The following is a 72089-nucleotide window of genomic DNA, read 5'->3' on the forward strand; positions in this document are numbered from 1 at the left end:
GGAGCTGGTACCATTCCTTCTGAAACTATTCCAATCAATAGAAAAAGAGGGAATCCTCCCTAACTCATTTTATGAGGCCAGCATCATCCTGATACCAAAGCCTGGCAGAGACACAACAAAAAAAGAGAATTTTAGGCCAATATCCCTGACGAACATCAATGTGAAAATCCTCAATAAAATACTGGCAAACCGAATCCAGCAGCACATCAAAAAGCTTATCCACCACAATCACATTGGTTTCATCCCTGGGATGCAAGGCTGGTTCAACATACACAAATCAATAAACATAATCCATCACATAAACAGAACCAACGACAAAAACCACATGACTATCTCAAAAGATGCAGAAAAGGCCTTTGACAAAATTCAACAGTGCTTCATGCTAAAAACGCTCAATAAAATAGGTAATGATGGAACGTATCTCAAAATAATAAGAGCTATTTATGACAAACCCACAGCCAATATCATACTGAATGGGCAAAAACTTGAAGCATTCCCTTTGAAAACCGGCACAAGACAGGGATGCCCTCTCTCACCACTCCTATTCAACATAGTGTCAGAAGTTCTGGCCAGGGCAATCAGGCAAGAGAAAGAAATAAATGGTATTCAATTAGGAAAAGAGGAAGTCAAATTGTTCCTGTTTGCAGATGACATAATTGTATATTTAGAAAACCCCATCATCTCGCCCCAAATCTCCTTAAGCTGATAAGCAACTTCAGCAAAGAATCAGGATGCAAAATCAATGTGCAAAAGTCACAACCATTCCTATACACCAATAACAGACAGAGAGCCAAATCATGAATGAACTCCCATTCACAATTGCTACAAAGATAATAAAATACCTAGGAATCCAACTTACAAGAGATGTGAAGGACCTCTTCAAGGAGAACTATGAACTACTGCTCAATAAAATAAAAGAGGACACAAACAAATGAAAGAACATTCCACGCTCATGGATAGGAAGAATTAATATTGTGAAAATGGCCATACTGCCCAAAGTAATTTAAAGATTCATTGCCATCCCCATCAAGCTACCAATGACTTTCTTCACAGAATTGGAAAAAAACTACTTTAAAGTTCATATGGAACCAAAAAAGAGCCTGCATTGCCAAGACAATCCTAAGCAAAAAGAACAAAGCTGGAGGCATCACGCTACCTGACTTCAAACTATACTACAAGGCTACAGTAATCAAAACAGCATGGTACTGGTACCAAAACAGAGATATAGACCAATGGAACAGAACAGAGGCCTCAGAAATAACACCACACATCTACAACCATCTGATCTCTGCCAAACCTGACAAAAACAAGAAATGGGGAAAGGATTTCCTATTTAATAAATGGTATTGGAAAAACTGGATAGCCATATGTAGAAAGCTGAAACTGGATCCCTTCCTTACACCTTATACAAAAATTAATTCAAGATGGATTAAAGACTTAAATGTTAGACCTGAAACCATAAAAACCCTAGAAGAAAACCTAGGCAATACCATTCAGGACATAGGCATGGGCAAGGACTTCATGACTAAAATACCAAAAGCAATGGCAACAAAAGCCAAAATAGACAAATGCGCTCTAATCAAACTAAAAAGCTTCTGCACAGCAAAAGGAACTACCATCAGAGTGAAGAGGCAACCTACAGAATGGGAGAAAATTTTCGCAATCTACCCATCAGACAGAGGGCTAATATCCAGAATCTACAAATAATTTAAACAAATTTTCAAGAAAAAAACAACCACCCCATCAAAAAGTGGGCAAAGGATATTAACAGACACTTCTCAAAAGAAGATATTTATGACACATGAAAAACTGCTCATCATTACTGGTCATCAGAGAAATGCAAATCAAAACCACAATGAGATACCATCTCATACCAGTTAGAATGGCGCTCATTAAAAAGTCGGGAAACAGGCCGGGCGCGGTGGCTCACGCCTGTAATCCCAGCACTTTGGGAGGCCGAGGCGGGCGGATCACAAGGTCAGGAGATCGAGACCACGGTGAAACCCCGTCTCTACTAAAAATACAAAAAATTAGCCGGGTGCGGTGGCGGGCGCCTATAGTCCCAGCTACTCGGGAGGCTGAGGCAGGAGAATGGCCTGAACCCAGGAGGCGGAGCTTGCAGTGAGCCGAGATCGTGCCACTGCACTCCAGCCTGGGGGACAGAGCAAGACTCTGTCTCAAAAAAAAAAAAAAAAAAAAAAAAAAGTCGGGAAACAACAGATGCTAGAGAGGATGTGGAGAAATAGGAATGCTTTTACACTGTTGGTGGGAGTGTAAATTAGTTCAACCATTGTGAAAGACAGTGTGGCAATTCCTCAAGGATCTAGAACTAGAAACACCATTTGACCCAGCGATCCCATTACTGGGTATATACCCAAAGGATTATAAATCATGCAACTATAAAGAAACATGCACACATGTTTATTGCGGCACTATTCACAATAGCAAAAACTTGGAACCAACTGAAATGTCCATCAATGATAGACTGGATTAAGAAAATGTGGCACATATACACCATGGAATACTATGCAGTCATAAAAAATGATGAGTTCACGTCCTTTGCAGGGATATGGATGAAGCTGGAAACCATCATTCTGTGCAAACTATCACAAGGACAGAAAACCAAACACTGCATGTTCTCACTCATAGGTGGGAACTGAACAATGAGAACACTTGGACACAGGGAGGGGAACATCACACACTGGGGCCTGTAGGGGTATGGGGGGCTGGGGGAGGGATAGCATTAGGAGAAATACCCAATGTAAATGACGAGTTAATGGGTGCAGCAAACCAACATGGCACATGTTTACCTATGTAACAAACCTATACGTTGTGCACATGTACCCTAGAACTTAGTATTTTATATATATATTGTAAAAATGTGCAAAAAATTGATGTAATATTCACCACAAAATGGCTAAAATCAAGCACAGTTATAGCTCAGAAAGGAGAGACCACATCTAGGCAGTTAAAGGCAATAGAACAGAATGGTTAAATCCCTAAACTTTGCAGTTGGACAGCCTTAGTTTTGACCCCTAATTCTGCCACTCATGAGCTTATGTGATCTCGGGATATAACCTCTTTAAAATATGGTTTTGTTATCAGTGAAATGGGGATAATATTAGTTGGAAAAATGAAATGAGATATTGCATATAAAGTGTCAGCTACCCATTATGAGTTTGTAGAGTGACTAAAGTCTCATCATATCATTGTCATTGTCGTCATCATCATCATCATCATCAAAGGCTTTGTGATGAAGGCACTCACTATCTGGATGCGCAGACATACGAAAGAAGACTGAACAACCGGAAGTTATGAAGATAGGTACTGCGGGTGTTAGAAAGATTCACGGCAAAACAGGGAAGGCAAGTGGCACTGGTTAATGGAAACATTGGGTAGTTCCAGGAAAGTAATGGGAAAAAACATTGGGAAATTAGACTTAAATGCCAGACTCGGAAATTTAGTCTTTATTCTGCAGGCAATACTCAGGCTTTACAGGATTCTAAACATGGAAGTGACTGGTTCACAGCCAGCTGTAGCAGGAATACTCTGGATGTTTGTGCAGGATGGACTCGGGAGGGTGAGCGCAAATGAAAGCAGATAGCCACTTACGGAGCTTTTCCAATGCTTCCAGTGAGAAGTTGAGGCCCCTCTCTGGGATGGTGGTATAGGACAGGAAAAGAGGGAATGAGCAGGTGGGACACTGGGAAGAAAGAACTGGCAGAACTGTATCTAGCTGAATGTGAGAGACAAAGTGAAGAGGCAGAGTCAAAGAGAGTTTTGAAGGCTTAGAACTAGATGGCCAGGCATGGTACTACTATTCTAACAGAAATAAAGCACAGGGAGCCTAGTTTTAATGGGGAAGATAAATTTGCTTTTAGTTATGCTAAGTTTGAGGTGCAGTGAGACATCCAGGTAATAAGTGATAACCAAGAAACACTAGGAAATGTGATCTTAGAACTCAGACATACTTACTTAGAAGACATCTGCAAAGAGGTAGTAGCTAAAAGTATACAGTTGGATCAACTGTCTTTGGGTAAGAGTATTAACTCAAAAGGATCAGGGACTCTTAGAAAACACCTCCCACACCTAGGGGAGTGGAAGAGAAGCCTGTGAGCAAGGAGGAGGAGAAGGGAGAGAGAGTAGAGGACACCACACCATCAGAGAGGCCAAAAGTGGAGCAAGTTTTATGGAGGATAGGAGTACTCAGAGGAATTATGAGCTGCAGAGAGGTCAAAAAGAAAGAACCGAGAATGGACCACTGGATTTGGCCATTAGGAAATCATTGATGATTTATGAGAGAATGTGTGAAAGAAAAAGCTAGATTCCAGATGTAAAGCAATGAAATGGTGTAGGGGGAAAAGGAGGCACTGAGAATACATTATTAGTTCCAGAAGTTCAGAAATGAAAGGACAGAGATAAGGGGGAGGCTCAAGGTGAGACCAGAATTGCTCTTACCCAGATAAATGACCACTCACCAGTGTTTATTCAGAGATATTTATTTGTCTATACTCTAATAGAAGGCAGTATTTGTGGGAGGATTCCAGAGGAGGGACTTTGGGACAAACTAGACTGAAAGGCAGGCTACAGCCATTCTAGGTGATAGAACATGTTATCTGTATGTGTACAGCAGCATCTGTTTTAGCAGACAGAAGTCATTTATCATGCATCAACAGACTGAGAGAGAGGGGAACAAGAAACTCTCCTTCTCCACTTAGGAAAACAAAGCTTGATCCAGTCTTTGAAAAGTATTTAAAAGCTTTGAAAAAGTATGTCAGCAAGGAAGGAATGCTAAGAAAAACAAATGTCCATTGTCTTCCTTTCCACTACTTTTCCACCTAAATGTATTTTAGAAAATTGCCCAGGTGCATGATTAGAACACTCTAATATCACTATTAACACCGTCCAGGTTAATGGGACTTATATCTGCAGTGTTTTTCATTTCATAAAAAGCTCTCATGATCTCTTTTATCCTCACAGAATCCCCATGAGGTATTACCTTTCTCTATTTTACAAGGGAAGAAACTGAGGATCAGAAAGAATTAAGTGATTTTCCCCAAATTACCCAGCCAGGAAAATGATAGAGCCCTGTACCCCTCGTTCTTTTCAGTGTATGCTTTCAAGTAATATGGTCTTCACAGTATGGCTCTCTGGCTATGGCATGACAAACCAAGGTGTACCAGGACTCTCATCTCTCTGGTTTTGGAGGCTCTATAATTTTTTATCAATATAGCCTAAAATGGCATTAACTTTGGGGCACTTTTACCCAGTCTTGTTTTTGACTAAACAGCATCCAGTACATGGCCTGAGCTAGTTTTTCCTGTGCTCCCTTTTCATGCCCATCTTAAAGGGCCCTAGGGCAGAAGTTTCAGCAATCTGTTTCCTTCCCTCCTACATTTGCCCAGTTCAGTCAGGCCTCTGAAATGCATGACCAAGTTCTTGATACTTACAGCTGCTCCAGACGATCAGGAGGCAGGAAAGCAACTCTCTCCCTCAATACCTAGTTTGTTCTAGTAGGAAGAGGGCCAGGCCGGGCTTGGTAGCTTCATACCTGTAATCCTAGCACTTTGGCAGGCAAAGGCAGGGGTATTGCTTGAGCCCAGGAGTTCGAGACCAGCCTGGGCAATGTGTCAAAACCCTATCTCTACAAAAAAGTACAAAAAATTAGCCAGGCATGGTGGTATATGCCTGTAGTCCCAGCTACTCGGGAGACTGAGGTGGGAGGATCACCTGAGCCCAGGGAGGTAGAACCTGCAGTGAACTGTGATTGTGCCACTGCACTCCAGCCTGGGCAACACAGTGAGACCCCATTTCCAAAAAAAAAAAAAAAAAAAAAAAAAAAAAAAAGAAAAAGAAAAAAGAAGGAATTAGGGGGAATTGGAGGCTGAAGGCCCAGCTTCTGGTGCAAACTACCAGTCTCCCTCTGTGATCTTAGTTATGTCACTCAATGCACTGAGCATCACTTTCTTGATCAGAAAAAATGAGGACAATAATAGCTATGTTATAAGTCTGCTTCAAGGATCCAGTGAAACACTTGCTGGGTTTAATTTTCTGCTACAGCCATCTTGAAATTCTTAACAATTTTTGAAGGAGAAGCCCTGTGTTTTCATTTTGCACTGGGCGCCCCCAAAATTATATGGGTGGTTTTACCTGCATGCCCTTGGCCAAGTTACTTCACCTCCATAATCTATAATTAATTGAAACGAATTGAATTGTTAGGAAATCAATTGTTAGGACAATTCTCAATCCTTCCTCTACTTTAGCAAAGTTTGACACAGTGGATTAGTCCCTCCTCTTTGAAACAGTCTTTCCTCTTGGCTTCCAAGACACTACATTTTTCCAGTTTTCCTCTGTCTCACTGGCTGCTCCTTTGCTGTTTTCTCCCTAACCTGTTAGCACATCCAAAATGAAACTCTTGATCATCTCCTCGAAGCCTGCTTCTCCCAATCTTCCTCACCTGTGAACGCTAACTCCATCCTTCCAGTTGTTCACAACAAATCTTTATCTTGATTCTTTATGTCTCACCCCATATACAAGTTATAAGTTAATCCAGAATCTGACCATGGCTTCACCACTGCCATCATCCAAACCTTAATCATCTCGCATCTGGATCATTGCAATACCATTCTGATTGTTCTTGCTTCCTCTGCCCCTGTCCCACACAGTAGCCAGAATAATTCTTTAAACACATAAGTCAGATAGTATCACTCCTCTGTCCAAAACCATGCCATGACTATCCATCTCACTCAGAGTAGAAATCCTACAAGGGGGAATAATAGGCTTTCTCTCCGATCCCACCTCCTTAACGCTCCCCTCCTTGGGCCATTTGCTGGTGCCCCTATACCTGGAATGCCCTCACAGATATCAGCATGCCATGTCTGGCCCCTCACCTCCTTCAGTTGTGTTCACCTGTCATCCTATCAGTCGAGCCTTCTCTGACTATACTATTTAAAATAGCAGCCACCATCAACCTCCTTTTCCTTATCCTATTATGCCCAGCGCAGTTTTCTCCAAAGCAATCATCACCATCTGATACATTATATATTTTATTTATTTCCTTATTGTTTATCTCTCCCCATTAAAATGTAGACTTCATAAAGGCAGGGACTTTGTTGTTCAATTATTCTATCTCTAGCCCATAAGACAGTGCTGGGCACAGAATGAATGACAGGAGAAAGACCTCTGGCACAGATGATGATATTGCTGCTATTAAGTCACAGCAGCCTCAAGCCCTGAGTGTATAAAGTACTGTCCCAGGCTGCATGTTCATGAAGCAGGGAGTGAGGGCGATTATGGGGACTACAGTGAGCCAAGCCTCCCACCAGCTCATACTGTGGAGACAGAAAAGTGAATCAGAAGCTGTATCTGCTCTCTAAGGGTTTGTGGCCTAGAGAGAGGTTTATGTATACATGCAAATAACTCTAGAACAAGTCAGCATTTGTCAAAAAACATGTGGACTTTAATGCCTAACACACATTCTGGAAATCTAGTTAGAGAATTCTAACTAAATTTCTAATTAGAATTTTCTACAGAGAGAAGGGTCCATGAACTATGGTTTGTAAACTTACTGTAGGCTATTTCTGTCTCAAATTCCCGCTCTGGCCTGTTTATCATGCCAGAGACACCTTGCCTGACTTCCAATCTAGTTTGCTCCAAAGTATCTCTCCACTGGCCTCCTCCACCCAATATTACCTTCAATTTACTGTTAACTTGAAACCCCACCCTCTTACAGACCCTCCACACTCTGCTTCTAGATACAGGGAACACGGTGCAGGGGTGGAATTGACTTAGGTAGGTTGTAACAGGACATAAAGAGTATTATTTCCTTGCAATACAGATGTACACACTTTCTCCTCTATGAGCCTACAGGGCACAGGGCTCAGGCACTGCACCATCCATCTCTATAGCCTCACAGCCTTACTCAGTACGTAGCACAAGAGGGGGCATTAAGTAAAATTTGCTGAATTGTTGAACTGGGTGTTACAAGCTCTTAGTAAGGATAATTTTATTCAAGAAGTACCTCTGCATCCACTGGAGGTGTCCCAGAGGGATTCTATAATGTTATTTTATTAAACTAACCTAATGTAAGAAACAACCTAACTAATAAGAATTAAAACATATCAAATAAAGGAATCAATATTTTAAAAAATACTATTTTGTAATTTTTAAAATTAGTTTGAGTTCTTTAAACCCCATATCTGAAAATCCAAATTTTCAAGAGATAAATTACACAGAATGTCTGCTGTTCCGTGCAGGATTACTTTGAGTAGGGGGTCCCTGAAGTTACCTGAATTTTTAGGTACAGAGATTTACTTAAGAGAAAGACTGGGGAACTGAGAGAGGTAAAGCTAAATATTAGGATTTAGTAATTAAAAACCAAGTTAAGTTTTAGTGGCAGATACTTGGGTGTTTGTTACGTCGTTCTTGATACCCTTTAGTGTGTTTGACAGCTTGTTTCTCTAATATGTTTACATGACACACACATTTTTATACCAAGGAAAGATCAAGCACACAAAATGATGACCCATCTCCTAACCTGTAAGAGATGCTGCTGGCAATAAGTAATAAAATACTGAGTATAGGCAACTCTCCTCCTTGGTTCTCAGTTTCTTTGTATATAAAATAGGCAGGGACTAGATGATTTTGGGCTCTTCCAGTTCTAATGCCTTAAGACTCCATGGAAGTAGTGGGCATCTATTCACTTTACAAAGGTCTTTCTTTATAAAGAATCCTCTTCAGACTTTCTTTCTTTAGTGCATTTAAACTATGACTTGCTTTACCAAAATCTGGTTATTGTATTTTTATTGGTAGCTAACATTTATTGACCAAGTTCGATATGTTAGGCACACATAAAATGCCTCATATGGATTACTGGTCTTAATCATCCTAGTAACTTTATGAGGTAGATACCAATATTGTCCCCATGTTATGGATAGATAAATTGACTCCAAGGCTATCTAACTTGCCTCAGGTCACTGAATTAGGGAATGCCAATACTGGAATTCAAACTCACTTCAATTCAATCTGAATCCAGAACACATATATTAACCCTGCATCTCCCAGACTGGCTTCCTTTATCAGGAGGTGCTCAGGGTTTCTTCCTTAGTTGAACCATAGTAGTCTGTGGCTCCTTTTCTTCGCAAATGGGGTGACTGCTTGGAGGCAGGATGGTTCCTTTGATGATTTCAACTTAATTTCTGGGATATAATGTGGTGATATTTTCATTAAGAAATAATCTTTCACCTTCCCCTACATGAGTAACAATGGATTTCACTAGTTATCTTGAGTCACTTGTGAATGATTCGGTGAGCAAAAAGGCGTACAAAATTGCTGTGAATTTCTAATTTGGTTATTTATGTCTATTTCTTGTCTAACAGCATACACAGCAAAACTGTACATTATTTTGCAACAGATTAAGGTGAAAAAAGCCACATACAGAAAACCATGTAAGATTAATATATATCACACTTTCTAAAAATTTTCACATCCATTATTTTCACTTTAACAAGAACCATATGAAGCAGGCAAGAATTATTTACCCATTTTGCAAATGCAGAAAGAGAGCCATAGAAAAGGGAGGTGACTTGCCCTGGGCCACTGAGCTGGTTGGAGTCTAGATTGTGTTCTTTCTACACCAGGCCACTTCCATCTGTAAAAAGGAACATCGGATCCAGACACTTCCTGGCAGATAGAACCGAAAGAGTGCTGACTGGAGGTTGTGCCATGCCAGGCTGTGGCCAGAGAGTTTCCCTGTATAAATAGCAAGCTATGCTAGAGGTTGCTAGCACCAGCCATTTCCCCTACTCACACCTGTGCAGTGTGATAAAGAAAGTAGAATTAGCCTGCAGTTGTGGTCCAACCAGATAAAACTTTTAGGCGGGAAGTCAAGTGACAGGCAAACTTGTGTGTGTGGTTTTTTTTTTTTTTTTTAAGTGTTAGTTGTTTTTGATATTTTTAAAAAGGATCTAGGCTGCTTGTGGAAGTCAGACCAAAATAGCAGGAAGGTATTGCAGCAAGATGGATTTGGGAAAGGACCAATCTCATTTGAAGCACCATCAGACACTTGATCCTCACCAAGAAGAGAACCATTCTCCAGGTAATGAAAAATACCTTAAGAGCTGGTGGCTGTTGAAAAGAATTCAGGGTATGATAATTTTCTCTTTTCAATGGATCTGGCCAAAAAAAAAAAAAAAGGAAATATACTTAAATGAAAGCTAATGAAACTACCCAATAGTTTCATCGGGTAGTTCATCCAATAATTTCATTAGATGGTTGTGGTAAAACTATGGTAGCACAAATTTCGTCTAACTTTTGGAAAGAGATCTGGCAATAAGCGGTGAGAGCTATAATACTGCTTATTCTTTTGACTCACTAATTTCAGCCCTTGGATCGATCCTAAAGCAGCATTTCTCAAAATGTTTTGTGGAACCTTAGTCCTTGAGATACCCTAAGACATTGTTTAAAATTTTTTTTTGCTACATGGATCTCTTTGGCATTCTGATGAACCCAGAGACTCCTTCTTTGAAGAGAAGTTTTAAAGGCATAAAATTAAACATATAAGATTCCAAAGGAAATAATTATATTAAGATACAAATATCAAAATAAAAAATTGTGATATAGTAATATATATGATTATTTATAGATTACAATATCCAGTGGTGGGTCTAATAATAGTATCAAGTCAAATCATAGCCTGTAGGTAATATTTTAAGGTATCTGCAACAAGTATAATGTGATATAAAAATGTGTGATTTCTTTACAGGGACAAAGTCACATGCTGAGGGGGAGGGAGAGCATCAGGAAGAATAGATAATGGATGCTGGGCTTAATACCTAGGTGATGGGATGATCTGTGCAGCAAACCACCATGGCACATGTATACCTATGTAGCAAACCTGCATATCCTGCACATATACCCCTAAACTTAAAATAAAAGTTGAAAAAAAGTCATATACTGCCAAAACTACTGTGGTTTGTTACCTACATTCATAATTGAAGGAACTGTCAATTTTAATTAGAGGTTAGTAAAAATAAAGGTAGAATTTTTCACTATAAATAACCCTTATCCCAAGAACAAGAGGAACCATTGTTCAAGGGGCATGCTCTATTCTTTAGAGGTCCCAGTGTGGATTTGTATCACTTCACAGGCTCTAGGAAGCTCTACATCAAAGACTCATTAGTTTTTCTCAACCTTAGATGGCAGCAAAAACTTTTTTGATCAAACTCTTAATTTTCCAAAGAACTTGAAGAAACACCATTCTAAGGAAGAAATCCAAAAGAAAACCTATATGCAATGAATATGCTTATTATAATTTGATATACAAGGCAAAGATAACTAGCAACAACCTAAATGCTCAATCCAAGAGGAATGATTGGGTAAATGAGAGTACATTAACCAGACTATGTATCATATTGTCATTAAAATTATCATTATGAAGACTACATCATGGAAAATAGTTCTAATATAATGCTAGGTTAATAAAAGGATAAAAGTGTGCTATGCTATTCTTACAACTTTGTGTAATATAAGCACTGGATAGAAGTGAGGAATAAAAGGAAAACACATTATCATGTTAAAGACGCAAAATATGGCTGCTTTTTTCATTATTTGTACAATATATAAAATTATTTTGAAGAAATTAATAGGTTGGTAGCACACTTACATACAAATACTATGTATGAGTAGGTCTCTGACCTTTTCATTCAAAAACATTTGCTGAATGTCTGCTTCCAGGCTTTTTCTGGAGATACAAGGACAAATGAGATGCAGTCCTTGTCCTCAAAAAGCTAGGAGAAAAACCTAGCATAGAGATTCTGCCACTTGGCTACAGGACTTTTGCTGATAAACACCATGGTTCATCACTTTCTCTAATAACTTTCATTTTATTACAGAAGTCATTGGAACCTGGAGTTTGAGAAACAGAGAACGACTTAGAAAAAGAAAAGCTGAAGTGCAAGAAAAGGAAACGTCACAATGGCTATTTGGGTATGGTAGCACCACAAGAGAAAGGGAACTGATATATTTATTGAGGATGTTATGCATCAAGTAGTGCTGTGCACTTTACACACTGTATTTTATCTTTCCAACAATCCTGTAAATCACGCATGGTTGTCCCTATTTTACAGAAAAACAGAGACTAAGCCTCCAGTGAGTTAAATCTCTTGCCGAAAGTCACACACACAGCTGGTAACATGGTGGGAACATAATTTTTTCCCTGGTCTCTTTTAATTAAAGCACTGAGCAACCAAATTATATTGTAGAGAAGCTTGGTGTTTAGCTCCTATGGTAATATAAACATAGAAGCACCCTGTTGGGAGTGGGAAGCATCACTGAAGAAGCCTCCAAGATTGTTCTCCAAGCTTTCTGTTAGCTAAATATTTACTGAATGAGTGTGATTAACTCTCCATGGAGTGAGCCAAAACATTCCCTGTAAATGAGTGACAAAGAGTTTAGATAACCTGTATGTTCACCTGTATGTAAATGCAGGAAAGGGGTACAAGAACATGATTGTAAATTAGGCGGCATCTAATTGCATCCATTTCAAATATGATTGTGACAACTGGGGACTTGCTTGCTTGGAAGGGGAGCCCAAAGAGCCAAAAGTGCAGCATCCATCTAAGCCAAAGTGTCTCCACCTTGGCATTGCTGACACTGGGGGCAGGAGAACTTCTTGTTGTGTCGGGGGCTGTCTTGTGCACTGCAGATGTTTTGTAGCATTTTCTGGCCTCTAGATGCCAATAGCACCTTCCACCCCAGCTGTGACAACAAAATGTCTCCAAACATTGTCAAATGTCTCCTGGGGTGGGGTTGCGGGGAGACAGGAAAAATCACCCTCAGTTGAGAACCACTAATTTAAGCAAAGCACTTTTCCTAATGAAGGGCATTTTCTAAACCCCTAAACCTCACTATGGAGCACTGTCTGTTCTGCTACAACAGATGTTTCTATAACACCAAGTTCACATATGATTGATAAATAGGAGAACGATGTCAGTATAATGTGGGAGCTGTGTCGGTTCATGATTTTTTCCTAGTCAAAAGAAGCCAGAATAGTGGGAAGAGAATTAAAGCCTTCAGTTGGAAAGAAAAAGCCTTCAGCCTGGCTGTTGTATAGGCAGGATTCTTTTCAGCCGGCATGCAGGGTTCCTTCCCCAGATAGGCACAACACCAGCCTTGCGCAGTTCTCCACCAAGTGGCAGCTTGCACTTCTCTCCTGTGCCCAACTTAATGGCAACCCCGCTGGCTCAGAGCTCAGGTCTCAGCAGCTTTAAGCCTGCAATTACACTATATTTGTATTTACTATCCCCTGAGGCAGCCTCCAGCCACAGTAAACTACTTGTCTGGACCAAGCAAGTTCTCTCTCCTGGTACCAATTATTGTTTTAGTTAGCGTTAAAATGTTGCAAAAGCTTTGAATCATTTGTCCCAAGCCTATTTGCCCCACCTTCACAACCACTGTAACTTTATAGAGGATGATTTTGCAGAAAGTGAGGATTTTTAGGAACAGGTGTATTATTTTACAGTAGAAATATTTGTACTAGGGTCCTGTGGCAGGTCTATTGAAGATTATCCAATTAGCTCCCAAATTCCATACCCACTAAGCAATCTTCCAATCATTATCTGGCTTCCCAAGTACTTACCTACAGAGACAGTGCATTTGTTTGCAAGCCCAGAGCCCAGGTACTCTCCTCTCCTCCCCCCCCCCCCTCCTCTCCCCATCCCCACCCCTCAGCCATCCTCTCCTCTCCCCTCCCCTCCCCTTTCCTTTTCTTTTTTCTCTCTCTTTTATTCATTCATTCATTCGTTTTGAGACAGAGTCTCACTCTGCTGCCCAGGCTGGAGTACAGTGGAGAGATCTCGGCTCACTGCAACCTCTGTCTCCCTGGTTCAAGTGATTCTCGTGCCTCAGCCTCCCAAGTAGCTGGGAATACAGGCACCGGCCACCATGCCCAGCTAGTTTTTGTATTTTTAGTAGAGCTGGGGTTTCACCATGATGGCTAGGCTGGTCTGGAACTCCTGGCCTCAAGTGATTCGCCCACCTTGGCCTCCCAAAGTGCTGGGATTTCAGGCATGAGTCACTGTGCCTGGCCAGCCCAGGTATTTTCTACTATGTGACTTTGTATTTCTGTTCATTTAAAAATTGGTCTTTAGGTTTATATGTAAGTCTCCTTAAATCTGCTTGATGAGCTCTGCCCCTGATAAATGGAAGTAGTCTCAGTGTGCTAACAGAGTCAGGTTTCTGGGCTTGCTGGGCTGAGGGTATTCACTCAAATGGATAACACCTTGGTGAGCCTCTTGGCAGCTGGCTGGACTTGCTCTGGTGATACATCTCTATAATGCTGAGGCCTGCGCCCTCTTTTCTCACTACAACATACCATACAGTGCAATTTTATTAGTTTCAGAGAGAGGCAGCAGAGCGCATGGTTATGAGCCAGGCTGTTAAAGCCACAATGACTAGATTTGTAGCCTGGTTCCCCTACTTCGTAGCCAGAACCCTTGGAAATATTATGGAAAAGAAAGAATTCTCATTATAAATTAATAGATTGGCACTCTGGTTTATACACTAGTCTCTTTGCATTTAGTCTGTGTGTGTTACTTCACTACCCCTGAGTAAACTCATACTCAGGGTTTCTAGACCTGCGATCCAGGCACGGCTCATCTGTGCAGCCTGCAGGTGGATAATGTATATGGCTTGATTATCAAATACAAGTGTTGGGCAAGTTACTCAACATCTCTGTGTTTCAGTTTTGTCATTTGCAAAGTGAAAATAATACTATCTACTTCATAGACTGATGTGAAGATTATATGAGATAACAAAATAACTAAATTATTTAAACAGTGCCTGACATACACAAGCACTATAAGAGTTTCCTATATTCATATTAGAGTCCTAATTTATATTTGAATAATTAATTCATGTAAGTAATTATATCCAATTCTTATAACCACCACATGAAATTGGGCAGATATTATTTACCTTATTTCACCTACAAGGAAACCAAGGCATGTAGAGGTTAAGTGACTTGCCTACAATCATGAGAGACTACAGACTAAAGTTTAGGCCACATAGGTATTTTTTGTATTTTTTGAAAAACTACCAGGGAAGACAGGGACTATTATATTACTCAGATCTCCTCACATAGATACCTAAATAATGAATTATTTCACATTTAATATCTAGGAAAAAATATGTGTTTCCTAAGGAATTTGGGTATACTATTAATATCTTTTTCAAAACATTTATAAGAATTTTATAATTTATCTTGTCACCTTGGTTACTTGTAGTAATAGTTCAAAATGCTGAGGTGCCATAACCGTCATCTTTAGATTTCCTTTTTATTTTATTTATTTATTTATTTATTTATTTGAGATGGAGTCTTGCTCTGTCGCCCAGGCTGGAGTGCAATGGTGCGATTTTGACTCACTGCAAGCTCCATGTCCCAGGTTCGCGCCATTCTCCTGCCTCAGCCTCCCGAGTAGCTGGGACTACAGGCGCCCGCCACCACGCCCGGCTAATTTTTTGTATTTTTAGTAGAGGCGGGGTTTCACCGTGTTAGCCAGGATGGTCTCGATCTCATGACCTCGTGATCTGCCCACCTTGGCCTCCCAAAGTGCTGGGATTACAGGTGTGAGCTACTGCGCCCGGCCTTTTTTGTTTTTGTTTTTGAGATGGAGTCTCACTCTGTCACCCAGGCTGGAACACAGTGGCACAGTCTCAGCTCACTGCAACCTCCACCTCCTGGTTTCAAGCGATCCTCTTTCCTCAGCCTCTCAAGTAGCTAGGATTACACATGCGTATCACCATGCCTGGCTAATTTTTGTACTTTTAGTAGAGACGGGGTTTCACTATGTTGGCCAGGCTGGTCTTGAACTCCTGACCTCGTGATCCATCCGCCTTGGCCTCCCAAAGTGCTGGGATTAAGGCGTGAGCCACCATGCCTGACCTAGATTTCCTTTTTTAAATATAATTTTCAATATTATTTTAGACTGTTCTGTTACATCTGTACCTTTTTTTTCTTTTTTCTATAGCCTCATATTAGAAGTGAACATATATGCTTTTTTGATATTGACTTCAAACTGTGTTTGGTGAGGTAATCTTTTAAAAACACTTATTTACAATGGAAATTTCAAATATATACAAAAAAATGGAACAGGGCATACTTTTTTTAAATATGCAAGGAACGATGGGCACTATAAAGATATAAAAAAACTCTGGTTTTTATCTCCAAAGAATGTCTAAAATGTTTACTAAAAGAAATACAGTTTCTTCAGAAATAACTACAGTATGAGGCAGCCTGCATTCCTAGTCTTTAGCATGGTACTCACAGTAAGTCCTATAGGAAAGCTAAGCTGGGAGAACATTTTAGTCCTGTAGTCTGTTAGAGAAGGCTCCATAGAGCGGGTAGCATGAAACAGAATTTCAGTAGATTTAGAAAAATGATGAAATGCTTATTTATAGTACTTTCCCCAGCCCCCAGCCCATCTGTATTAGCCATCTGTATTTGGTTATATTTGCAGTGCCTAACAATTTGTCACTGGCTGCAATTTCCATGCATATCCTTTCATCTTCTAGATCTTTAATTTGTTAATTAGGATTAAGTATAATATGGCCACTCATGCCTATCTACCAGGTTTCTTTTTTTTTTTTTTTTTTTTTTTTTTTTTTTTTTTTTGAGACGGAGTCTCGCTCTGTCGCCCAGGCTGGAGTGCAGTGGCGCGATCTCGGCTCACTGCAAGCTCCGCCTCCTGGGTTTACGCCATTCTCCTGCCTCAGCCTCCTGAGTAGCTGGGACTACAGGCGCCCGCCACCGCGCCCGGCTAATTTTTTGTATTTTTAGTAGAGATGTGGTTTCACCGTGGTCTCGATCTCCTGACCTTGTGATCCGCTCGCCTCGGCCTCCCAAAGTGCTGGGATTACAGGCGTGAGCCACCGCGCCCGGCCTCTACCAGGTTTCTTAACTTCAAGAAGTGTTTTTGCAGCCTTTGACCCACTTACAATATATCTCATTTGAGAGATATTGTAGCAACTTAGAATTCTTTACACAAAACAATGTATTTGATAATCAAGCAATATATAGCCTCCACCTGCAGCCTGCACAGATGAGGAGCCGTGCCTGGATTGCAGGTCTAGAAACTTGGTTTGTATGAGTTTACTCAGGCGTAGGGAAGTAACACACATAGACTAAACGCAAAGAGACTAGTGTATAAACCAGAATGCCACTCTATTAATTTGTAATGGGAATTATTTATTTTCCATAACCAAACTTTAAGAATATGCTGTAACACACACACACAAACGCGCGTTCATACACACGCGCGCATCCACTACCCTCACCAAGAAGGCTCCTGGTAAGCAAGGTATCAATGCCAAGAAGTCCTGGAGAAACATTCCCTCTCCTAAGAACTGAGAACACCTAGAGCTGCTCCTTCATTTTACAAACAAGGAGACTGAGGCCCAGAGAGATTAAGTGATGAGTTCATGATCCTTGTGCAATGAGGCAGTAGGGGACCTGGCACTGTTATTACAAGCATTTATTTGAATTCTGTAGCACCATTGCTGACACTAATTCTGTTCTTTCTGCAGAGAACAGAAAAAACGCAAGCAGCAGAGAACAGGAAAAGGAAATCAAAGAGGCAGAAAGAGACAACAAAATACCCAATTGAAGGTGGAGCCTCAGTCACAGATAGAAAAGGAAATAGTGGAGAAAGTACTGGCACCTACAGAGAAAAAAACTGAGCCACTAGGGAGCATAACCAAAGTATTTCCTTCAGTAGCCTCCCCGCAAAAAGTTGTGCCTGAGGAACACTTTTCTGAAATATGTGAAGAAAGTATTATACATCAGGAGAATTCTTCCAAGTACCAAGAAATAGCAGTACAAAACCATTCTTCTGAAACATGCCAACATGTGGCTGAACCTGAAGACCTCTCTCCTAAAATGTACCAAGAAATATCTGTACTTCAAGACAATTCTTCCAAAATATGCCAAGACATGGTGGAAACTGAAGACAACTCTCCTAATGCATGCCAAGTAATAGCTGTAATTCAAGACCATCCTTTCAAAATGTACCAAGATATGGCTAAACGAGAAGATCTGTCTCCTAAAATGTGCCAAGAAGCTGCTGTACCCAAAGTCCTCCCTTGTCCAACATCTGAAGACACAGCTGATCTGGCAGGATGCTCCCTTCAAGCGTACCCCAAACCAGATGTGCCTAAAGGCTATATTCTTGACACAGACCAAAACCCAGCAGAACCAGAGGAATACAATGAAACAGATCAAGGAAAAGCTGAGGCAGAAGGCTTTTTTCCTAAAACACAAGAAATAGCCGAGCCTAAAGACCTTTCCACAAAAACACACCAAGAATCAGTTGAACCTAAACACCTTCCTCATAAAACACATAAAGAAATTATTGTGCCTAAAGCTCCCTCTCATAAAACAATCCAAGAAACACCTCATTCTGAAGACTATTCAACTGAAATAAACCAAGAAACACCTGGGTCTGAAAAGTATTCACCTGAAACGTATCAAGAAATACCTGGGCTTGAAGAATATTCACCTGAAATATACCAAGAAACACCCCAGCTTGAAGAATATTCACCTGAAATATACCAAGAAACCCCGGGGCCTGAAGACCTCTCTACTAAGACCTATAAAAATAAGGATGTGCCTAAAGAATGCTTTCCAGAACCATACCAAGAAACAGGTGGGCCCCAAGGCCAGGATCCTAAAGCACACCAGGAAGATGCTAAAGATGTTTATACTTTTCCTCAAGGTAAGGGCTGTTTATAGCACCAAGGTAGGTATATCTCCCCCGGAGTAGTGATTTACAACCTTCTCTGACAATCCTGGGTTATTCTCAGTTATGTCAATGGATACTATTAATTTTATTGACTAGTTTTAAGTAAACAATATGTTCATGCAACCAATGTATGTCTTGGCATATTTCAAAGAGTTAAAAAATTAAAATGTAAGCATGTACAGTAGTACTTATTCATACTATTCATCCATTATGAGATGCTATAGTCAGTGAAATGAACCCAGTATAGGGTGAATTATTGCAAAATATTTTAAAAAACAATTAAGTCTACATTAACAAGAAAGCTTGATGAATGAACTTTTTCTAGAAAATTTAATTTGCCTGATAAATGGAAGGCAGGTAAATTCATAGTACAAAGTACCGAGGGAGATACAAAGCTGTAAAACATACAGCTGTATATTTTACAAAGCTGTAAAATACAAAGCTGTTACTAGGGAACTCATTCCTGTAGGATTTCAGGTTTACCGGAAACCGTTTCTATTTCAAGATTTGTTCCTGAAAAACTTTTTTCTAAGTATAGCAATTTGAAAATAATGCAACCGTTCTTTAATTCACTTGCCTCAGAGACATAACTGAGAACTTCACTTCTCTTCGTACAATACTGTAGACAGTGTAAGAAATGGACTGGAGTCTATCAGACCATAGTTATCCCCAGGAAACTGATTTCTAAAGAAATCCCTTCAGTAGTTTATTTGCTCTTTATCCTAAAAAATGAGTGCAACAAAAACATAGGGCTAGCTGGTTTCCAAGTAATACCAGTTTTGAAGAACTACTTTAAAGAAATACATTGCAGTAAAAAGCAGGCATGTGAAGCAGTACGTTCACTGACAGAGTACCCTGCTGGAGAAGCAGCTCTAACCAACACAGCGTCCTGATTCCTAACTGCTTCATTCTAAACCCAGCAAGATCGATATGGTCAATTAATTAATGCTCATTTTATTTTTGGCTTTGTTTGACCAACTAAATGGCAATATCTATTTTTGCTGATTATAAAGTAGTAAGTGTTCATTGTAATAAAGCAATATGTAAGTGAATATCAAGTAAAAGTCTCCTTTAATACCATCTTCTATCTCCAGTTCCCAATGTTAAGGTTGTTCTGTTTCAACAAATGAGACAGTACTCATCCTATTCTGTAACTTGTTTTTGGTTTCATTTACAATATGTATTGGAGCCATCTTTATGATGTCTTTTGTAGCAACTGCATAGTACTATGCTATATGTATGTGCAATAATTTATTCAACCAGTCTCTATGAGGATGAACACTCAGTTTACTGCCAAGTTTTACTATTACAACAATGTTCAATGAACATCATTGGGAATAACATTTATTTAGTTAACACTTATCAAGTACTTTTCTACGTGCCAGACACCATATTATATATTTTATATGGTTTACTTTATTCAATGTCAAAAGCTCTACTGGATAAATAATACTCCCATTTTAAATATAAGGAAATGGAGGCACTGGAGGCTTAAGTTTGTCTGATTATTTCCTTTGAATCAATCCCTAGAAATTGAATTGTTGGGCCAAAGGGTACCCACATTTAAAGTCTGAATATACAGTCAGTCAGACTAGCCTCCAGAAACATGGTAGTGATTCACACAAGACAGGTGCCTTTTCCCCACACCCTTGTCAGCACTGTACATTATGACATTTTAAAAATCCTTGCCTGTCTGCTAGGTTAAAAAATACACTTGATCTTAGCCAAAAGGCCAAGAAGCAATAGGTTAAAAAATAAAACTCACCTAACGGTCTTAATCACCCCCTTTTATAATTAATGTTACTAGACAACTTTTCAGAATTATTATAAATATAATTTTTAAAGAATTGCCTGTTTGAATCCTTGTCCCATTCAACATCTTTGATTTCTATCTTTTTCTGATTAAAAAATCTCTTTAAATAATGGTTTTTACTATGTATATGTTGCAAATATTTTTCCAGTTGTCTTTGATTTGGTTTAACTTTGTTCATAGTGGTTTTTGCCATATATAATTTTAATTTTTAGATATTCAAACCTGCTAGTCTTTTCCTTTACAGTTTCTGGTCTCTGTGTTCTGCTTAGAATCCTGAGATTACTAAAAACACTATTATTTCTATAACTTTATGGTATTTAAATATTTAAATATTTACTCCATCTGTGGTCTGTTGTTGTGTATATTGTGAAGCAGTTTTTCTCCCTCCAAATGGTTAGTCAATTGTCCCAATACAATTTATTGAACCTATTTTTTCATTTTATTTGATTTTACAGAAACAAAAGAAAAACCCAAAGAAGAGCCAGAAATACCAGCAATTCTGAACGAGATTCATCCAGAAAATGATGTCTATAGTTATGCTTTGTTTTAACAATGCTCAACCATAAAGTTGGGGTCCAATGGAACATAGAGCTTAACAGTTTATGCGTGATTTTCTCAAAATATTGTAAAACTTTTGACAATGCTCATTAATATTATTTTTTCTACTTGTAGACCATATCTGAAAGAAATAACATTTTTTAAGGCTTTGCCACATAGACAATATCATGCTAGAGTGTGTGTGAATGTGTGTGTGTATGTGTGTATATGTCTGGGAGAGGATAGTGGTGGGAAGAGACAAATAAGGAAGTGGGGAGGACTGGATAATTGGTTTTCCCCCCTAAGAACATTTATTTAAGTCTTAAGAGCAGATAAGTGACTAAGACTGAACACTTACATTTTGGGGAGTGTATAGTTTTCTTGTAAATGCTGTTCATTACTAATGAAACAGTAGCATCAAATTTTTATTCAGGCTTTAGTTGGCTCTTTTGGTTAGTTTTAACAATTCTCCTTAAAAGATATTTTGGAGTGATGAATGTAGTTTACTTTTGTATTTGAAATTTGATTTTCTATTTTTACTTTTTAAATATTGTATTTGTGCAAAATGTACATTAAATCATTATTACATGCTTAACTGTGTGGATGACATCATGTTAAGAACTGTGGAGGTAAGAAGACATATCTAACACCCCACGGTGGGGTTAATTTGGTTTCCTGGGGAAATAAAACAGAAAGCAAATAATTACAAAAGAAAATAGTAAGTGCTGGTGCCATTTGAATGGTAGATACAAACAGAGAATGCTCACTTTTTGCTGGAGTGACCTGAAAAAATTACACAGGCATGAAGCCTTGAAAGATGGAAACGATTTGCATAGATGTGGATAGCAGCATTATTGTATGTGACAAAGAGAACGGTGAGTTCAAAACATGTTCAAAACTGCAGGCAAACTACAGTTAATATAGAGTCCATATGAAATAGCAGTAGGCTTTGCATGCTAAAAAGCTCATATTAGTAGAGCACAGAGAATTTTGCATACCTAACCAAGAAATATATCACTTGTTAAATAATGGGGAATGAAGTAAGATTTTTGAACAACAGAATGGCAATTTTAGTATTTTAGGAATATGACAAATATGGTGATAATGGCAAAGATTAACTGAAAACGACAAGAGACCAGGGCAGGAATAGAAACTCTTCTGGATGGGAAGATGTCTGAAAATCTACCCTGGTATTTTTTGTTTTCAGTTTTCCTTCTGTTATTACAGAGGACTAAGGAAATTTTTGCAAATAAAGGTTCATTCAGCAAGAACACACTTGCACAAGCTTTCCATATAGGCACTGTGCTAGGTACTAACTACATCAAAGAACAAGACAGGGTCCCAGTCCCTCAGGCATTCAAGGTATAATGAACATGAGAGAGCAGTGGTTCTCTCAACTCTCCAGGTACATTAGACTCGCCTGGGAAGGTTTCGAAAATATATATATGTCCAGACTTCTCCCCCAGGGATTCAGATTCCCCCATCTAGGTGACATACAGGCATAGGTATATTTATTTTTTAATTGTTTTATGCTTCAAATAATAGTTTTTGGAGGAATAATTTTAGAATTACAGAAAAGTTGTCATGATAGTACAAAAGTTACTATATACCTTTTTCCCAGTTTACACCAATGTTAACGTCTTACATAACCATGGCCCATTTGTCAAAACCAAGAAATCAGGATAGTTACACTATCATTAACTACAGACATTCCGTTTTCATGAGTTTTTCCACTAATGTCCTTTGTTGGCTTCAGGGTCCAATCCAGAGCTTTTTATTTTAAAAGCTCTCCCAACAATTCTAAAGTGGAGCTAGGGTTGAGAACCACTGGTACAGTGGGATGTTACAGTATTGTTTCCCTCCTATCTGCCTACTCCCTTTTGTGTGTACGTTAAATTTTTTACCATCAGGATATATTCATTGTACAATGATTCATACCCCCATTATATTTATTACACAACATACTGAGGGCAGCACAACCACAAAATAGTTTATTTATTTATTTTTTTTTTTGAGATGGAGTCTGGCTCTCTTGCCCAGGTTGGAGTGCAGTGGCGCCATCTTGGCTCACGGCAAGCTCCGCCTCCTGGGTTCACGCCATTCTCCTGCCTCAGCCTCCCGACTAGCTGGGACGACAGGTGCCCGCCACCACGCTCGGCTAATTTGTTTTTGTATTTTTAGTAGACGGGGTTTCACCGTGTTAGCCAGGATGGTCTCCATCTCCCGACCTTGTGATCCGCCCTCCTCGGCCTCCCAAAGTGCTGGGATTACAGGCGTGAGCCACTGCGTCCGGCCACAACCATGTAATAGTTTCTTACCTCTCGATGACACTTCAAGATTTATACTTTCACATAAACTGTTTTATCTGATCTGTACAAAAGTATGTGAAATAGGCCAGGCGGTGATTATCACCCCCACTTAAAGATGAGGGAATAACATCATAGAGGGAAGGTACTCACCCAAAGTCACATCTGACTTCCTCAGTGCTTTTTGTTTCTTCTTTGGAATGTGCTTCTGTCTCAATTTCACCTGCCAGAGTGGGCCAAAATTAGAGGAAAAAAAAAAGTAAACTGAAGTCTCAAGTTCTAAGAGTGTTGCATTAAGATGGACATTAAGAGATTTGCATATGTACAGTGTACAGCAGCACAAAAATGAGATGGGGGAATAGAGGGAAAGAGGAATGCAGTACATTAGAGGAAGCAGAATTTCTCTCTCCACCTCTCAGGACCCTTTCTGCTTGCCCTCTTAAATCACTCCTGTATTCACACACAACTTCTGCCTTCTCACCATTCTTGTTCAAACATCAGTATGCATCTAAAATTCTTCTGGCGTTCTTGGCTTAGAACCTTGAGGTGATAGAATTAAACTTTTGCAAGAATCCTAGCTTGACTTTGTGCTGCCCTCCTCTCAGGTTCTTAGAAATCCATGAACCCTATGATATTATATCCAAAATGATGTGTGAGATGGTTCAAAGCTTTAATTGATTCTCAAAGGGGTCCTTCACCCAAATGAGAGGTTAAGAATCACTCTACTGAGAAGTGCTTCTCAAAGTACAAGCTGAAGACCACATAATTATTTAGGTCATTTCTTTAAGGCAGATTTCTAGGTCTTACCTCTGGAGGAGAGGTTAAGTCTTACAAACTGCAAATAATCACATACAATTCCAGACAAGATAATAAGAACTTCAAATCATAGACTAATAAATGTGCTGCATATTTAAGTTCCTGTTTTCAGTCAAGAGACATTTTACCTTTAAAAGAGGTATCAATCTATTTCACTAGTATATTCAAATAAGCTTTGCATTTCAGTACTTGTCACACTTAATAATTACATATTTTTTGTGTGTGATTATCAACATCTACCATGCCCTCCAGGCGGGCAAGTATCTCTCTCCAAGTCTACTCTTTCCACAAATTAAGCGGGACTATCATTTTCAGCAACATCACCATCTAGTGGCAAGTGCAGTAATTCCGGCCCAATTTTACACACATACACACACACTGGTTTTCAAACTTGTTTCTCTCCAGCTGCACAGAACTGTTCCTCCTAAAAAAAAAAAAAAAAAAAATGGCAGCCTTTTCCAAGTTGTCATGTAAAAATGACCTGCCAAAAGACACTATATGCATTTGATCAGTTTTATTTCATTTTTTAAACCACAATCTTTAATTATTTGGCTCCTACTGCTGGTTATTTTCTACTAGAAATCAATGACAAATGGACAGACATGGAAACATCTTTTCATGGTTTTTAGGCTTTTCAATCTGTGGACTCATATGCTTTTGAATATTTTATACTGCAGATGTTAACAGATAAAAAGATAAAAGATTAAAAATTTTCTCCCATAAAGAGATTTATGTACATAGAAACTAGCTATAGGTGAGAGACAGCATTACAAGTGGGTAAAAGATAGGCTATCATTGCAAGGACAACTGGTCATTGCATTGGATTAAAAAATTATTCATATTAGCTCCTAGCTTCTCAGAGCTGTCCAGAAACGACAATAATCCTCACAATATACATGGCATGTTGACTCTTAAAATTCCATTCTCACTTCAGTTCTGGTAAGGTGTGGAGCACAAGAAACAGTTCCCACTCCTTAACCCCTAGCACATAGTAGGGCTCCTTTATAATATTCGCCACACTTGAAATAAGACTTATTTGGGGTTGTTTCTGACAAAGCATAACTTCTATTATGGAAAAATTGAGGCATAAAAAGGATAATCACATCTGTTTTCCCACCACCCAAAGAGATTTTTTTTTTCTTTTTTTTAGATACACGGTCTCGCTCTGTCACCCACGCTGGAGTGCAGCCTCAAACTCCTGGGCTCAAGCGATTCTCTCGCCTCAATCTCCGGGGTAGCTGGGACCACAGGCGCTAGAGGAGAATTCTTAACATTTCTTAACGTCCAGTCCTTCCGCTCTGTGGTAATTACATATACACATCCTTTAAAAATTAGGGTCATACTGGACGTGTAGGTTGCTTAACAATGTTTCGAGAGAGACATAGTTGCGAGTTCTTCATCGAGGTGTGTTGCCTCTCAGAAAGCGCGGGAACCCGGAGCCGCAGCCTGCCCTGGGAGGGCGGGCAACTGCAGGAGTTCTGTCTAAGATAAACGAGATTGGGGTCCCGGAAAGGAACACGCCCCGGATAGGGGTTCGACGCCCCATGGAGACCTCCAAACGTTCCTCAGCGCCACACTGCGCGCGCGCGCACTCTCCTGGGCTCGCGGGACCCCGCCGGCGAGGCTACTGCGCATGCGTCAGGCATGGAGCGCGGAAGCGGAAGGTTGGATGCGTCGGGTAGGCACCTCAGCAACCAGTAGCCATGCGCAGCTTGGAGGAGCCGGGTCGTCGGCCTACAGCGACCCCGTGCGGCTGCGTGAAGCCGGCTCTGGAGACAGGTAACTTCCAAGAGACTGGCAGTGCCACACTCTGGAGAGGTCTTCGTTGCCAAGCGGGGTGTGAAACGCAAGATCTGGAACTGACGTGCGTCATCCTTCTACCTACGGCGAAGGCACGGGTCATGTGCTGCGGCGACCACGTGATGTGCTTCGGCGAGTGGGATGACGTCATCGGGGTTGTTCAGCTTTGTTACAAGGCTTGCGCTGTCCGCCTAGTCTTGGCTCAGTAGCTGGAGCAGCTAAGTGTAGCGTAGCGGTTTTTCTCTTAGGGGTTTCGTTGCCATAGTATATGGGGGGTGGTGTTAGGCGGGTTAGGAATTAGTAAATGCCATAGGAGAGAGGCATCCTGCGCTGTAGGAACGAGGAGAGAGAAGGGGAAAATTTCGGTCGGAGAAAATAGTTTTAAATTGGGCCTAGAAAGGCATGAATTTGTTTCTGTTTACTCACACGTTTTCATAGAGGAATATTTTAGCTTTAGAAACTAGAAAGCGAATGGAAGAGAATTAAAATAGCCTGCCAGAGAAAGCCATTGTCAATATCTTGGTGTCTACCTTCCATACTTGTTTCTTTGCATACACACTTGAAAAGTGAGATACTATACGACCTTACTGTTTAGTAACTTTAAAAGAATTTAAAAAAAACTTAACAGGGCAATTAATGTTAATTTTAACACTTTGTTTTGTTATTATTAATTTTTGTAGAGGCAAGCTCTCACCATGTTGCCCAGGCTGGTCTCGAACTCCTGGGCTTAAAAGCAATCCACCTGCCTCAGCCTCCCAAAGTTTTGGGATTACAGGCGTGAGCCACTGCAACCAGCATAACGCTTTGTTTTAGAGATGTACTCTAATTCGTGTAACCAGCTTCCTGTTACTGAGCATTTAGGTTATTTTCAGTTTGCATTGTTCTAAAAGAAAGCTCTTGAAGCCGAAATGTTTGTGTACATTCTAAAGTTTGAACTTTGTTAAATTTCTTGGAAATGCTATTACCTGGTCAAATGTGCTTATTTAAAAAAAAATTGTTGCACACTGCCAGATAACAGGTCTAATATTTTGACAGGAAGGAAAACGCAGCAGCCAGGGCTCAGAAGTCTACACAGTATACGTTTGGGGAGCTAGAAGTCTAAAGTGTTAGATGGAGCAGGGAGGTGAGAACCTTTGGGTTCTGATTGTGAAGAACCTTGAGTGCCAGGCTAAGAAATACAAAGTCTGTTAGCAGTAGAGACCATGAAAAGTTTAAAGAGTTAGCATAACACGAGAAACTCTAGGATTGTTGAGGATTGGTCTAGAGTATTTTGAGAAGGGGAAGAACTTGCAGTGGAAACAGAAAGCCTAAGAAGGGTAATTTCATAGTCCAGGCAGAAAGGAAAAGGACCTGAACTTATTTTCAGAGCAAGATATGTAGACAATCCTATATACAAAAAAACCCCACGTTGATTACTTACTGGCTTTTTACTTATTATGCAGTTAATACAGTTGTAATATTTAAATGAGGAAAAAGCCTGAGCAGGGACTTTAAAAAGCACTCCTTGCTGGGCACTTTCTATTTTACTGGATGCTTTCCATATTTTATTAGTACTCTTACAGCTTTCCAAAGTAGGTATTATCCTTGTTTTATAGATGAGAAAACGGATTCAGAGAGAGAAGCTAGTTTTTCCCATGGTCACAGAGCTAGTGTAGTGGCCCTGTGTTGTTTTTATCCTTTCTCCATTCTGAAACCAGTCCTAATTCTCGTGCTCCTTTGAGGAACCACTTCTCCCCTTTTCCATGAGATTCTTGTGCTGGTTTTTGGTATACCTGTGCTCATTTATCTCTATTCCTGCAAAGGCGCCTAGCTAGAATTGTTGATTTACTTGTCCTTCTCTGTCAATATACTGGAAACCCTTGAGGATGAGAACTGGTTCTTATTTGTACCCCCAAATCCTTAGCACAGTGCTTACCAAATGGTAGGTATTTACTGTTCTTTTGGGTTTTTGTTGTTTTGAGATAGGCAAGAAGACCAGAATTCCTCTGGACAAACAGTGTCAGGTCTCTGCTTCAAATAGCATTTGTATTTCATAGCCTTATCCCCAGCCTCCTGGGGATATATATATTTATATATATTCAAAGAATATATAAATATGTCCCAGAAGAGTTCAGACGTATTAGAATATGGATATTTGATATTTTGAGATTGGTCCCAAACAGAGTAGCAGAGTTAGAAGAACTCTTACAAAGTACCTCTTCAGTATACTTTCAGTTCGTTGCTAATCTAGTGTTGTCTTGCTTATGTTCTTAAGGAGATGCACAAAGAGGATAGAAATAAATCTAATTGGCAGCCATATCATATGTGTAATCTGAAAAACAGGCATAGACTGATTCAGTGAAGTGATGAATCAGCTATAATATAAATTCCTAGGCTCCAAATCAAAGAGTCAAGGGCGGACGACTTTAATTACGTTACTGCTGATAGGACATTTTCCATGATATTGAAGTATGGTGTGAGGGTCTCCCCAACCATTAATTCCACTGTAGTAGGAGTTCTTGGTTTGTATCTTTTCTCCAAACTTAACACAATGTCTGGCAATTGTAGACACTTGGAAAATAGTGTTTCTCTCTTCCTTCCTTTCCCATCTTTCTCTTCTTCTTTCCTTTCTTTTCTTTTTTCTTTTCTTTTCTCTCTTCTTTGTTTCTTTACTTTTCTCCTTTTTCTCTCTCCCTTTCCTTTCTTTTCTTTCCTTTCTTTTCTTTTTTCTTTCTTTTCTTTCTCTTTCTTTCTTTTCTTTCTTTCTTTTTTTTCTTCTCTCTCCCTCCCCCCCCCCCCCCGTCTCTCTGTCTCTCTCTGTCTCTGAGTGGAGCAGGGCTAACTCATAGGCAGTGTGCCCAGAGTATCAGCCAGAAAATGTCCCTTGAACAAATGAAAACGAGACACAGGAATTTTGTGGCTGGGTTAGGAGTCTTTTTTGGCCATTTATCTTCCAGACATAAAGAAGATGCACCAGGTCGTTTGGCCTCAGTTTCTTCATTTTTAAGATGTCTGCTATATGTGTTCCACAGAAGCATGGATGAAGATCAAAAAGAAAAATAACAAAAAAACAAAAAACAATGCCTATAAACATACTTGGAGAAAAATTAAAGTTGTCAAAGACATACAGAGTATGGATGGATCTTAGCCTCATAATATTGAGAGAGAAAAAGCAAGTCTGAGAAGACACCTTACAGTTTGGTGCCAGTTTTTATAGATCTTAAAGACAAAAATCAATGAAATGCTGTTTAGGCATGCATGTACATGTAACAAAATCATACTTTGAAAGGAAGTGAGTGATAAAGACCAAATTCAGGCTTCTGTTTATCTCAGAGGGAAAAGAAGGGTGTGAGATAAGAGGAAAACAACCTAAAAAGACACAAGTTGTTGGTAATGCTCTAGTTTTTGGGATGGGTGGTGTGTACGTGGGGTTTCATTATATTATGCCGTATAAGTTACATGTATGTTGCATATAATATATGTATCAAATAATATAGCTTCTAGAAGTGAAGAGTAATGAAAGATACTGTGAGGGACAGCCCCGGACCTGGAGTCTTACTGCTTATGCTGGTAGGGTAGATTTAAGGAAGCAGGAAATAAAATGAAAGTCTGAAGTGTCTTTATGTCAACTTTGAGAAATTGATAACGCTCCCATGAAATGTGAAAATAAAAAAGTTATCGATAAATTCAAAGTGGTAGCCATGGAAACCTTAGACTTTAAATTTATATTGATAGTGTCTGGCCATTTTTTTTCTTTTGAAATATGTTATTAAAAAAATTGATTTTTTTTTTTTTTTTTTTGAGATGGAGTCTCACTCACCTAGGCTGGAGTGCAGTGGCGTGATCTTGGCTCACTGCAACCTCCGCCTCCCAGGGTCAAGTGATTCTCCTGACTCAGTTTCCCGAGTAGCTGGGAATCCAGGCATGCACCACCATGCCTGGCTAATTATTATTATTATTATTTTTATTTTTTTACTTTTAGTAGAGATGGGGTTTCACCATGTTGGCCAGGCTGGTCTCAAACTTCTGACCTCAGGTGATCTGCCCGCTTCAGCTTCCCAAAGTGTTGGGATTACAGACATGAGCCACCGTGCCTGGCCTAATTTGTGATTATTGAAAAAATTTCAAATATTATAGAAATTACAAAGTTAAATTTAAAGGTAGTTTAAAAATCTTACCACCCAGATAAACCACTGTTGAAAAAAATTGGTGAATATTGGCCAGGTGTGGTGGCTCACCCCTTTAACACCAGCAGTTTGAGAGGCCGAGATGGGCAGATTGCTGGAGGTAAGGAGTTTGAGACCAGCTTGGCCAACATGGTAAAACCCCTTCTCTACAAAAAAAAAAAAAAAAAAAACAACAATTAGATGGGCATGGTGGTGCGTGCTTGGGAGACTGAGGCACGAGAGTCACTTGAGCCTGGGAGGTGGAGATTGCAGGGAGCCGAGATCGTGCCACTGCTCTCCAGTCTGGGCAACAGAGCGAGACTCTGTCTCAAAAAAACAAACAAACGAAAAACACACATTTGGTGCATATCCTTCCAGATAGCTTTCCAAACATACCTGTGCATGTTTAAGAAGGTAAATAAATATATAACAAATTTCCATAAGTGGGATTATATACATATTATTCTTTTACTTTTTCAATTTCCACGTTAATCAGCTTAGACATATATAATCTTTTCTTCCATGCAACATGAATTTTTTGAGTACCTACTCCCTTGCAGGCAATGTACTAGACAGTGAGAATGCAGCGATAAACAAGACAGAAAAACTCCTGCCCTCATGGAGCTTACATTCTAGAGGGGCAGCAGGCTACTGGACCAAGCCTCACTTGAAATCTACCTTGCCTCTAGATATTTTAGCACTATGAGCTTATAAGTTGTCTTTATTGCTTAAATTAGTTTATTTCATATGTTCTGTTGCTTTCAATTGAAGACATCCTTACTTATGTATACCCAGTGTTTCCTCATCTTTCATTATTCTCTGCCTCTTATTTCATACTCCAGCCAATCAAAATAGCTTGTTTCCTGGATATGCTATGACATTTCTCACTTTTGTGTACACTATCTCCTCTATTAGAAATACCCTCATAGGCCAAGCATGGTGGCTCATGTCTGTAATCCCGGCACTTTGGGAGGTCCAGGTGGGCGGATCATGAGGTCAGGAGTTCAAGACCAGCCTGACCAACACGGTGAAACTCTGTCTCTACTAAAAATACAAAAAAAAAAAAAAAAAAAAAAAAAAAAAAAAATAGCTGGGTGTGGTGGCAGGTGCCTGTAATCCCAGCTACTGAGGAGGCTGTGGCGGGACAAATGCTTGAATCTGGGAAGCAGAAGTTGCAGTGAGCCGAGATCGCATCACTGCACTCCAGCCTGGGCAACAGAGTGACTCCATCTCAAAAAAAAAAAAAAAGTTAAATAAATAAATAAATAAATAAATAAGCCCTCATAGCCCTGGCCAAAGTCACATGACTTAGTACTGGTAGCATAGAATTTTAATTATGGTCATAGTAGGTATTCTGAAAATGCCCCCTTCGTTTCATTCTTTCTTGGACCATTATTTCTAGTATATCTAAAGGGATATTACTATGTATGGAATGATGTGTGTGTGTAATGATGAGAATATACGTATTCATGAACATTATAAAAATCATTTTTATAGTTGTACAACACTAATATTTTAAAACTATGAAACCAATGCATTAGAGAAAACATGTTTTCTTACAACCTGGTTTGACCTTTTGACTAATAATTTCTTAACTAATTTTCTCCTATAGGGAATCTTTTAACTGAGCCAATCGGCTACTTGGAATCCTGTTTCTTGGCCAAGAATGGTACTCCAAGACAGCCATCCATTTGTAGCTATTCTCGAGCCTGTTTGAGGATTAGAAAGAGCATCTTTAATAATCCTGAACATTCCCTGATGGGCCTAGAACAGTTTTCTCATGTTTGGTAAGTTATTTTATAGTTAGATGTAGGATTTTGGGCCAGAACTTACCCCCAAATAAAGTACTCCAATTGAAGGCAACCTTAGAGTCTGCCATCCAGACCACCGTCATCTTTCTGTTTTGTTTTGTTTTTGAGACGGGGTCTCTGTCACCCAGATTGGAGTACAGTGGTGAGATAGCAGCGCATTGCAACCTCTGCCTCCCAGGCTCAAGGTATCCTCTGACCTCAGCCTCCTGAGTAGCTGGGACCACAGGTGTACACCACCATGCCTGGCTAATTCTTTTTTGTATTTTTGGTAGAGACGGGGTTTCACCATGTTGCCCAGGCTGGAACTCTCATCTTTTGCGTGGATTTTTTTTATTTTTTATTTTTTAAGACAAGTGCAGTAGTGAGAAGGGGGAAAAGTAGAACAAAAAGTTCAATCTGTAACTGTCTGTAACAATCGATTGAGATAACTCATTACCTTTGGACCAGCCTGTATGGAATTTTGTACTGTATTTGTGCATATGATTGTCTGTGTCATTTAGACATCCTCAGGGAGGCTTGGGATCCACTGAGGTGGCATGTTCCATTTGCAGTTGGTTCTAATTGTGATGAATGCCTTCTGTTGAGTGGAAATTACAGACCTCCTTGACTCTGCCCCTGGGTCATTATTCTGCCCTCTAGACCAGGGGTCAGTAAACTATGGCCCATTTTTTGTAAATTATTTTTATGGAAACACAGTCATGTCCATTTGTTTATGTATTGTTTGTGGCTGCTTTTGTGCTATAGCAGCAGAGTTGAATAGTCTCTGTAGTGACTGGTTGGCCTACATATCCTAAAATATTACTCCCTGACCTTTTATAGAAAAAGTTTACAGATCCTGCTCTAGACTCATGTAGAATTAAATATACTCCTAAAAGACAAGACGCTGTAGAAATCTGGATACTTTAAGTGTTACCTATATTAGGGCCTGTGTTATACTAGCATTGTTTGTGGTCTTTTCAAATTCTGTCTGTGTTCATTCTTCACCCCAACATCAGCAGTTTAAATCGGTCTGTTTTTGTTGGTAGAGACCTAAAAATTAAGTGTTTATTCTGAAATAGTTTATTTTTCATGTTAATTTGGGGACAAGATTAGATTAGAAAGAAAATGTGTGTTCTGACCTAGTTTGTATTATGACCCTGATTGAATTATTTAAGTTATTGATGATGTAAAACATGGGTTCAGAAGTATAGAAAGAGATTTTTCCTTATCCCTCCTATTTTCCTCCTCTCTCCCCAACCCCAACCCCTCATCAGAGATTATTACTGTTGACAGCACGGTGTAGATTCTGCCAGAACTTTTAATGTTTTCTTTTTCAAATACACATAGAAACAAATTTATACATACAGAGTGGGTATTTGTTTTTTTAAAAAAAGTATGTTTTCTTCACATATCAGTATATACCATGGAGAGCTTTCATGACAGTAGATTAACCTTTTTTTTTTTTTTTTGCTTTAATAGCTGTCTATTATTACAAAATATAGATGTACCATGTACACTCTTGTTAATGGAGGGCTATGTTGTTATAATACTGTGACAAACTCCCTTAGAAACATTCTTGGCCACTTGTGTATTTTTATGGACAGGATGTCAGAAGTGGATATATTGGACTAGAAGATAAGCATATTTAGAATTTTAGAGAACTACTTCCAAATTATCCTCTGAAATTAACCAATGTGTACTTCAATAATATATGCAAATGGCCTTTTTCTTACACCCTTCCCAACACAATATGTTATCAGTTTTTTACATTTTTGCCTGATGGGAAAAAAGAATATTTTGGTTTTTTAGCTTAATTTCTAAATTTAGAAATTTCTAATTATTAGTGAAGCTCAACATCTTTTCATATGGTTCTTAGCTACTTGTCATTTTTTTGTGAATTACTTATTCATGTTCTTTGCATAGTGTCCTATATTGGGTTGTCCTTAGTAATCTGTAGGAACAATTTATGTGCCACAGATACTAACCTATGGTCCTTTATGTATGTAGCAAACATTTTCTCTTAGGCTGACATTTTGTAGTACATAAATGTTGTGGTTTCATGAGTTCAAATCTGTTAGTTTTTCTTCATGGCTTCTTGGTTTCGTATCTTACTTAGGAAGGTCTGGTCATGCCAAATGAAAAAAAAAAGGAAGGTCTGGTAAAATTATTTAACATTTCTGAACTTCAATTTCCTCATTCCAAAAATGGGGGATAAATTATATTATTTAAGATAGTTAAGAAGATTGCATGAAGTGAGTGTAAAATTATTTTACCGTACTACTTGACAAACAGCAGACAGTAAATATTGTTCATTGGGCACTTGACAAACATCTCTTAAGTTCCTACTGTGTGCCAGTTGTTGTGTTAGCTGCAAAGGATGTGGAGAGAAGGAAGGGGGATGGTGCTATTTTCTTCCTGCTAGATTACAAGTTAATACTATTTAAAACATGATTTCTGTTAATTTGTGAAAGATTGCATTTTTTCCCCCATCAGATCATTGTGGTAAAATAACTTGTGCTCTTTTCTTATTCCATGGTTTGTTTTGTTTTGTTATTTTATAGGATTTTGTTTGTTTTTCATAAAAATGGTCATTTGAGCTGTAAGGCAAAGGTGCAGCCTCCTAGGCTGAATGGTGCAAAGACTGGAGTTTTTTCCACAAGGAGCCCTCATCGTCCCAATGCGATAGGACTGACCCTGGCCAAGCTGGAAAAGGTAGAAGGTAACCCATTTCATTTCTACTTTTACCTTTTTCTTTACGCAAAAAAGCCTTATAAAATAAACACAGCATTCACCACTGGCTGTTTATTCAGATGAGTACCAATGATGTTAACTTTCTGAGAACCACCAGACATTGAAGAAAATACAATGATTAAAAGAATGTTAGCATTGAAAAATGTTGAAATAAACTCTCATAGGATGCTCAGAGTTTGTTTATGTTATTGCATATATCCAAAACTATTAAATTATTTAGAAATAACAAAAATTTCATAATCATTAAATTAGTAACCACAGTTTCTCTTACTTGGAATGCAGTGAATACAAAATGATTAAATGGACACTTTCCAATTTAACACACAATAACTCATTGTACATGCACATATGGAAGACACATAGACTGGTGGTATATCATTCCTTCCTTAAAGTCTTGGGGAAATGGACAGACATCATGGCTGCTGTGCTGATATCAACTGTGCTATGTGGCAGGAGTCTGGGATGAATCACACTACAAGGACAAACATTGGTCAGATTGTAGAAGTTCTAAACTAACTAGTTTTAACTGTGTGTTCTTATATAATCTAGTTACACATTTATGAAAAGCAGTCCATTCTGACCTAACAGGCAGCAGATGAAATGGCAGGTAAACTAGGAGTCAGGAGACCATTCCAGGCTTCAGCCTGCTGGTTGTGAAGTGGGAAAAGGAGAAGGACCTACTTCCTCTGTGATTCAACAGAATATTTTGAGAATCTTGTAAGACAAAAGTTCTGAAACTAATTTTTCAGGCTATTGGACACTAAATAGATGAGAGCAGTTATTTTGTTTGTTCTCTCCCAGAACTTGAACTCTCTCACTGGATTGTACTCAACTGGGCCTTAGGTAGTTTCCCCAGAAAAATTCAGTAGCTGATCCACCTTGACTTTTATCATTTATAATAGCTAACCAACGTGGGTAGCAAGTACTAGAAGATTTTATGATTATTTATGCAACCCACACATATTTTCTAGCACTGATTATGTGCCAGGCATTGTCCTAGGTGCTGGAGCTATAGTGGTAAACAAATCAGATAAAAATAGAAATCCTTGCCCTAAAGAACTTAATGTTTCAATTGGGGAGGTCAAGTCAGAAAGGTTAAAAGGCAAACACAGTAGCACTGTAGACATTACTATATAAGCTGTATGACGACTAGTGTTTGTGCAGTGCTTTACAGTTAGTAAACAGTGTTCAGGTACCTTATCTCACAGTGGCTTTGTGGGTTTGACACAGTAGCAATCCTCATCTCATAGGTGAGGAAACCAGGGCTCTTTAATGTTAGATAATCTGTCTAATAGCATCCAGCCAGGTGGTCATCTGACTAAATCTTTTGAAGTTTTAACTTATGCTACAGTGCCTTTCTTTTTCCTACAGATATTAGGTGTAATTCATCATCTAGCAAGTCTGGAATCATCCTTCCAGAGTTCAAGGCTCATTCATAATAAGCATGTGTCAGAAATCAGGGTCCTGTATTAGTTACATTTTTCTTAAATGGAGACGAAGTCAAATATGACTGCATGCCGTTTTTCTGTTCTCATTTGACCTATTTTCCAAGAGTAAGGTTAGTAGATGACTATGTGTAGCAGGAACTGGACAGCATATGTCCAGTGGGACAGCTGGAGACTTGTCTTTAGTATTTGGTAATGCTGACTTATGTGCCGCTTAATCTTTTGAGTCTTCATGGATGTATTAGATTTCTATTGTTGTGTAACAAATTACCACAGAATCATCAGTTTAAACAACACACATTTATTATGTGTTTGAAACATTATTATGTATCTGTGGGTCAGAAGGATGGGCACAGCTTAACTAGGTCATCTGCTTATGGTCTCACCAGACTGCAATTAAGTTGTCAGCTGAGATGAGTTCCTATCTGGAGGCTTGACTGTGGAATAATCTGCTTCAAGTCACTTAGACTGTTGGCCACATTGATTTCCTTGCCATTGTAGTAGGACTGGGGGCCCCAGATTCTTGCTGGTTGTTGACTGGAGGCTGCCCTCAGCGTCTAAAGGCTGTTTGCAGTTCCTTGCTCCGTGGGCTTCCCAGCATGCCTGCCTACTTCCGCAAGCCTTCAAGGAGAGTCTCTCGAGTGAGTCTTCCAGCCAGCAGCAGAGCTAACAAAAAGCATAGTCACTGGAGGGACATCATACCTCTTTTGCCCTATTCTATTGGTTAGAAGCCAGTCACAACTGAAGGGGGAGGATTATATAAGGACATGAACTTCAGGAGGTGCGGGTCACAGGGCCACCTTTGGATCTGTTTGCCACAGTAGAAACCTTCATTGGTCCCACAGAGATATATTGAGGACTACTATATCCCTGGAACAGAAGCACCAGTGATACAGAGATGAGTTGGCCCCAGCCTGTGTTAAGGGGCCTGCCTGCTGTCTAGGGATAAAGACTCTAAGCTGGTCACTGCCCTACCACGGGGAAAGGGCTCTGGCAGAGGTTTGTGCACAGGCTTCTCTATGGGGACTGTAGGAAAGAATGCTTTTGTCTGGAGGAGCCAGAAAGGCTTTGTAAAAGGTGTGCTTTGAGGGCCTCAAAGATCAAGTAGGGGTTTGATAGGTAGAGAAGAGGATAGGCTACCAGGTAGCAAGAAGGATGTGTGTTGGTACCAGGTCTATGTGAGAGAATTATGAGTAAGCGCAGTGAGGCATAAGCAAACAGTGTTAGAGGATTCTGGGGTGTGATTATATTCTCCAAGTGTTTGCAGTGTTCTTCATTTTTCACGTTTTTATGTCATAGGTGGAGCTATATACCTTTCTGGAATTGACATGATACATGGCACACCAGTACTAGACATCAAGCCCTACATAGCTGAGTATGACTCGCCGCAAAATGTGATGGAGCCTTTAGCAGACTTTAATTTACAGAATAACCAACATACACCAAACACTGCGTCCCAGTCTGACAGCAAGACTGACAGCTGTGACCAGCGACAGCTGTCAGTGTGTGATGAGCCACAACCTCACCGTAGCACTAAGGAGAAACCTAAATGTCCTGAAGACAGAACTTCAGAAGAAAACTACCTGACACACAGTGACACAGCCAGAATTCAGCAAGCATTCCCTATGCACAGGGAGATAGCAGTGGATTTTGGTTTGGAATCAAGACGTGATCAGAGTTCCAGTATGTCAGAAGAACAAATTGGCCCATATGGCCCGGAGAAGAGCTTTTCAGAGAAAGGTACAGACAAGAAGCTAGAGAGAGTGGAAGGAGCAGCAGTCCTGCAAGGAAGCAGGGCAGAGACACAGCCCATGGCCCCTCACTTACCTGCTGGAAGGGCTGATGGAGCTCCCTGCAGCGTGGTTCCTGCCTGGGTGACAGAGGCCCCTGTGGCCACTTTAGAAGTGCGGTTTACTCCTCATGCCGAGATGGACCTTGGGCAGCTCAGTTCACAGGGTGAATCAGGTATCTTCAGTTTCTTCATTCTAAATGAGAGATGAACTTTGAGATTTAGCCAAGTTTGGTATTTGTGAGGGCAGTTATATGGAGTGTTTGTCAGTGTGACTGGTTTTTAGGAAACAGGTATAAAATAATATTTTTGCAGCACCATCATACGATGAGTCTTGTTGGACAACTGTGTGGTCAGCACAGTTAGTTCCAGGCTGTCAGCAAAGCATTGGCAGAGAGTGGCTGCTGCCTCACGAGGTGGCCCATGACTTACAGCGCCTTGTCTGCTTGTTAACAGTAGTTCTTAGAGTCTTCAAGCATCATTCAGAAGCTGAATTGTGCTTGTTCTGTACTTATATACCTAAAGTTTTCTTATTTGTTTTACTGTCTTACTAGAGAAATGTTGCATTGTATTCTGATACAATTGATAGCAAACAGCAAAATTCAGAGTTGTTACAGAAATAAGAAGTGATAAGACAGCTTAGCCTTTGGCACAGAGGACTCTAGGAGCCCAGAGTCAGAGGGGAAGAGTCTCTTAGCACAGAACTTGCCCCAACAAAGTCCCACAGCTAGAGGCATACACTTCGCTGCAGAAGAGAGGCCACAGGGCTCTTACATGGAGCCTGCTTACTTTAACACATGATTCTTAACAAATGTTATCTGGTTCCCCCAGTTCACAGCAGATCCCAAGCAGTAGCCTGGGATGAAGGAAGGGGCTGTTAAGATGTGGATACAGTGATACCAGTAAGAAGTAACTAGTTTCAGTTGTAGTAGGACTGGGGGCCCCAGATTCTTGCTGGTTGTTGACTGGAGGCTGCCCTCAGCGTCTAAAGGCTGTTTGCAGTTCCTTGCTCCGTGGGCTTCCCAGCATGCCTGCCTACTTCCGCAAGCCTTCCAGGAGAGTCTCTCGAGTGAGTCTTCCAGCCAGCAGCAGAGCTAACAAAAAGCATAGTCACTGGAGGGACATCATGCCTCTTTTGCACGGTGGCTCACTCCTGTAATCCCTGCACTTTGGGAGGCCGAGGTGGGTGGATCACTTGAAGTCAGGAGTTCAAGACCAGCCTGGCCAACATGATGAAACCCCATCTCTATTAAAAATACAGAAAGCCAGTTGTGGTGGCAGGTGCCTGTAATTCCAGCTACTCGGGAGGCTGAGGCAGTAGAATTGCTTGAACCTAGGAGGCAGAAGTTACAGTGAGCCGAGATGGTGCCACTGTATTCCAGCCTGGGTGGCAGAGTGAGACTCCATCAAAAAGAAGAAGCTGGTTGCCAAGGAGATGTCAGATTGCAAAAAGCTCTTCTTTGTGTTACAACTCAGTAAGGAGCCAGCCTAGCCATATAAAGAGGGAAGTTCATTTATTCATTCTACAGTTGTTTACTGAGCTTCTGCTAGGTACCAGACATTGGTCTAGGTTCTTGGAATACATCAGTGAACAAAACAGATTTTAAAAATTCGTGCTCTTGCGGAGCTTGCATTCTAATGGGGAGGAGAGAAACAAACTAAAAGCATAATAAGCAATCAAGTTATTATACCAAACATGCTCAACATTATATAATATTAGAAGGTGATAAGAGTTACTGAAACATTTAAGAGGGAATACAGCAGGGTTGGGGTGTTGTTACTATTTTACTTTGTTTTTGAGACAGGATCTCACTCTGTCACCCAGGCTGGAGTGCAGTGGCAAGAATATGGCTTACTGCAGCCTCAACCTCCTGGGCTCAAGCAGTCCTCCCACCTCAGCCTTCTGTGTAGCTGGGACTACAGGTGTGCATCACTACGCCTGGCTAATATTTTGATTTTTTTTTTTTTTTGATACGGAGTCTCACTCTGTCGCCCAGGCTGGAGTGCAGTGGCTCGATCTCGGCTCACTGCAAGCTCTGCCTCCTGGGTTCATGCCATTCTCTTGCCCCAGCCTCCCGAGTAGCTGGGACTACAGGTGCCTGCCCCCACACCCAGCTAATTTTTTGTATTTTTAGTAGAGACAGGGTTTCACCGTGTTAGCCAGGATGGTCTTGATCCCTTGACCTCATGATCCGCCCGCCTTGGCCTCCCAAAGTGCCTGGATTACAGGCGTGAGCCACCACGCCCGGCCTCTTTTGATTTTTTTTGAAGAGATGAGGTCTCATTTTGTTGCCCAGGCTTGTCTTGAACTCTTGGGCTCAGGGGATCCTCTGTCTCAGCCTCCCAAAGTGCAGGGATTATAGGTGCGAACCTCTGCACCTAGCCTGTTGCAGTTTTATTTATTTATTTATTTATTTATTTATTTATTTATTTGAGACGGAGTCTCACTCTGTCGCCCAGGCTGGAGTGCAGTGGCCGGATCTCAGCTCACTGCAAGCTCCACCTCCCGGGTTTACGCCATTCTCTTGCCTCAGCCTCCTGAGTAGCTGGGACTACAGGCGCCCACCACCTCGCCCGGCTAGTTTTTTGTGTTTTTTTAGTAGAGACGGGGTTTCACTGCATTAGTCAGGATGGTCTCGATCTCCTGACCTCGTGATCCGCCCGTCTCGGCCTCCCAAAGTGCTGGGATTACAGGCTTGAGCCACCGCGCCCGGCCTGCAGTTTTAAATAGGTGGCCCACTGGGGCCATATGAGCCTTTCACTGAGAAAGACACATACGAGCAAAGGTCAAAGAAGTGAAGACGTGAGCCAGCCTGTCCGGAGAAAGGACATGCTGGCCTGAGGGACAGCCAGCGCACAGCCGCAAGGTGGAGGGGGCATGGCATGTTTGAGGTCAGGTGGCCAGAATGGACTGAGGAGGGCTGAGTGGAAGGATACGAAGTCAAAGAGGCACTAGAAAAGGGATGAGGTCACCTAAGGGTTTTATAGGCCATTGTAAGGACTTGAGTTTTGATCTTGGGAGAAGTAAAAGGCAGAGGAACTTGATGTCGGTATCCCCGGAGAGCAGGGGGCCATCTCTGGGGTCAGATCACTACGTGTGTGATTTCTGGGATGTCACATCTCAGTGACATGCAAAGGCAAGCTGGAGTTCCTTATTGAGAAAATGAAGACTTTCATTCCATATCCAGAAAATAAAGGGTTACACAACCAAATATACTAGATTTTCCCCTGCTTTACTAGCAGGGAGAGAATGAAGAGGCTAGGGGGGTATTTGGCTTTGATACTCCAACCTGAAGGAGGTTCTTCTGATGGCAAAAGAAGTCTAAAAGTTGGGACTAGAGACACATGCCAACTGACACTAAGATTTCCCCATTTCTTCCTGTCAGAGCCACAGCCAGCCTACACTGTTGCCTTTTGCAAAGGAAAAGCCACCCCTTCCTCTGGGTGGAGGCAGCCACCTGCCAGGGCCCAGGAACTGGTTTTAGCCCCAACATGCCAACCTCAGCCAGGTGCTGTATGCTGAGCACCCCCTGCACCTCTGGATGTGGCAGTCGCGTGGTCATGAGTGCCGATGCCACCTGAGGGTTGTGCTTCTCGTTCCTCCCTAAGGCTTTACTTTTAAACAGAGCTTTTGATTTAAAAATTGATCTCTTTGTTTTTAAAAGTTTTGTTGATAGAAATAATTTCATCACTGTATACAGTTGATAGGAGGAGGCTGGTCAGTTGTAAAAGGATTTTGTGGTGGAACGAAACAGTCCTGTCTTCTGGATACTTTATGTTTACACTTACCACTTGTCCTGTGGTTATTGTTGAATGCAGCCTACTAGGGAAAGTTTTGTTTTTCTTTCTTTTAGTTTTTCTTTCCTTTTTTTTTTTTTTTTTGAGATGGAGTCTCGCTCTGTCACCCAGGCTAGCGTGTAGTGGCGCGGTCTCGGCTCACTGCAACCTCTGCCTCCCGGGTTCAAGCGATTCTCCTGCCTCAGCCTCCTGAGTAGCTGGGATTACAGGCGTGAGCCACCACGCCTGGCCTGGAAAGTTTTGTTTTTTTAAACTGCAGTGCAATATGTGTCAGATGTTTGAAATATGCCTTATTGATTAAAAAAATGATTAAAATGAGAAATTACGCAGTGTAACTACAAAACAGGAACTGATTGATAGCAAACAGCAAAATTGAGAGCTGTTGCAGAAATAAGAAGTGATTTCAGGAAGCTCTGAGTCTAGAAGAGGTTAGAGGTGTTGAAATGGAAGGAAGTTTGGTGCTGGAGTAAAGGTCTGGGCAGAGTGCTGTGGGCACTCTGAGAGGAGAATCCTGACTTGGGTCTGGGAGGGAGTGTGGGAGGAAACGGTGCTTGAGCGGAGCCTGGCAGGATGAGTAGGCAGGGAATTGGGAGAAGGCACCCATGCCAGATGGACGGCCAACCAGAGGCCTGGAGCCTCTCCTAGAAATGCCATCACTGGGGAGTGTGATGAGCTTTCCTCATTTTTGAGTCGCCTTCAGAGCCATTTTCTATGAGCCATGCAGTAAAGGAATCTTATTGCCATATAATTGATTTTTTTTTTTTTTTTTGAGATGCAGTCTCTTTCTGTCACCCAGGCTGGAGTGCAGTGGTGCAATCTCTGCTCACTGCAACCTCTGCCTCCCAGGTCCAAGTGATCGTCTTGCCTCCTGAGTAGCTGGGATTACAGGTGTGTGCCACCACACTGGCTAATATTTTTTTGTTGTTTTTTTTTTTTAGATGGAGTCTTGCTCTGTTGCCTAGGCTGGAGTGCAGTGGCACGATCTGGGCTCACTGCAAGCTCCACCTCCCAGGTTCACGCCATTCTCCTGCCTCAGCCTCCCGAGTAGCTGGGACTACAGACACCCACCACCACACCTGGCTAATTTTTTTTTTGTATTTTTTTAGTAGAGATGGGGTTTCACCATGTTAGCCAGGATGGTCTCGATCTCCTGACCTCATGATTCGCCCGCCTCAACCTCCCAGAGTGCTGCGATTACAGGCATGAGCCGCCACGCCTGGCCTATTTTTTATGTATTTTTAGTAGAGATGGGATTTTACCATGTTGGTCAGGCTGGTCTTGAATTTCTGACCTTGTGATCCTCCCACCTTGGCCTCCCAAAGTGCTGGGATTACAGGCATGAGCCACTGTGCCCAGACCATATAATTGATTTTTGACTAAAAATTGTACTTCATGGCTTTATTTACCCAACTTGCTTATTAGATATGGCCCACAGTGATTTTTGGCTACTTATGGAAATCAAATCCATTCTAAGAGGGATAAAGATCCACTGCCACCAGAGATGATATTTTGAGCAGGGACAGTGTTTTTAAGGTCTGTGCCTCCCTGGAAGGGGCCGGCCTTCATTTGGATGTATGTGATATTGTAGTTATGAAAAACTAGATCACAGTTACTTTTTAAATTTATGTTTTGGCCGGGCGCGGTGGCTCACGCCTGTAATCCCAGCACTTTGGGAGGCCGAGGCGGGCGGATCACAAGGTCAGGAGATCGAGACCACTGTGAAACCCCGTTTCTACTAAAAAAAAAATACAAAAAATTAGCCAGGCGCGGTGGCGGGCGCCTGTAGTACCAGCTACTCAGGAGGCTGAGGCAGGAGTATGGCGTGAACCCAGGAGGCGGAGCTTGCAGTGAGCCGAGATTGCGCCACTGCACTCCGGCCTGGGCGACAGAGCGAGACTCTGTCTCAAAAAAAAAAAAAAAAAAAAAAAAAAAAAAATTTATGTTTTATATACACTATTTAAAAAAATTAAAATACATTAAAAATCCTACAAACATAGGAAATTTTGCTGTTCCTTCGGGACAGCAAATGTGAGAGAGTCCCAAAGCAAAGGAACGTTACTGGTAACTGTGGGGCTGTGACACCAGCTTTCTGGTGCAGCCTCTCTTGCCTGTAGCTGGTGCTCTGGGTGTGTGTGGGTTTAGTTCTCTTTCTTGTGGCTTTCTGAGGATGCTGGGACTGTCATGCATTTCCTTGTCTCTGTTCTGAGAAGAAAATGACAAGGAATTAAAGTCTACATTGAGTATAGAAAAGTGACATTTTGGATGTCAGAAAAGTGACATTTTGGTTGACAGAAAATGAAAGCTCACCTCTCCTAGTTAGAAGACTAAGGAAAAATACTACCATGATTTTTCTGTTCAGTAAAACAAAACTTTGGGGGTGTATAAGTTAAACCTAATGACAATAAACACCTCTTGAAGGTGACAGTCTCCGTAATGATCAAATAGATTTCCAAACCCTTTCCATGCCAAGTGATCTTTAAGGAACCAACCAAATTCCATATTGAAGTTTGCTGTAATAAAATTCAACCTGCATGATAGTGCTCATTGAGTTGTGTTTTTTTCATTGCAGATGTTGGTCAGGCGTCATTTAAATATTTTCAGTCAGCAGAGGAAGCAAAGCGTGCCATTGAGGCTGTGCTGTCAGCAGATCCTCGGTCTGTGTACCGCCGGAAGCTTTGCCAGGACCGCCTTTTCTACTTTACCATAGACATAGCGCATGTCACTTGCTGGTTTGGTGATGGCTTTGCAGAGGTTCTCAGGATCAAGCCGGCTTCTGAGCCTGTTTATATGATGGACCCTGTGGGGTCCTTGGTGTCTCTAGGGTCTTAAGGAGCCTCCCTCATGTCTTTAAGATAGCATCATTGATTTTTGGATGTGGCTTTTGGATTTTCTGAACAAGCTAATGTTGTGCCGAGAAGCAACACTTTGTGATCTCATGGCTTTTGTTGATTTGGGCTATTCAAAATGTTTATTTGAAAAATGCAATTAATAAACTTAACTAAGAGATATAAAATACAGAGAAATCACCAAATGCTTTTTGATCTGTCGCTATTAAAGAATCCAAAGGTGATGCTGTCTCTAATTTCTGAAAGAAGCTGTTCTTGGTGCACTTGATAAAATTAGACAAAGGTCATTCCAGCAGAGACTTTCAAGTTGAGGGGATCTGTTTAATAATTCATACTGGTTTTCCTGTCTGTCTGGAGAAGCCTGACCTTTCTATTTGATTCCAAATCAAACCTATATCTTAGGAAACTAATAAATAAGAAACAAGTAGTTGGAGATAGTTTTTGAGATTAAACTTCTGTGTTTCAGAGACTCTGTGACATAGTCACACACACATATATATGTATATATATTTAATACTGATTCTGAAATAGAGACTCCCTGAGATTTATTTGGATGTCTTTGTATCAGAAAAGGAAATCACCCCCAGAAGTTCAAGAAAATTGTTACTGTTTTTTTGTTTTTGTTTTGAAATGGAGTCTTACTCTTTCACCCAGGCTGAAGTGCAGTGGCATGATCTCGGCTCACTGCAATCTCTGCCTCCTGGATTCAAGCAATTCTCCTGCCTCAGCCTCCTGAGTAGCTGGGATTACAGGCGTGTGCCACCACGCCTGGCTAATTTTTGTAATTTTAGTAGAGATGGGGTTTCACCATGTTGGTCAGGCTGGTCTTGAACTCCTGACCTCGTGATCCGCCCACCTCGGCCTCCCAAAGTGCTGGGATTACAGGTGTGAGCCACCGTGCCTGGCCTATAATTACTGTTTTTTAATATACTCACTCTGCAACTATTTATTGAGAAGCTACTATGGATTAGGTTTTGGTGATAAAATAAGATGAACAAAATGTAGTTCTTGTTGCAAGTCGTGGTTAATGGAAGAAATAAGACATAAACAAATGGCCGGGCGCGGTGGCTCAAGCCTGTAATCCCAGCACTTTGGGAGGCCGAGACGGGCGGATCACGAGGTCAGGAGATCGAGACCATCCTGGCTAACACGGTGAAACCCCGTCTCTACTAAAAAATACAAAAAACTAGCCGGGCGAGGTGGCGGGCGCCTGTAGTCCCAGCTACTCGGGAGGCTGAGGCAGGAGAATGGCGTAAACCCGGGAGGCGGAGCTTGCAGTGAGCTGAGATCCGGCCACTGCATTCCAGCCTGGGCGACAGAGAGAGACTCAGTCTCCAAAAAAAAAAAAAAAAAAAAGACATAAACAAATTACTGTATTATAGTTTTAGAAATACAGTAATTATACATGGGTCCTCTGTAGCATCACATAGGAAGCAGTTGTAAGAATGTGTTGCCTATAGGTGATTTTAATGATGTGATCCCAGATAACTGAGGATTTATGATCAACATAACCAAATTAGATGCCTGTCAACACGATACATGCTTTCCTAATCATGATTGTAAATCTTAATAGCTGATTGAAATGAGCTGATTGGAATAGTCTTGAATAGTTTTGAAATGAGCCCTACTGCCTGTGGATGCTTGTGCAGAGTCATTTGTGGCTGATGACACTGTACTCCTAAGCCAAACTGGTTTGTAGTTGCCTTTGATGTTACTTAGAACTCCTTGGGGAAGTATCTTTAATATGATTCTTGGTTTTTGATTTGTTTTTAGAGATGGGGGTCTCATTCTTTTGTCCAGGCTGGAGTGCAGTAGCCTGATCATAGCTCACCTGCAGCCTTAACCTCCCAGGCTCAAGGAATCCTCCCACCTCAGCTTCCTGAGTACCTGGGTCTACAGGCTCATGCCACCATGCCCCACTATTTTAAAAATTTTTTGTAGAGACAGGGGTCTTACCTCGTTGCCCAAGCTGGTCTTGAACTATTGGCACCAAGCAACCCTCCCTCCTCAGCCTCCCAAAGTGCTGGGATTACAGGCATGAGCCACTGTGCCTGGGCTAATTTGATCTTTTAAAGTTTTTTATTTTGAAATAATCAGAGGTTCACAGGAAATTGCAGAAATAGTAGAGGTCCCAGGTACCCTTCACCCGGCTTTTCATTTAACTTCTTCCGGTGGTTCCATCTTACATAACTATAGTAAACATTAAAGGAAGGAAGTCGACACTGGTATAGGCTACACTTTAGTTTGATTTTGTTGTCTTTTCTTTTGAAAAGTTATTTTGAAACTTAATCAGGGCTTGAAGCACAAAATGTTTTGTTTAATATGTTAATGACTCTAGGGGATGGTAACCAACCAGCCTTATAACAAGAGGACTATTAAGTTATTTGGGGTTTTATTATACAGTCTCAGGATTTTAGAGCTAAGAAGGATTTTAGGCTGGGCTCGATGGCTCAGTAATCCCAGCACTCTGGGAGGCCGAGGCAGGTGGATCATTTGAGGTCAGGAGTTCGTGATTAGCCTGGCCAACATGGTAAAACCCTACCTCTACTTAAAATACAAAAATTAGCTGGGCGGTAACGGCGCATGCCTGTAATCCTAGCTATTCAGGAGGCTAAGGCAGGAGAATCGCTTGAACCCAGGGGGTAGAGGTTGCAGTGAGCCGAGATCGTGCCACTGCCCTCCAGCCTGGGCAACAGAATGAGACCCTGTCTCAAAAAAATAAATAAATAAATAAAATAAAAAGGATGTTAAATATAATCTGGCTCCTCCATTTTCTGCCAGTTCTTGAGTCTTTTCAATGTTCCCAGTATCTGGCCTTTCCAGGCCCCGCCTAAACACCCTCAGAGATGAGGTATGCACCCATGACCATGCAGCTTATTCTTTATGGGCAGTGTTCATTATTAAAACATTCTTCCTGAACGTGAGATCCACTCTGTCCTCTGACAGCTCTGCTCACTAGAGAGGCCACACAGGCTGGTTGCCCTCCCAAGTTAGCCTGTCATACCACCCCTTGGTCTTACCTAGGCTGAGCACCCCATTTTTCTTCAGCTGTTTCTCATAACACGATCTCAAGCCTCTTCTGAACCCCAGTCCTTCCTGAGTCCCCGTATGAGCATTTGTCTCTGTGGGCACAACTTCAAGTGTCCTTTGTGAGGAAATGTGCATCTCTGGTTGGTGAACTTCCATCCCTCAGAGAGAAATAGAAGCACAAATTTGAAACAAGCTCTTTGTTCCTTTATGTCTTGGAAACTTTTTATTTATCCATCCAAGCTTTTTTTTTTTTTTTTTTTTTGAAGCCTTCAAGACAGGCAACCATTTACGAACCTATTCGTGGAACTTATTCCATGAACCCAGAAAATTAAATATACCTGAAATGTAGCACAAAATAAGTAAATGATAAAAGTTCCCTCAAACCTTCCATCAAGTGGTTTAAAAACTGTCATTGATTTTATGTCCGGAATCGAAGTTGTTTTGGTGTGTTCATGCACACACACACAAATATACACTAATCCTAAAAATGAGATGGAAATGAGCTACAAGAAAACTCAAAAGTGCCATAATTATGACTATCAAAAATAGTGTTACAGCTCTAGAGTCGTTTTGTGTCCTATTTGTATCAAATTCACATTTGGGAGGTCCTTTATAGGTGGGAGGTGAGTACATCAAGAGGAAGAGGTTGCTTGATTCTTGGTCCTTTAGATTCTTAAGACTCTTTGGCCAGAGTTTTGGAAAAGGGATTATGTCAACAAGTAAAGTTACGGTTTCAGGACTGCCTTAGAAACTTTTTCAAAAGAAGAAAGGAAACAGTTCTTTTTAGCCTTTGCTTTTTGGTACCTGTAGGGGGAGCCCTTGATAGCAGATTTTTTTTTCCCCCTTCACTGGCTTGGAGGAAAACGCCAGGAGTTCAAGCTGGTTAGGTAATTTTGGCATTTGGCCCACCTGCCCCAGCTTTGAAGAACAGTAACTTGTACAAGCAGTGCTGACTGATGCTTGTCAGTCACATGTGAGAAGAGATTAGAAAGACGAGTGGCACTTATTAAATTTTTCGTAAATTGTAAGCTTGGCTTCAGGGGTGGGACTGATTATTCCAGCAGTGGATCTGTGCACAACCAGGTGACTCATTAGCTAAGCCCATGAACACACATGGACAAGGCATTGACTTTGTTTCTGTGTTTGTGACTTTTTTTCTTGGAGAGAAGAAAATGAAGTTGACGTGAGTCGACCTCTTATTGGTAGGGTTTTTTAAATGCTACGGTCCCAGAGAAAGCAGGAGAAGATTCAATAAAAATGAAAGTCTGCATTACTGAACTTTTATCATGTCCTTGGAACTGGACTATGCGCTTTTCATACATTGGGTGGAGGTTAAGTAACGTGCTCAAGCTGGTCAGCTGCATGGCTAGGATTCTAACCCACTAGCCTGGCCTTACCGCCTGCCTTAGTACAAGAGCAGATGCTTAGCAAATCATGCTGGTTTATTGGAAGGTCAGCAGTTCATATGATTCAGCACAGGACTCTTTGGCAGAGTGAAGTCCATGGAAATCCAACCACTCACGAAGAATGCACAGAGGAATAAGCGCAGAAACACCCATTCCCACAGGATCTGCATGGAACCTCCTGGGAAGCAGGATGGGAAATGTGAAGAGCACTGGGCTTGGCCTCAGAAACTTCAAGCACTTTCTGCCCTGCCATGGGCTAGGCAAGTCGCTGCACCCTGCCTCCAGCTCTGTGACCTTACAGAGTTGTTGCAAGGATAATGCTTGGGAAAGTGTCTTCTGAACTCTTCAATGACCTGTAAACCTAGGTAATATTTTTTATTGTCCTTCTCTTTATTGATAGCCTTTCTCTACCACTCTGTTCTGGCTTACCTGGCTAAATAAGCAGACTTCAAGGGGACCTAGGGGGTCCCTAAAATTCAGTGTATGAATGGCTTCTGTTTTTGTTGTTGTTTTGTTTTTGAGGCAGTCTTGCTCTGTTGCCCAGGCTGGAGTATAGTGGTGCAATCACGGCTCACTGCAGCCTTGATCTCCCAGGCTCAAGTAGTCCTCCTGCCTCAGCCTCCTGAGTAACTGGGACCACGGGTGCTTGCCACCATGCCTGGCTAATTTTTTTTTCTTTTTCTTTTTTTTTTTCTTGAGACAGAGTCTCTCTGTTGCCCAGGCTGGCATGCAGTGGCTCTGTCGTGGCTCACTACAATTTCTGCCCCTGGGCTCAAACCATCTTCTCACCTCAGCCTCTCGAGTAGTGGGGCTACAGGCACACGCCACCATGACCGGCTAGTTGTATTTTTGGTAGAGACAGGGTTTTGCCATGTTGCCCAGGCTGGTCTCGAACTCCTGGTCTCAAGTGGTCTGCCCACCTCGGCCTCCTAAAGTGCTGGGATTACAGGCATGAACCACCGTGCCCAGCCTGTCTTTTTAATTATAGAAATATGTTTTCAGGCTGGGCTCGAGAGGCTGAGGTGGGAGGATTGTTTGAGCTCAGGAGATGGAGGTTGCAGTGAGCTGAGATCATGCCACTGCACTCCAGCCTGGGTGACAGAGCCAGATTCTGTCTCAAAATAAATAAATACATAAAATTAAAATGACTATGTTTACCAAGCAAGATGATGTTTTGCTAAAGGAAGTATCATAAAGTGCTCCTCCCTAAAGGATTCAGTTATGCCACAAAACATCTTCCCCCTGTCATCTGGGTTTCCTTTCTGGGGTTACAGATGTGCAGTACCATGGACCACCTTCACTGCCCAGGCAGGCAGTCACCAGCTCAGTCCCTTCCTCACAGGTTTTTTTTTAGTACCCTTTCTCTCCTACTTTCTTTCCTAATCCTAGCCCAGGTATTGTAGGAAAATCTCTGCATTTCATTTATAAGAAAATAGACTGGGTGTAGTGGCTTATGCCTGTAATCCCAGCACTCTGGGAGGCCGAGGCAGGTGGATCACAAGGTCAGGAGATCGAGACCATCCTGGCTAACATAGTGAAACCCCATCTCTACTAAAAATACAAAAAAATAGCTGGGCGTGGTGGCGGTGCCTGTGGTCCCAGCTACTCGGGAGGCTGAGGCAGGAGAATGGCATGAACCCGGGAGGTGGAGTTTGCAGTGAGCCGAGATCACACCACTTCACTCCAGCCTGGGTGACAGAGCGAGACTCTATCTCAAAAAAAAAATAGATAATTTTTTTTTATATATATGAAAATATATATATGAGAAAATAAAATTGTAATCATGGCAGGAGGTTATTAAAACAAGCCCTACCTCTATGATGGAGAAAGGGCAAGTCATAAGTTTTAAAGCTCAATTAAATATATAATAGAGATGTTTATGTTGTTAAAAATCAGTTTCCTGGTGCGGCACGGCAGCTCATGCTTGTAATCCTAGCACTTTGGGCCACTGAGGGTGGGCAGATCGTTTGAGGCCAGGAGTTTGGAACCAGTCTGGGTAACATGGCAAAAGCCCGTCTCTAAAAAAATTTTTTTGGGGTATACAAATATATATACAAATGTATATATATTTATATAAGCACAAAATTTAAAAACGGGGTATGGTGGCTCATGCCTGTGGTCCCAGCTACTCAGGGGGTGGGGGGACTGAGGTGGGAGGATCACCTGAATCCAGTAAGTCAAGGCTACAGTGAGCTGAGATCATGGTGCAGAACTTCAGCCTGGGCCGCAGACAAAGACCCTATCTCAGACAAAAACAAAAAATTTAGTTTCCTGATCTAGGTAAGTCATAAAATGACTCTCCAGCATTTACCCTATTCTTACCCTTTCTGCCCCTTCTCTGCCTTTGTAGGTTCCAGCAGATGCAATTCACAGAAGGTTCAAGGTTTAGGCCAGTGCACGTGGCTGTGAACACCAGATGGAAGAAGAGCATTTTCAATGCCCGCAGTGCAGAAACTCAGTGATATGCTCTGTTTTTCAGTGGAGGGGGGCACTTGGCATATGAACTCACACCACAAAAATCACATTTGAGTTAATGTGTGTTTATGTTGTGGTGACAAAAAGGGTAGGAAGCCAAGCATGCTGGTGTGTGCCTGTAGTCCCAGCTACTCAGGAGGCTGAGGCAGGAGGATTGCTTGAGCCCAGGAGTTCAAGGCTGCAGTGAGCTATGATCATGCTACTGTCCTGCAGTCTGGGCAACAGAGCAAGACCCCATATCTAAAAAAATAAATAAATAAAAATTTAAAAAGTAGGATTAGATGTAATACAATGTTATCTTCTGCCTCATAGATAGCTTGAAAATTCTGAGATTCTTCACTAATATATCTAACTCTTCATCCAATTGAAGATATAAAAAACATTTTTAAATTCTGTGTTAACTTTTGTTTTTAAAAGTTATCCCATGCTAAACTCTGAAAAACTATATAATTCTTCATATTAGTATAGACTTTACAATGCAATTTAAAATATATTATCTTGTTTGGTATCTCAGTAATATTATGGATTAATTGTGCTTCTGGGAGCTAAGCTGCAGCCCTAACCACCATTTAGAAAAGGGGTCAGCAAATGATAGTCCAAAGTCCAAATCTGGCCCACAGCCTGTTTTGGCACTACCTGAGAGCTAAGATTGGTCTTTACATTTTTAAAGGATTGTAAGCAAAACAAAACAAAAACAAAAAACCCAGAGAAGAAGACATGACAGAGACTGGTGGGCAAAACTGAACGTACAATCTGGCCCTTTACAGAAAAACCCCTGATCCCACTCCTCGATTTAGAACATTATTTTTCTGAAACTCATTTTGAGTTCCAGAAAGGTTATTTACAGAAAGGTTATATTGAGTTCCAGAAAGGTTACTACAGAAAGGTTACATTTTTGGGATATCACATGCTTCTAAGTCAGAGAGTGTTTATTTTTAAAGGATGTATTTATGTAGCCATGTGAGAAAACATATGAATAGGATATAAATGGCAAGTATGTATTATCCCATTCATGTATGTAAAATGAGGAGGTTATACAAACCTATGTTTGCACATCTGTGGAAAATTTCTAGAAGGATAAACAAAAATATGCTAACAATGGTTACCTTGGGGCAGATTCTCGGGACTCACTGCAGAAGGGGACTTTTTGCTTTATTCTGTTCAGTACATTACGAATTTTCTGTCTAATCACAAACATGCGTTATTTTTATATGTGGAACATGAGGAAAGTAAAATGTCTAGAACTCAAGCTGGAATGGATTGGATATGTTAGTGCATCTTAATAAATAAGTTAGGCCGGACACAGTGGCTCACACCTGTAATCCCAGCACTTTGGGAGGCTGAGGCGGGTGGATCACTTGAGGTCAGGAGTTTGAGACCAGCCCGGCCAACGTGGTGAAACCCCATCTCTACTAAAAATACAAAAAATAGCCAGGTGTGGTGGCACACGCCTATAATCCCAGCTACTCGGGAAGCTAAGGCGGGAGAATTGCTTGAACCTGGGAAGCAGAGTTTGCAGTGAGCTGAGATCGCACACTGCACTTCAGCCTGGGTGACAGAGCGAGACTCCATCTCAATAAATAAATAAATTAATTAAATAAATAAGACATATATATTTAAATAGATAACTATATATCTTCCCTCTCTTCCATTTAGTAAATATGGTTAGAGGCATTTTTACTTTTTCCTAGAGCGTAACATATGGATCACAATACCAAAATATTGTCATACATTGGCTGTGGAGCTGAGCTAGTTTGGAACAGGCAGACTGGCTAAGTCTGGGCAACTTTGTCCCTGAGGGTGCACTGATGTTTTCTGTTCTTCCAGAGACAGGGTTATGAATAAGGTGCTGTGCCTCCAGGCAGAAGACAGGCGCCCATGTGGATGATGTTGCTGGCAGGTCTGAGCCACCAGAGAGCTCCTTGACCGAATGCTTGCCAAAACTGTGTGGTTCATCCAGTCTGGAGTCTCTGCCTGCAGATCCTCCACTCACTCGTCCACACACTGGTTCACTGTCTACTTGCATGTAGTGAGCTAGGCTATGTGAGTGGTAGGAATTGCTCTTCCCGCATACCTAGGGCTGGACCTTGCCACTGTCAGAATGGGAAGTCTGAGCTCAGTCACTTGAGTCAACAGTAAAGGGGAGGCGTGGAGTCCAAGATTGGCTGTGCCCCTCTGGATAAGGTGGCTCTACTGATGCAGAGGTGGGCAGACCTAGGAGAAAGGCCATGCTGTAATGTTGGCAGGTGATGGAGCAGAGCCTGTGTTGGAGGTGCAGTAGAGTTGCCAACGGACTTGGGAGTTCAGGTTCTGCTGGGATTAGGGGAGGAGTTGAGATATGAGAGAACTGGCAGAACCAAGGCAGGATCTGAGTCCAAGAGGGGATAGGCAAGGTATCCAGGGCACTCAGGGACCTCAAGGCAGGGACCTCCTCATCATCCTGGAGCTGGAGATTTGTATTTCTTAGTTTTTTGCCTAATATCTGATCTTTGCCAACATACAAGGTCACATATGAAAATAGCTTAAAAATACAGTAGGATGACGTAAATAATTAATGATTAAAACTAATGAGCCAAGGGAAAGCAAGTGATGTTAAATGGGAGGCTGAGACAGGGGATGGCTTTGAAAACTGAACTGATTTTGGAACCTCTGCCCACAGAAAGTGAGTCATAATTTGTGGTCTAAACCTAACTGGGAAAAATTGTTAGGTTAAAAAAGAAATCAGTGTTCTCCAGAGGACTTTAATAGGATCCAGCATCTCACAGCATAATACAATCATGTACCATATAACAATGTTTTGGTCAAAAATGGGCTGCATGTACAACAGTGGTCCCTTGAGATCCTAATATCATAGTTTTACTGTTTCTTTTCCCGTTTAGATATATTTAGGTACACAAATACCACTGTGTTACAATTGCATGCAGTATTCAGTACAGTAACATGCTGTACAGGTTTGTAGCCTAGGAGCAATAAGATATACCATGTAGCCTAGATGTGTAGTACGCTATACCATCTGGTTTTGTGTAAGTACACTCTATGGTGTTTGCACAATGACAAAAGTGGTGATGCATTTCTCAGAACATATGTCTGTCATTAAATGACATATGATGTATTCAAAATGTCTAAGCTATAATCCAAAATCACTCAAAAAAGTACTAGGAAAATTTATTATCAATGGAAAAGACAACCAATAGATGCCAATCCCAAGATGACTCAGATGTTGGAATTATCAAAGACTTTAAAGCAGTTGTTATAGCTATCCTATAAGAACTAAAGGTGAACACTCCTGAAATGAATGGAAAGATAGAAGTTCTCAGGAGAGAAATAGAAACTACAAAAAAAGAACCCTATGGAATTTTAGGATTAAACACTACAATGTCTAAAATAAAAATTCAGTTTAATGGGCTCCATATCAAAGTGAAAGTGACAGAGAAGAGAGTTAGTGAGTCAGTGAACTTGCAATAGGTAAATTGAAATTATCCAATCTGAAGAACACAGAGGAAAAACACTTAAAAAATGAACAGAGCATCAAGAATTTATGGGACAATATTAAAGGTCATGCATATGCATGCCATTGTATTCCTGAAGGAAAGGTGAAAAAGATGGCAAAAATAAAAATTGATGAAATAATGGCTGAACACTCCTCAAATTTGGTGAAAGATACATAGATTTAAGAAATCAGCAAGGCCAGGCACACACCTATAATCCCAGCACTTTGGAGAACAAGGGTGGTGGATCACTTGAGCCCAGGAGTTTGAGACCAGTCTGGCCAACATAGGGAGATTCCGGTCTCTTAAAAAAAAAAAAAAAGAAAAAACAAAAAATCCAGGACTGGTGGCATGTCTCAGCTACTTGGGAGGCTGAAGTGAAAGGATTACTTGAGCCTGGGAGGTTGAGACTGCAGTGAGCCATGATTGCACCACTGCACACTGCACTCCAACCTAGGTAAAGGAGCAAGGCCCTGTCTAAAAACAAAAAACAAAAAAAAAAAAAAAAAAAAGAAAAAGAACGAAAAGAGAAAAAGAAGAAACTCCACAAATCTGAAATAGGATAAATTCAAAGAAAACAATGTCCAGACACATCATTATTAATCTACTGGAAATGAGAGGTAGTGAAAACTATTTTGAAAGCATCCAGAGAAAAGTTACAAAACAGAAATTAAATGATTTATTGTAGCAGAACTCAATGAAATTGAAAACGGAACAACAGAGGAATATTAGTGAACAAAAACCTGGTTATTTAAAAGGATTAATAAAATTGGTAAACTTCTAGCCCGATTGGCCAAGAACAAAAAGAGAGAAGACAGATTCCTAATATATCAGGAATGAAAAAGATGACATTAATACAGACCTTACAGATACTAAAAAGATTAAGGGAATACTACACACAACTCTATGCTCATAAATTGAATATCTTAGATGAAATAGACCAATTCCTGGACAGACACAAACTATCAAAACTCACTCAAAAAGGAAATGGAGTAGCTAGGCTATTTGAGGCAAGGGGCACGTCATTGGGAAGCCTGAGGCTGGCTTGGCAGTTTTACCTCCAGTTTGAGCCTCAACTCATCTTTAAGGCTTAGACATTCCAGATCTTGGGCACCAGAACTGTTGGTGACGGGGGGCATTCTTGGTCACTGGAGCCCTTGACCACTCATGGCCATTTAGCTTCTGGACATCTCCTGGCTCACTGGCTTTCAGGACATCTTCTGGGTGTGGCTTAGTAGTTGGAGTCTCCTTGGACTTCCTATCTCCTCGACATCGTGGCTCTTGAAGGAATCCCTAAATCTCCAACATCTTTTTCCTAAAGTGAAAACTCTGAGAAGATGCTCTCCCCTGTGCTGAGCCGCTTCAGACCCTCTGCCCTCTGTCCTCTGCCTCTAGGTACTGCTCCTCTATGGCCAGAGTCTGTTGGGACATAACTCCACTCATCCATTGGGTATGTCCTGCCATTGTCTGACTTGAAGTGATTTTGGACTGCCTTTCTTGTCCCCCTTACAGTCTCACTCTGACATGATTTGTCCATGAAGATGGTAAGAGGAGCTTAAAAGTTTGCCTGCTTTACTTCTTGGACTCACAGTCCTCTGTGACCAAATCTCAGGGCCTTCTGGACTTTCTGCTTATAGCTGAGGGAGCAGGGAAGGAATCTCTGGGGTGAGGACTGAATTTTTTTGTGATCCTCTTGTCTGCTGGCTTCAACTTATCTAACGGTTTCTTTCAAGGATCTAAGCAACCTCAGCTTAGCCATCATGGAAGCATGGGTGGCTGAGGGAGAAAGGTGGACTTGGGAAGAGCCATGATTGGGCCTCTGTCACCTTAAGTTTTATGGATTCAACCACCTTGAGAGGTAAGCTATACCTCTATCTCTGCCACACTCAAAACCATACCACCTGGGCTTCTAGTGCCTATGTAGCACTTGAATCAAGAAAGGAAAGCTTCCAAGAGGTATTCAGGCAGTATTCGGATTCACTGAGGGTGCCAAGGTTTCAGTTTCCAGGAAGATACAGGACTTCCCAGAAGGGGGCGGTATATAGTTGGCAAGAGTCATGAACCATGCCAATGGTCTCCAGCCTGGGACATTCGTCCAACTTCTTGTCCAAGTGAATGGCTCTGGTCTGGGTTCTCTTTTGGACCCCAGATAAGTCATTCCTTTAGTGACACTTCAAGCTACTTCTTGTCTCCTCAGAGTCGGACCTTAGGCTCCTCATGGGGTAGCTTTTTAAGCACCAGAATAGATTTTTTTTTCCTTTTTACCCTTCCTCAAGTTGGGCTCCATACTCTGCCTGTCATTCCCTACTGGAACTTTGCTGGGCCTCTCACAGGAAGCTTCCGGTCACCTTGGTGCCATCTTTCTTAGATCTTTCCTTGCTGCTTTGACCCTTACCACAGAGGACTGTATGTGTCCACGCTTGCCCTTTGGATGAGAATTTGTTCTCAGGCTGTATCTGTGCCAGGTGGGGCTGGTGTTGGATGATGCTTTTTCAATGGTGGTGCTCCTATTGCCCCCAGATCCTGCTGCTGATGGGACATTCTCCAGCAAGGATGGAGATGGGTGCTCAGGTCTGAGAGGCCAATGTTGAGAACCGAAGGATTCAAGGTTTCCTGAGATCTTTGGACCAAAAAAAAAAAAAGGTAAATGCCACAAATATTCTAGTTGCTTTTGCAACAAGTGCCAATTCAGGTATTGAATTTCCCTTGGGTTGAGAGACTCTACCTCTTCCTGGGCTCTAGGGAAAGATACCCCACAGGCCCTAATCTGGGGTGAGAGTTAGAATGGGAGAGAGGATTGAAGGTGGGCCTGAGGTGGGGCTGGGATTGGGACAGGGACGGGGGATGCAATGCAGATTCTTCAGCCTAAATTAGGCTGGGGGCCATTAGGAGAGCACTGAATAAGACAAATGGAAAATCTAGTGGGGATCAACTACCAGAGACCAGGACTGTAACCTCCAGGAACTCGCTGTGCAGAGGGCAGACCCCAGAAGAGCTGGCTCTATTCATGTTGCAAATGGTTCTGCCAGGTTTTGGGATCTGGGAGCTGCTGAGAAGTGTCCAGACTGATTTGTCTTCAGTATTCCACAAGAGTTGGGAGCCTGTGGTGGTTTGCATGTCAGCAAGACATTGACTGTAAAGTAGACCCAGAAGATTTCAGTTGATTTTCCATTGTATGGGAAAAATCCCTCCTGCATTTCTCTCTTCCTTAACCTAGAAATGCACTCTCTTTGTGACCTGTATCTCTAGAGCTCCTGGATATCAGGGCTGAGGAAGACAAGCTACCATCTTAACACCTGCTGGCAGAGTCGCCTAGAGACAGGCGTCTGAGGGAGAGAGGGCCCAGGCAGAGGAGCTGTGGAAGTTAAAGGGGAACCGGAAGGAGTAGCATCTTCCCCAGCCCCCATAAACAGCAGAAGTTCAGCTTCTATGGTCAATCTACTTGACCCTCCCAGCAGGAATCATCTTGCTGCAAGCTGCCCTCATCAGGAAGCCTGCCCAGATGGCTGCAAAAGTCAGGAGATACAAGCTTCAGCCAGAAGCAGAATGGGGGCTGGGCACGATGGCTCACACCTGTAATCTCAGCACTTTAGGAGGCCAAGGGAGAAGGATTGCTTGAGGTCAGGAGTTCGAGACCAGCCTGGCAAACATGGTGACCCTGTCTCTACAAAAAATACAAAAATTAGCTAGGTGTGATGGCAGGTGCCTGTAATCCCAGCTACTCAGGAGGCTGAGGCAGGAGAGTCGCTTGAACCCAGGAGGTGGAGGTTGCAGTGAGGTGAGATTGCACCATTGCACACCAGCCTGGGTGACAGAGCAAGACTCCATCTCAAAAAAAAAAAAGAAAAAAAAAAAGCAGAATGGGGATAGGTAGAAGGCCCAGCAGGCCTGGTGGGAGTTACATTCTCCCACATCATGGGCATTGTGGCACTTCCCTTGTTCCTCATGCTGGGGCTTTCTTTCACATTCCCTTCCTGTGGGATTCCCCTCCCATGCCAACCCCAGCAGCACTAGGGCCCTGGAGTCACACAGGCCATGCTAGGAAAAGGGGTACAGGAAAGGCGAAGAGATTAATCAATACCTGCTTTTCCAAAGAGCAAGCAAGTCCAGTGTCAACATAAGCTCCTTTCTGGCAATCTCTCCCAGCTGGGAAACCAGGGGACTCGGTCACATGTGGTGAAGGTAGGAGCAAAGGGTTCATAGAGAAGACTGGGGAAGGTCCTGGGACACTAGACTCTGACAACCCCAGCCGCTGGTACAGAGTGGAGTGGACAGTGACAACAGTCCACAAGCTCAAGTATGTCACCACGTGTTATACTTAAAAGTGCTTTCTTACACATTATCCCGTGTGATCTACATACCTGTGCTGTAGGGGATACAGGCCAAGTGTATCTCAACGAGGAATCTGAGCCTCAGGGGAAGTTAAATGATTTGTCCAAAATCAGAACCTCAAAGGTTCACCTCTAGCTACTCTTCCCACTGCATCGCACAGCGCCATCTAGTGGGTGAGGCCCATGGGCCATCTCTATCATTCTTTCATTTCAGGGGATGGACAGAGCAGGCAATCAGGTAAGTATTCCAGATTCAGATTCCTTTTTTTGAGTGTCCCTGCTGGGGGCTTTGTCTTCTGAGAGTAATGAGCTCTAGCAGCTGACACAGCCTTAGAGGCTGTAGACCGGGGTCCTCATGCGAAAGGAGAGATTAAGGTTAGACCTTGAGAGTTCTAGGCTGAACAGGCAGAACCTTCTACTATTGACTGAATGTTTGTATCCCCCCAGTTCATGAGTTGAAATCCTAATCCCTGGTCCAACAGTATTAGGAAGTGGGGCCTTTGGGAGGTGAGTAGATTGTGGGGGAGAAGCCTTCATGAATGGGATTAGTGGCCTAATAAAAGAGACCCTTGAGAACCCCATTGTCTGTTTTACCATGGGAGGACATAGTGGGCCTCACCAGATACTGAATCTGCCAGTGCCCTGATTTTGACCTTCCCACCCTTCAGAACTGCGAGAGATCAATTTCAGCCACTTAGTCTATGGGCCTATGGTATTCTGTTATTGCAGCCCAAACGGACTAAGACGCTTTCCTGGAAATGCACCCTCTTTGCTGCTCCTCTTCTCTCTGCATTGATGCTGAAAGACAAGAAAGGAAGGAGGGCTGAGGTCCAGTGCTGTCTCTCCTCTCTAGGTAGACCGTGCTCATGGATAGTGTTTCTCCACTGCAGGAGCGGAGCTTTATGTTACTTCCTTTTTATTCATTTGTAACATGGGTAAAAGCGTTTTTCTATTTTCTTCTTTTGAAAACCGTAGAGGAGGGTTATCTGTTTATTCCTCTCTTGAGGAAGGGGACAAAATCTCTAATAGGGTTTGCTCCATGAGATGGGATTCAGCTCCACAAGGACAGCACTAGGGCTCCAGCCTCCGACTGGAAGCTTTCAGAGGCTCAGTGTTGCTATTCAGATCAGCCCTAAAACAAAAGAAAGGCTTGGCCAGCACAACTAAATGGAAAGGACTGATGAACAGGATGAAGACTCTGCTTCCCCTCGGTTATTCTGAACTCTTAATAATTCAATCCCTGGCTGGGAATTTTCCCTGAACCCCTCTACCACATCCAGATAGATGGTCTGTGAGTGTTGAGTAGAAGCCCTAGTCTCAACCCTAACCTCTCCCTGTCCATAAAGATGATGCTGTCTTCTTTCCTGAGAGTTCCCATCTTAGTTGTCTCTCTGGACTAACGTAATAATTCATTTAGAAAAGTAGGAAGAGAGACGAAAAAAAAAAAAAGATTTAATCTCTGCTGGCGTCTGCGCTTCAGTTTCTCTAGGGTGGGCATGGGAAGGACAAAGAGTGCCAGGTGACCTCATAGTCTCCCCCACCCCCACTGTTTAGTCCAGAAGACCCTTAACCCTCTAGCTCCTTCTAAATCTCCCCATCCTTCTCTGGGCCTTCCTATTCTCCAACTCCATCTTTTCATCATGTCAGATATATCCCTTATGCTACTTCCTGTTTCTCCCACCTAGAACCTAGGCATTAATTGGGTCCATTACCCCTTGAGATCTCAGCTTGACACCCCCTCAATTCCACAGCTTTTGAAAGTCTTTCTCATTTCCAGGAATTTACCCTGGAGACTTCCATTCCAGCTTCCCTTCATGATGTGTTTTTGCCTTGCATCAACACGCACATACAATTCATCCTTGCAGGCCAGGTGCAGTGGCTCACGCCTATAATCCCAGCAGTTTGGGAGGCTGAGGTGAGCAGATCACTTGAGGTCAGGAGTTTGAGACCACCCTGGCCAACATGGTGAAACCCTGTCTCTACTAAAAATATGAAAATTAGCCAGGCCTGGTGGCACATGCCTGTAACCCCAGCTACTCAGGGGGCTGGAGCATGAGAATCACTTGAACCCAAGAGGTGAAGGTTGCAATGAGCTGAGATCACACCACTGTACTCCAGCCTGAGTGACAGAGCAAGACTCCATCTCAGAAACAAACCAACAGTTCATCCCTGCATCCTTCAATACTTCCAGGAGAATCCCCTTTCACACACAAAAAATAACTTTTCTAAAGACAGTGTAAGGATGACAGGAGGGAAGGAGGCCCATAGCACACACCATGGCAAACAACTTAAAATTCCCTCTCATTAATTCCTTTTCTCCCAAAGTCTTTTGTGCTGCTGTGCCCCTAAGGGCTCTCACCTTCTGTCCTTCATTCAGGCGGTGCCCCGCCCTGCTGGCTGCTTACTCCCCTCTCCCAGGTCCCTCCCCTCCCCGCAGCATTATGATTCTTCTCCTTTTTGTACAGAACAATTCACCTCTCCCAAAACTCTGCCCTAACCTGCACACCACCCTGATTTGGGAGTTCTCATAGCAGTTATGACTATAATGCACAATATTCTATACAAACCGAATTATTCCTTTTGTCATTCTTTTCATAGGTAGTATAGGAGCAAACCATTGTGTTAGCTGGTGGTTACTTTAGAACACCCAAATGTTGTTTAGATATGAAAACAACTTAACAATTTTGTTGTTTTGAATATGAGACCTGGATTTGGGAAAGGCAAAAATCAAGAAAAGATGGTTAAAGGATGGCCGGGTATAGTGACTCACGCCTGTAATCCCAGCACTTTTGGAGTCCGAGGCAGTCAGATCACTTGACGTCAGGAGCTCAAGACTAGCCTCGCCAACATGGAGGAACCCTACCTCTACTAAAAACACTAAAAATTAGCCGGGTGTGGTGGTGCATGCCTGTAATCCCAGCTATTTGGGGGGCTGAGATAGGAGGATCGCTTGAACCTGGGAAGTGCAGGTTGCGGGGAGCTGAGATGGAGCCACTGCACTCCAGCCTTGGCGACAGAGCAAGTCTCTCTCTCTTTCTCTATACGTGTGTGTGTGTGTGTGTGCGCACGCGCGCGCGTGTGTGTGTGTGTGTAGTTAGAGGAGAAACGATACCGGCATACTTTGGAAATATTATAGGTATTTTATAAAAATAAAAATAAAGCAAATATTTCAATAAAGTGAATCAAACAAATTTTCTGGTTTCCCAGTGCACATAAAAGTTGGTGTGCAATAGCATTATGTCTAAAAAAACCCATAATTTAAAATACTTTATTAAAAATGTTCAAAGGAATAAATCTGACCTACTATTTGATAGCAAAATAGGGTGACTGTATAGTTAATAGTAGCTGTACAATTTAAAATAACTTAGAGTGTAATTGGTTTGTTTGCAACTCAATGGATAAATGCTTGAGTGGATACCCCATTCTTCACGATGTGCTTATTTCATGTTGCATGCCCCTGTCAAAATATCTCATGTAACCCATAAATATGTACATCTACTATGTATCCACAAAAGTAAAAAATACTTTATTGCTAAAGAATGCTGGCACACAGACATGAAGTGAGCATATGCTATTGAAAAACGGGCACCGATAGACTTGCTTGATGCAGGGTTGCCACAAACCTCCAATTTGTAAAAAATGAAATATCGGCCGGGCGCGGTGGCTCAAGCCTGTAATCCCAGCACTTTGGGAGGCCGAGGCAGGTGGATCACGAGGTCAGGAGATCGAGACTATCCTGGCTAACATGGTGAAACCCCGTCTCTACTGAAAATACAAAAAACTAGCCGGGCGTGGTGGCGGGCGCCTGTAGTCCCAGCTACTTGGGAGGCTGAGGCGGGAGAATGGCGTGAACCCGGGAGGCGGAGCTTGCAGTGAGCCGAGATCACGCCACTGCACTCCAGCCTCGGAGACACAGCGAGACTCCGTCTCAAAAAAAAAAAAAAAAAAAAAAAAAAAAAAAAAGAAATATCTGCAAAGCACAATAGAGTGAAGTTCAATAAAGCAAGGTTTGCCTGTATAAAAAGTATCTAAAGACAAGGCAGGTGACATTGTAACACATGGCAATAAGGAACAATTTTTTTTTTTTTTTTTTTGACAGGGTTCTAGCTCTGTCACAGAGGCTGGAGTATAGCGACACAATCTCAGCTCACTGCAACCTCCGCTTCCTGGGCTCAAGTGGTTCTCCCACCTCAACCTCCTGAATAGCTGGGACTGCAGGCGTGCACCACCATGCCTGGCTAATTTTTGTCTATTTTTTTTTTTTGGTAGAGACAAGAGCTCCTTATGTTGCCCAGCTGGTCTTGAACTTCTGGGCTTAAGCAATCCTCCCCACCCACGTGCTGAGCCACTGTGCCTGGCCTAGGAGCAATGATTATTAGGAACTTAACTAAGTATGTTAGAAAGCACCAGGAGTTAAAAAAATATATATATATATATAGGTGACAAAGAAACTTTACTAATGTGGGCATAAAATATTTGAGTAATTTTACATAAGCATTACATAATGATGTATAATAAATGATTTACTGATATCCTTTTATACATGTGAATCTAGATATATGCTGTTATATAAAAATACAAATAACTACTAAATCTAAAGCTTATGTCTATCGTTTTGAAACACAAAGTATCAGTATATTAAATAAAACAAGATATATGTATATTTACTAGCTGACTAAACAAACAACTTTTAAAAATAAACATTAATCATATCCATTATATTGCATACATGTTTGTATTTATCTATAATTATTATCTTTAGAATAGTCAACCAATTACAGTAATTATCATCTTTAACCCAAGTACAGTCATAGCCTAAGGATGTTTAGGTCAATAATGGGCTGCAATATGTGATGGTGGTCCCGTGAGATTATAATGGAGCTGAAAAATTCCTATCGCCTAGCAAGATCCAGCTGTTGTATCATCAGAGCACAATGTATTACTCACGTGTTTGGGGTGATGCTGGTATAAACAAACCCACTGTGCTGCCAGTCTTATAAAAGTATAGCATATACACGATGTACGGTACATAATACTTGATAATAAATGACTATGGGCTGGGTGCAATGGCTCATGTCTATAATCCCAGCACTTCGAAAGGTTGAGATAGGGGATGGCTTGAGTTCGAAACCAGCCTGGGCAACATAGTGAAAACTGATCTCTATAAGAAATACAAAAATTAGGCAGTCATGGTGATGTGTGCCTGTAGTCCCAGGTACTTGGGAGGCTGAGGTGGCAAGATGGCTTGAGCCTGGGAGGTGGAGGTTGCAGTGAGCCAAGATCCCACCACTGCACTCCAGCCTGGGCAACAGAGCCAGACTCTGTTTCAATTAAAAAAATAACAACAACAATAACAAACAACTATGTTACTGATTTATGTATTTATTATACTATACTTTTAATCATTATTTTAGAGCATACTCTTTCTACTTATGTAAAAGGAAGTAAAATAGCCTCAGATCCTTCAGGAGGCATTCTAGAAGAAGGCATTGTTATCATAGGAGAGGACAACGCCATGTGTATTATTGTCCCTGAAAACCTTCCAGTGGGACAAAATATGGAGGTGAAAGACAATGATATGGTGACATGGCGAAACCCTGTCTCTACTGAAAATATAAAAATTAGCTGGGCATGGTGGTACACGTCTGTAATCCCAGCTACTTGGGAGGCTGAGGCAGGAGAATTGCTTGAGCCCAGGAGGCGGAGGTTTCAGTGAGCTGAGATCTTGCCACTGCACTCCAGCCTGGCTGACAAAGCGAGACTCTGTCTCAAAAAAAAAAAAAAAAAAAAAAAAAAGAGAGAGAGAGACATAATTCATATACCATAAAATTCACCATTTTAGTACACTTTGATGACTTAATTTTTTTTTGAGAAATGGGGTCTCACTCTGTTCCCCAGGCTGGGGTGCAGTAGTGCAATCATAGCTTACTGCAGCCTCAAAATCCTGGGCTCAAGCAATCCTACCACCTAAGCTTCCCAAGTAGCTGGGACTGCAGGTGTGTACCACCACACTGACTAATGTTTAAAACTTGTTGTAGAGACAGGATCTCACTATGTTGTCCAGGCTAGCCTTGAACTCTTGGCCTCAAGCGATCCTCCCACCTAGGCCTCCCAAAACACAGAGATTATAGGTGTGAGCCACTGTGCCTGGCCTAAAGTGTACAATTAGGTGTTTTTTAGGATAGTTTCAGAGTTCTACAATCATCACCACTATCTAGTTCCAGAACATTTTCATCATTCCTTGAGGAAATCCTGTGTACCCATTAGCAGTCACTTCTTATTTCACCCTCCCTCTAAGTCCCTAATAAATCTTTCTTTCTCTGGCGGTTGACTCAACTAGCACTTTTCTTTTGTGCCTTTTCATCCCTCTACTGCTTCCTGCCCGAGTTGCAGACATGGCTGAAGCTCTGGCAACTCTATTGAAAGACTAAGACAGAGGTATAGGGTCACACCCTGAAGATCACAGCTATAAAAAGGAAAGCTGTAAGGAGCCAGGTCCTTTTGGCATCATAGACTGCAATATTAACTCTGAACTACTTTTGATGTCAGAGAAAATAACACTCTATCTTCAGGTTTCTGTTACTAGTGCATTTTCTACTTGATAATCAATATATGGATATGTAATAGGGTAATCTAATTGCTATAACAAATAGATGTCAAAAGGCATACCAACTCAAACATAATAGAATTCTTTTTTCATAGTGGTACTGGGCGGGTAGAAGCAGACTGGTAGGTCAGACTTCCTTCTTTCCCTCATTCAGACACTGGCTGATGAATGCTTTTTTTTTTTTTTTTTTTGAGATGGAGTCTCACTCTGTTGCCCAGGCTAGAGTGCAGTGTCATGATCTTGTGCCTCAACCTCCCAAGTAGTTGGGATTATAGGCATGTGCCACCACGCCTGGCTAATTTTTGTATTTTTAGTAGAGATGGGGCTTCACCACATTGCCCAGACTGGTCTCGAACTCCTGAGCTCTAGGAATCTGCCCACCTTGGCCTCCCAAAGTGCTGGGATTACAGACGTGAGCCACTGTACCCAGCTTAATGAATGCTCTTTCATCTTTAGTATGTGGCTTCCAGAGCCTGCCAGGACATCATCTCCATTCCAGGCAGCCATAAGAAGAAAGATCATAGTCTGGGCATGGTGGAGCTCAGGAGCTCAAGACCAGCCTGGATAACACGGTGAAACCCCGTCTCTACTAAAATACAAAAAATTAGCCGGGCGTGGTGACGTTTGCCCGTACTCCCAGCTACTAGGGAGGCTGAGGCAGGAGAATTGCTTGAACCTGTGAGATGGAGGTTGCAGTGAACTGAGATTGTGCCACTGCACTCCAGCCCGAGCAACAGAGTAGGACTCCATCAAAAAATAAAAAAATAAAAAAAAAAATGAAAAACTAAAACAAGAAGAAGAAGAAAAAGAAAGATCATAGAGGAGTACATGGGAGTACATGGTGGTTTTAGGGACCAGGCTTAGAAGTGGCAGTAGCACTTCTGCTCACATTTCATTGGCTAGAGTCCAGTTGCCTCTAACTTCAGGGCTGGGGACCTGGAAGGGGTAAGAGGAGACAGGAATAGGAGCTGAAGAATGAGATCTAGCTGTACACCCAGGAAAAAGAAAACATGGATTGTAGAGAGCTGTTAGTCTCTGACATAGCTTATGACTTAGAAATATGCAGGTAACCAACATAAGAGCAAGCTTAAAGAGTTGGAAGTTGCTACCTCCTGAGAATAAGACTTGAAGGTAGAACAGACTAGGCCAAGGGACCACTGGTTTTTGTTAAAAAAAAATCATTTTAATACTATTTTATTTTTATCTCTTTGTTTCTTTGTTTTTCTTGAGACAGGGTCTTACTTTGTCACCCAGGCTGGAGTGCAGTGGTGCAATCTTGACTCACTGCAACCTCTGCCCCCTGGGTTCAAGCGATTCTCGTGCCTCAGCCTACCAAGTAGCTGGAATTACAGGCATGCACCATCATGCCCGGCTAATTTTTGTATTTTTAGTAGAGACAGGGTTTCACCATGTTGGCCAGGCTGGTCTCGAACTCCTGGGTGATCCACCTGCCTTGGCCTCCCAAAGAGCTGGGATTACAGGCGTGAGCCACTGTGCCTGGCCAATACTATTTTATTATAAAAACACTTTATAAATATTACCTTGTAAAAAAAAAACACTGCCAAGTTAATTTATAAAAATAAAGCAAAAGGGCCGGGCGCAGTGGCTCACGCCTGTAATCCCAGCACTTCGGGAGGCTGAGGCGGGTGGATCACCTGAGGTCAGGGGTTCAAGACCAGCCTGGCCAACATGGTGAAACCCCATCTCTACTAAAAAATACAAAAATTAGCAGGGAATGGTGGCGTGCACCTGTAATCCCAGCTACTCAGGAGGCTGAGGCAGAAGAATCGCTTGAACCTGGGAGGCAGAGGTTGCAGTGAGCTGAGATAGTGCCATTGCATTCCAACCTGGGCGAGAAGGCAAGACTCTGTCTAAAAAAAAAAAAAAAAAAAATTTCAGCTACATCTTCCTTTTGCATGCCTGTCTCTGCCTCTGCTGCCAGTCTCCCCAAGGGTGGGAACCCTTTCTTTTTTTCTTTTCTTTTCTTTCTTTTTTTTTTTTTTTTTTGAGATGGAGTGCTGCTCTGTTGCCCAGGCTGGAGTGCAACCTTCGCCTTCCTGGTTCAAGTGATTCTCCTGCTTCAGCCTCCTGGGTAGCTGGGACTATAGGTGCCTGCCACCACGCCCGGCTAATTTTTGTATTTTTTTTTTTTTTTTTTTTTTGAGACGGAGTCTTGCTCTGTCGCCCAGGCTGGGGTGCAGTGGCCGGATCTCAGCTCACTGCAAGCTCCACCTCCCGGGTTTACGCCATTCTCCTGCCTCAGCCTCCTGAGTAGCTGGGACTACAGGCGCCCGCCACCTCGCCCGGCTAGTTTTTTGTATTTTTTAGTAGAGATGGGGTTTCACCGTGTTAGCCAGGATGGTCTCGATCTCCTGACCTCGTGATCCGCCCGTCTCGGCCTCCCAAAGTGCTGGGATTACAGGCTTGAGCCACCGCGCCCGGCCTAATTTTTGTATTTTTAAGTAGAGATGAGGGTTCACTATGCTAGCCAGGCTGGTCTCGAACTTCTGACTTTGTGATCCGCCCGCCTCAGCCTCCCAAAGTTCTGGGATTACAGGTGTGAGCCACGGCGCCCAGCTGGGTGACAACCATTTCTTAGCTCCATCTTCTTTCTTCTTCTCCAGAGACCCACACAAGACCACATGCTGCTAAACACACACGAAAAAATGGTGAACAGAATGGTATTCTGCCCTCTTTCCTTGCAGTGGGCTCGCTCTCATCTAACAGCTGCTCATTCTTCCCACGTGTCCAGCCTGGTAGATTTGTGCTGTAGCATGCACTGCTTCAGTCCTGAGAGACTGGCCAGATTCCAGGGCCCTTGTATTCACTGCTTGATGAAGCCAGAGGAATGCCTGCAGCGGATGAGCACATTCCCAACCAGTGTGTAAATGGTAATGAAATAATTGCAGCTTCCTGTGGGGAGTCAAACGCCATGACCCTAACCCCAACAAGAAAATGCTAATGGGTATGTTAATAGAAATGGATTTTCCAGGATGCAGAGTCCTTGCATTTCACTCTGTCGTGGATCATTACCATTAAGTTATAGCGTTATCTTTTCCTTTGACTTTCAGTATCGTGAGATTGCATTTGCAAGAAAAGGTTTTCTTAGATCCTCACTTGCTCAACGAGGAAATGGGATGCTGTGGGAAGTTATGAGTTCCCTGCTTGTGGTGCTGGATAACTGATTGGCAGGGATGTTGTGGAGGTGGAGAGGAGGACTCCAACCCCAGGATGCTATCAGTCTTTAGTGCCCATTGTCCCTAGGACGCCACCAGAGGTACGCAATCTGATGCGGATTTCACAACACAGCTTCTGAGGTTAGTGATGCAAGTTCATTCAGGAGAAAACTGCGTGGCTGGTGAGATGGACCCAGGCTGTTGAGGCTGCTGCTGGGGCTAGAAGGGCCTGACTCATGCTTCACAGTCCCTGCCAGCATTTCAGAGGGAAGCGATGTTGTCTCTTGTTCTTCCTCCGCTCATCCCCTAAGCTGGGTGTCTGGTCTTCAGCCCTTCTCTCTTTCATTCCACACAACCCCCTGAGAAATCTCAGCCACACCCCAGCCTCAACTCCCATCTCTGTGATAACTCCTAACTCTGTCTACAGCCTTTACCTCATCCCTAAGCAACAGACTCATATAGCTAACAGTTTATTGGACATCTTCATCTCATTGTCCTACATTTCAAACATGATGTATCTTAAATTGGGATGTTTTCTCCTGGCTTTAGATCTGATGTCCCTCATCCCCCCAGCCACCTCATACAGAAACCTTCCTCCATCTCCCTCTTAAGCTCACTTCTACCTTGTGTGCAAGTCCTGTATATTCCACTTCTATGGTGTCTCTTTTTATTGGCCTTTTTCATTCTAGCTGTATTACCACTGATTTCATTCCTGCCAGAGTGAGTATACTTCAACCCAAGTGGGACTTCACCTCCCCCAGGTGGTCATTCCCCTCAAGAAAAACAAGCATAAAACACAAAAAGACTGACAATACCAAGTGTTGACAAGAATATAGAGCAATGAGAACTCATGTGCATTCCTGGTGGGTGTGTATATGGGTAGAACAACTTTGGGAAATTAGTAGTATCTACTCAAGTAGATATATGCATAGCCCATGACCCAGCAGTTCCACTCCTAGGTATGTACACAGCAGATTTACCCACAGAGGAGCACATAAAGGCATTTGCAGGAAGGTTTACATCCCCAAACTGGAAACTGCACAAAGCTCATCAACAATTGCAGTGCATCCATACAATGGGATGTTAACCAGCAATAAGCAACAACAATTCACATGTATGTCTAGCAACATGGGGGAATCTTGCAAACATATGTGGAGTGAAAAAAACCACACACAAGAAAATTGCAAAAACTGGTTTATGATGTTAGGATGGTTATTTTTCTTGTATGTAAGTAGTTCCTGAAAGAGGGCCAGAGTGGATCTCTGGAGTTTTAGTAATAATTTGTTGTTGTTGTTGTTGTTGTTGTTTTAATCTGAGTGCTATTACACAGATGTGGTTCAGTTTGTGAAAAATTTTGTACTTTTTCTATACATATGTCACATTTCAATAAAAACTTTAGTAAAACACATCCACCTATGCATACACACTGAAAAAACAAAATCTCTTCCATGGTTCCTCACACCCAGAGGAGAAATTTCCAGACCCTAACAGAACACTCATAGATCTCCATGACATGACCCTGTCTGCCAGGCCACACCCTTCCCACCAGTACTATGTGTGCCATGCACTAGACCATTCTCCTTGCTGATCTCTGTGCTACTCCTTCAGCCTGAATCCCTCTGTCCACCTGGCTCTGTCTGAAGACGCCACCTCTGTGAGGCCTCTTCTGATTTCTGAGACCACACATGCTGCTTTTCTCTCTCACACACCTCTGAGCTCTCTCTGCTTGCATGCGTTCCCTTGACTGAAGGCAGCATGCCATGAAAATGCAGCCCAGGGAGAGATTTGTGTGGTCTCAGAAATCAGGAGAGGCCTCACAGAGGAGGTGGCGTCTTCAGACAGAGCCAGATGGACAGAAGAATTCCAGGCTGAAGGAAGAGCACTGAGACCTGCACAGAGAATGTGAAGTGGGCTGGTAGATGGCACACATGCCCCAGGTGGGAAGGAGGTGACCTGCTAGACAGTCACATCATGGAGAGCAGAAGGTAAACCTCCTCGAGGTGGCAGAAATGGTGCCCGGTTTATCTTTGTAGACCCTCCTGGGGCCAGTGCTGTGCCTGTTTGAGAAATGATTGAATGTATGCTCTAAGTTAAGCTGTAGTTCACAGTGCCAGAAAGCCAAGACACCCAGTGTGCCTGCAAACAAGCTTCTGCCAAGAGCCGAGTCCCTTTGGAACCAAACACATCCTGTGGTCCTTCATTGGCTGCTGACAACCAGGTTGATGTAAATGTGTTGTGCAGCATTGTGGGCATGTCCAATTAGACTCCCCACTAACATGAATAAGCCGTGCAAATATGTGGTTAATGACCATGTCGCTCCGTGTCAATTCTTAATCCCGGATAATTAGCAGATACATAATTGGTGGAAGAAGGGGAGGTGCTGATGGATGGCCCATCACTTGGGTGAAGCTAATGATTCTCTGTGGATTAAGACTCACCCTCTGTAAGTGTTGATGGCTCCTATTTGAAATGCTCCTTTTGAAAGGGCCTAGATCCAAGAAAAGGTGTCAGGAACCCCAGAGCCAGGCGTTGGCATGGGGACTAATTCCCTGGGCTGCTTCCATGAAAGGTGGGCAGACATGTCCCACTGCTGCCAGCCTTGTGCAGGCAGCCAGAGTCCTGGACTGCTCCTGACTTGCTGGGTAATCCCAAGGAGGGCCTTTTTCCTCTCTTAGTCTCATCATTTGTCTAATAGCAAAGAGCGGGAAGGCTGGGGTGGGTGTGCTGACTTGAGAATCCATTGTAGATGAGAATTTCCCTCACCTTCCCCTCCTTGACCACACTGGAAGTGTGTCATTTGCTGCCATTGAAATGGTTTGGGTGGACTAGCTGGTCTGGATGATAGGGTGTGGTGGAGGGGACATGCAGGGGTTGAAAGCAGACACCTGAGATGGAAGCTGGTGGTACCTTATGTGATTTGAGGCAGGGCCAGCTAGCTGTCTACCA

The 72089-nt window shown here is 42.0% G+C and overlaps 2 protein-coding genes across 5 annotated transcripts; both read left to right on the forward strand.

The window, feature by feature from the left end:
• The first annotated feature begins 3218 nt into the window (after window positions 1-3218).
• HEMGN (hemogen) lies at window positions 3219-21739 on the forward strand. The gene is made up of 5 exons (XM_050762173.1): window positions 3219-3365; window positions 9963-10096; window positions 11892-11985; window positions 17581-18767; window positions 21063-21739. The coding sequence occupies exons 2-5, from the start codon at window positions 10018-10020 to the stop codon at window positions 21155-21157; spliced, it is 1455 nt and encodes a 484-aa protein (XP_050618130.1). The 5' UTR covers window positions 3219-3365; window positions 9963-10017; the 3' UTR covers window positions 21158-21739.
• Window positions 21740-25892: 4153 nt separating this feature from the next.
• Window positions 25893-55610, forward strand: TRMO (tRNA methyltransferase O). Of its 4 annotated transcripts, XM_050762186.1 has the most exons (5): window positions 25893-26045; window positions 31824-31998; window positions 34563-34720; window positions 37497-38162; window positions 44354-55610. In XM_050762186.1, exons 1-5 carry the CDS (start codon window positions 25970-25972, stop codon window positions 44611-44613), a joined length of 1335 nt encoding a protein of 444 aa, XP_050618143.1. In that variant the 5' UTR covers window positions 25893-25969; the 3' UTR covers window positions 44614-55610. The 4 variants fall into 4 exon arrangements, with proteins under 4 accessions (XP_050618143.1, XP_050618144.1, XP_050618145.1 ...); XM_050762187.1 differs by lacking the exon at window positions 31824-31998 and having other exon boundaries at window positions 25899-26045; XM_050762188.1 differs by lacking the exons at window positions 25893-26045; window positions 31824-31998; window positions 34563-34720 and adding an exon at window positions 36198-36310.
• The last annotated feature ends 16479 nt before the right edge of the window (window positions 55611-72089 follow it).

This window comes from Macaca thibetana, chromosome 15 (assembly GCF_024542745.1).
Source record: "Macaca thibetana thibetana isolate TM-01 chromosome 15, ASM2454274v1, whole genome shotgun sequence".
Taxonomy (NCBI): Eukaryota; Metazoa; Chordata; class Mammalia; order Primates; family Cercopithecidae; genus Macaca; species Macaca thibetana.

Excerpts from the sequence above, each read along its gene's own strand:
- HEMGN (XM_050762173.1), top strand. The coding sequence starts at position 10,018 with ATGGATTTGGGAAAGGACCAATCTCATTTGAAGCACCATCAGACACTT. Across the intron at positions 10,097-11,891 it reads AGAAGAGAACCATTCTCCAG|AAGTCATTGGAACCTGGAGT; the intron begins GTAATGAAAAAT and ends ATTTTATTACAG. Across the intron at positions 18,768-21,062 it reads TGTTTATACTTTTCCTCAAG|AAACAAAAGAAAAACCCAAA; the intron begins GTAAGGGCTGTT and ends TTGATTTTACAG.
- TRMO (XM_050762186.1), top strand. The coding sequence starts at position 25,970 with ATGCGCAGCTTGGAGGAGCCGGGTCGTCGGCCTACAGCGACCCCGTGC. Across the intron at positions 31,999-34,562 it reads GAACAGTTTTCTCATGTTTG|GATTTTGTTTGTTTTTCATA; the intron begins GTAAGTTATTTT and ends GTTATTTTATAG. Across the intron at positions 34,721-37,496 it reads CAAGCTGGAAAAGGTAGAAG|GTGGAGCTATATACCTTTCT; the intron begins GTAACCCATTTC and ends TTTATGTCATAG.